We start from the raw sequence: 72089 nt of genomic DNA, 5'->3' as shown, positions 1-72089 counted from the left end.
TCAATTTATAAAAAGTTAGAATCAGTCATGAGTACTGTCAGAAAGAAAATGGTCTTCCTTGTGCCATTGCTCACACACACATCATCAAGTCTCTCTCAAATTGTCTCACTGAGCAAAAACATTAATAAAAGCTTCATGTGTTCCTGTTGTGTAAATATTGCTTTATCTGGGATAGCAAGTTCTTTCTTCCTGACAGTTTGAATAGTTAATTCATCGAGTAATCCATTTACTTCCCTTGAACACAAACTGGAAACAGAGACCTAACCTTTTATTTATGGAAAGAATTTCAAGGTCTTGGGCTTCTATACAAACCAGTATAATACATGAGCTGGGATGGGAGGTAGAAAAGCCAACAAGAGAAAATCTTGCCTGATTCAAAATTATGACTAAGATTGACTATTATTTTAATGTAAAACTTGCAATCACAATCTCTGTTGTCCTCTAATACTTCTTGAGTAGACAAAACATGTCCACATGTCCAACATGTTAGACTAGAGACAAACCACATTTCAGCCTCAGGAGTACATAGGATGGTTTGCTAAAATACAACTTAACAACACTATGGAAATTAACTTATTGGTACTCCTGGGTGGTGAAGTCTGTGTATTTTTCTATATTCAATTTCTTTTCTAACCTTAAGGTCATAGTAATTACTAAATACATTTCAAATCATTTTGACACCTCTTTCAAACTCCATTTATTAAATAAAAATGCATATATCTATTTGATGAGTTATTCCCATATTGGCTGTGATAGCCAGAATAAATACCATTGTATCAAAGACTTAATCATCTAATATGCTTTTAACTCACCAGAGTGTCCCTAAAGAATTTGAACCATTTCACTTCTGTGGAGTATTGGTAGTTTTTTCTTCTACAGATTTATGTATAATAATCTAACATAAATTCAGATGATCACTGAAGAATTCTTTCTGTATGTTTAGAAATTGCCTCCAGGCACTGGATTAAGTACAGTCTTTGGCATCGTGCATTTGATAAATAAGACATGTGATGAGTAGAAAAGATCTATAAAGATCTAGAGCTACAAATGTATTCTACATAGTTGTAAAAATATATTCTACATAGTTACAAAAACTATGTGTCACCTAAATTAACTTATAAGCATCACTGAAAAGGAGGCATGAAGAATTCCAAAAAATGGGAACCATTCAGAATTCTATAACCACAAAAGGTAGCATAACTCACTATAATGAGTGGCATATTCACTCTACACAATGCCAAAAAATGCTTAAGATAAGATCCCTTAAATGTCAATGCTTGCTTGAGTGAGGCTACTGCAGGTTTAATCCCAACCACTCAAAATGTATTTATTGAAATATCTTCATTCAACCTGACATCTTAAAGTTCAAATAAAATATCCATTGGAGTGGGTTTAGATCCTAAGTTCTGTATAAATAAAATGCTTTATAATATATAATTTGCTTAAAAATTTTGGTTAAAATTCATTTAAAAGCTACAGTGGGTTAATCATTTATTACTAGCTTCTACTTAGTAATTTACTCAAAATCTATTACTGTTTTCTTTTTTTTTAACTTATTGTAAAATGTAGACTTTTAAAAAAGGATTTTACTTATTTATTTGACACAGAGAGAAAGAGAGAGTACACAAGCAGGTGGAGTGTATGAGGGAGAAGCAGGTTGTCTGCTGAGCAAGAATCCCTATTCAGGACTCAATCCCAGGACACTGGGATCATGACCTGAGCCAAAGGCAGGTGCTTAACATACTGAGCCACCCAAGCACCCCAAATGTAGACATTTTGTGTTTGCAGTACTTGGAAAAGATTCAGACTTTTTTCTTTAAATGTACTACTAAAATACCTTTTGGTGTGTGAAGTGTTCTTGCAAACCATAATGAAAACAAAAAACTGAACTGTACTTTTTATATTATGCAGCCTACCAAAAAAAAAAAAAAAAAGCAGAGTGACATCAAATGAGAAATACTATATGTTTAAACAAAACCATTAGCCAAAAAAAGAAGATTAAAAGGTGGCATTGAATCTAGTGCATTGTATATAACTTGGATATTCTAATACACTTCAACAAAATTTAACAAATTATTTCTTCCAAAATTTTGGATATATCTTTATAGAGTGATACCTGCATACACATAAAAAGCTTCACACATCCAGTGCTCCATGCAATACATGGTGCATAAACAATGAATTCTGAAACACTGAAATAAAATAAAATAAAATTTATTTAAAAAAAAACTTTACAAATAATACAATCTCTAGATTTTAAAATAAACCAGTAGATTAATGTTGCCAGACCCAAAGAAAATTACATGTTTAACTTTTGTTTGACAAATTTTCCCAGAGGATTAAAAAAAAATTGTCTTTAGTTATCCAGGAGATACTAACCAACTTCTGATATTATGTCTTAAATAAAATGAACAAGAAAGTCCAATGTGCTATGTTGACCACCAGGAATTATATAATTCAAACATGTAAAATGAATCAATGCTTTAGTAAGTATCAGAATAAGTACACTCAAAACTCCCCCAAAAAGAAAAAAAAAAAATTGTTGTTAAGCAAATACAGGCTTCTGCTGTAAGCAATCAGGCACTGCCAGGAAATAGAAAGGAAAAAGCAAGTAATTTTCCTCTTGAGGAAATATTTGACTTCATCATAAAGAGCTTGTTCAACTTTTTGTGTGAATCTTCTTCTCCAGATGCATTTTATTTTTCCTCTTGGCCGGCATTACAGACATCATTATTAACTCTAGTGATTTCATACTAAACCTTTTTTTGTTTTGTTTTTATTTTATTTTATTTTATCTTTATTTTATTTTTTTTTCCGGTGTTCCAGAAGCATTGTTTATGTGCCACACAGTGCTCCATGCAATACGTGCCTCCATAATACCCACCACCAGGCTCATCCAACCCTTCTAAAACCCTCAGTTTATTTCCCAGACTCCACAGTCTCTCATGGATTGTCTCTCCCTCTAGTTTCCCCCAACTCACTTCTCCTCTCCATCTCCCATTGAACTGTTGAAAGTAGAGGAAATGGTATGAAAAACAATAATGTGTCTTCTTCTTAAATAATTTGTGAATTACAGATGTGCTCTAAAATGTTAATTAAGAGGGACATTATTTTGGATTCCTTGCTCTTACATAAATCAGTAATCCCCTCTCAAACATTTCCAAGAATTGGCCATAGGGTATTTCATGCCTCTAAATCATCTATAATATAAGCATCTCCATTCTTCAAGGGTGTCCATCAATTTTTTCAAAGTTATTCATTCCATTTTTAAACAATTATCATGCTTAAGAGATTTGTTTTTCTGAAATATCCCACCTTCTGTTCTAACATAACCTAATGAATATCGGAAAGTCTGATCAGAAATATCCAATGTGACAGTCTTTAAAAAGTGTCTGAGGGGCACCTGAGTAACTCAGGTGGTTAGGCATCTGCCTTCAGCTCATGTCATTAACACAATTTTATAATAATATGTATCCACTATTATAGAATTATATAGATCGGTATCACTGCTCCCCAAATTTTCTGTGCTCCACCTATTTATCTCTACCTGCCCCCTATTTCTGCCAACCACTGATCTTTCTATTGCCTCCACAGTTTTGCTTTTTCTAAAATGTCATATACTTGGAAACATATCGTATGTATCCTTTTCAGATTGCCTTCTTTCACTTAGTAATGTGTATTTGTTTCCTTCATCTTTTCATGACTTTGATAGCTCATTTCCTTTCAGTGTTGAGTAATATTTCATTGCCTGGTTGTACTGCCATTTAGATATCAATTCACTAATTGAAATGCATCCTGGTTGCTTCCCAATTTTGGCCATTAGGAAAAAAGCTTCTACAAACATCCATGTACAGAGTTTTGCATGCACATAAATTTTCACTGCTTTTGGGTAAATACCAAAAAGCAGAGTTGCCAGATTGTATGAGAAGGACATGTTTAGTTTTGTAAGAAATTGTCAAACTGTTTTTCAGAGTGACTATACCATTTTGCATTCCCATCATCAATAAATGAGAGTTCTTACTGCTCCACATCCTTATCAGGAGTTGTCAGTGTTCTTGATTTTGGCCATTCTTTTTTTTTTTCAGTTTCAGCATTTTTTTTTTTTTAATTTCTTTTCAGCATAACAGAATTCATTGTTTTTGCACCACACCCAGTGCTCCATGCAATGCGTGCCCTCCATAATACCCGTCACCTGGCTCCCCCAACCTCCCACCCCCCACAATTTTGGCCATTCTAATAGATGTATAATGATATCTCCTTCTTGTATTTTTCTAATGACAGAACCAGGAAGCATCTTTTCATATGCTAATTTTGGTTTATGATCTTTGGCACTTTTAAAAGGCCTAGTTGTTTTCTTATTGTTGGATTTTAAGTGTTGTCTTCTACTGTTTTTCATGTGTAAAGTTTTGCAGCTCCTTTGTAAATTTGTATACCCTCTCATACTTACTGCAGTTTGTTAGTGTGATGGTCAAAAATCATTCTTTTGTTAGTATGAGAATTAAAAAAATATTAAAATATTTTTTATTGACAGAGTTGACAAGGAGACAGTTTGAAGTATATTTTTATTTCTACTTGTGTAAAAAAAAAAAGGGATTTATGGGAAAACAATATTAAAAACCTGCCTTTAGGAAACCCCCTAAAGTATGACAATAAGTATGACAATAACTTTTTTTCTTGAGAAGGCATTATACTATTGGTGTTTTTCTCTTGCCATGTAGCCAAATGAAAATGTATTTTTTAGAAATGGATTTATAGGGCGCCTGGGTGGCTCAGTGGGTTAAGCCGCTGCCTTCGGCTCAGGTCATGATCTCAGGGTCCTGGGATCGAGGCCCGCATCGGGCTCTCTGCTCAGCAGGGAGCCTGCTTCCTCCTCTCTCTCTCTGCCTGCCTCTCTGCCTGCTTGTGATCTCTCTCTGTCAAATAAATAAATAAAATCAAAAAAAAAAAAAAAAAAAGAAATGGATTTATATTACTCTAGTTCTATTGTACTCTATTTGAACTTAAGGATAAAAATGTATAATATCCCTATTAATATCTCTGAATTTGCAGTGAAAGAGACCAGTATCACCCCCTAAAAGCCAAGCGGTTACAGAAAGGCAAGAGAGCGGTTAAACAATTAACTGGGGGAAGGGTCTAACAGGGGAAGGGCGAAGCCAAACGATTACAGAAAAGCCAAGAAGCAGTTAGTTAATCAATGGCTGGGGGGGGGTGTCTATATGCGGAGTCTTTCAGCAGTATATCTTGTAATTTTTTAATGTGAATCTGTAGTAGTAGTTATTTTTGATGATCTCACCTTTTTTTATCACCCTGTATATAATAAGTATGATTTTTTATCTATATTCCAGCTGTTGAGGAACATAGACAAATTATTATTTTAAATGTAGGCTTTCCTAAACAATAGCTGTTTATAATATTTCCACATATTGACTATTTTCATGGAAAGACACGTAAATAGAAACTGACAAAGAAGGTAGTAAGAAGAAATGAGATCTATACTAAGTGTATAAAATTTATGAAACACTTTGGCAGAAGTGTATAAAATTCATTAAATATTTAATAAAAGTTAAAAAAGAACAGTTTTACCCATGCCATTTTTTAAATACATACTAACCGCTTATATAAGACCTCCCCCCCCCCCCAGAATATGAAGATAATTACAGAAGGAAATCCAAATAAAAATCTGGGAATTTTGATAAAAAAGGATCATGTTGGTTACAGAATGGGATAACATATTTGCAAATGACATTTCAGGTAAAGGGTTGGTATCCAAAATATATAAAGAACTTATAAAACTCAACACCTAAAAAAATGAATATTCCAATACAGCCACTCTAGAAAACATCCTCAAGATGTTAAAAATAGAGCTAACCTATGAATCAGCAACTGCACTACTAGGTATTTACCCCAAAGATACAGATGTAGTGAATAGAAGTGGTGTTCATAGCAGCAATGTCCACAATATCCAAACTGTAGGAGCAGAGATGCCCTTCAACAGATGAGTGGATAAAAAAGAGGTGGTACACATATACAATGGAATATTACTCAGCCATCAGAAGGGATGAATAGCCACAATTTGTATTGACTGAATGGAACTGGAGGGGATTATCCTAAGTGAAATAAATCAAACAGAGGAAGACAATTATCATATGGTATCACTCATGTGAGAAACACAAGGAATAGCTTGGGAAGGGAGGGAAAACTGAATGGGAAGAAATCAGAGAGGAAGCCAAACCATGGGAGACTCTGGACCCTGGGGAAAAAAAACTGAGGGTTACAGAGAGGAGGTGGGTGGGGGGATGGGGTAACCTGGTGATGGGTATTATGGAGATCATGTGTTGTGATGAGCCTTGGGTGTTAAATGCAACTAATGAATTGTTAAACCCTACATCAAAAACTAATGAAGTGCTATATGCTGGCTGACTTGACTGAACATAATAAAAATAAATAAACAAAAATAGGTAGAAGACATAATAGACATTTTTTCCAAAGAAGACATACACATGGCCAATAGATGTTAAGAAAAGATGCTCACCATGGCACATCACCAAGGAAATACAAATCAAAACTACCATGAGATATCACCTCACACTTCTCAGTATAGCTAAAATCAACAAAACAAAAAACAGCAGGAGTTGATGAGAATGTAGAGAAAGGGGGAACCCTCTTGCATTGTTGGTGAGAATACAAACTGATGCAATAAGTCAGCCAGAGAAAGACAAATAACATGATTTCACTCATAAGTGGAATATAAGAAACAAAACAAGGAAGCAAAGGGAAAAAAGAAAGAGAGAGAGGCAAACAAGAAACAGGCTCTAAACTAGAGAGCAAGCTGATGGTTGCCAGAGGGAAGGTAGATGGAGGGATGGATTAAATAGGTGATGGGATTAAGAAAGGCACATGTTGTGATAAACACTGGGTACTGTGTGGAAGTGCTGAATCACCTGAAACTAATATTACGCTATATATTAAATGACTGGAATTTAAATAAAAACTTTAAAAAATGAAAATAAAGAGTATTAGAGTCTCCTCCCAAAAATATCATGTTGGTAGTACTCAGAATCATTTTTGTCTAGGGGTGTTCAGGTGGCTAGGTGCGTAAAGCATTGGACTTTTGATTTTGGCTTAGTTATGATCTTAGGGTTGTGAGATTGAGCCCTGCATCAGACACTGTGCCAAGCAGGAAGTCTGCTTGAGATTCATTCCTCTCCCTTTACCCTTCCCCCCACTATCTCTCTCTCTCTCATATAAATAAATAAATCTTTTAAAAAATCATTTTTGTCTAACATTGCAAAATCTTACTGGAAATATGCACAATCTAATATAGGAATAATTGGGCTTTTTTTTTTTTTTTGCATTTCTATTCAAGATATAGCAACCAAAAAGGAATTAAATAAACTTAAAGATATATTTTTATGTGGATTTTATTTTTAAAGATTTTATTTACTTATTTGACAGACAGATCACAAGTAGGCAGAAAGGCAGGCAGAGAGAGAGGGGGAAGCAGGCTCCCCGCTGAGCAGAGAGCCCGATGCGGGGCTCCATCCCAGGACTCTCAGAGATCATGATCTCCAGATCATGACTGGAGCCAAAGGCAGAGGCTTTAACCCACTGGGCCACCCAAGTGTCCCTATGTGGATTTTTATATAAACATTCTTAGACAAATAATAGGTATGTGTACAACTAACCAGTTGTAAAATTACAATAATGATAATTTCTATGTTGTAAAATAGTAATGTTTTTCATTTCCTTTGTACATATATACTTTTTTTTTTAAGATTTTATTTATTTATTTGACAGAGATCACAAGTAGGCAGAGAGTCAGGCAGAGAGAGAGGAGGAAGGAGGCTCCCTGCTGAGCAGAAAGCCCAATGTGGGGCTCGATCCCAGGACCCTGAGATCATGACCTGAGCCAAAGGCAGAGGCTTAACCCACTGAGCCACCCAGGTGCCCCTACTTTTATTTTTTTCTACAATGACATTGGATTGCTTATAAACAATGCCTTTATTTCCCAAAATATTTCAAATAAAAATTTTTAAAGACTGTATTTATTTATTTGTCAGAGAGAGAGCATAAACAGGGGGAGTGGCAGGCAGAGGAAGAAGCAGACTACTGGGGTGGGTGGCTCTGCCTTCTGCTCAGGTCATAATCTCAGGGTCCTGGGATAGAGCCCTGCATCTGACTCTCTGCTCAGCAGGGAGCCTGCCCCTCCTCTCTCTCTGCCTGCCTCTCTGCCTACTTGTGATCTCTCTGTCCGTCAAATAAACAAATAAAATTAAAAAAAAAAGAAAAAGAAAAAGAAGAAGAAGTAAGAAGGAGAAGAAGAAGATTCCCCAGAGAGCAGGGAATCTGATGAGGGGGTCAATCAATGACAGGACCCTGTGATCATGACCTGAGCCATCAGCAGACACTTAACCAACTGAGCCACCCAGGCATCCTCAAATAAGAATTTTGATCTAAATTTTCAAGTTGTCCTATTTTTCCTCTTTACTGATGTCATTGATGAAAAATTTTGGAAACTCATTAATGGTAACTTAGAAGTTTATTCACAATGGACTTACCCATAGACTAAAATAAAATGGAAAAGTTAGATAATTAGTATGTTGATCATTAAATACATTAAAATAATACATTCAGAACAATTATTCAAAAGTTATACTTTGATTTTTCATATTGCTAGCCTAGTCTTGGATCTTATTTTCTTTTCCAAGGAGGAAAATCTGTTTTATTTTTCCCAAAATGGATAGAAAGATAATCTTTAGACTAACTTACCTTCAATCTGGTATAAAAAGGATGACTCACAGGTATGCCTATTAATCATTTCAAAATATTTTATAAGATTATATTTCTCTATTTTGTACCTAATTATATTTTAATGATCCATAGCTACATGTGGGATGTAGGGAAACCAATCATTAGCCAACAGTACTTGCATAACAGACAGAAAAGAAATCAAACTGGTTACTTCCTTAGCTTGGCCGACGGTTAGAATTTATAAACACCTAAGTAGTATATTCCATTGAGTATGATAAGATTGATCATATAAGTAGAAAGTAATCACACCAAATTCTTTTAGAAATATTGCCATGGTCAGGCTATATTACTCTCCATAACATAACAGACAGGGAAAAGAACAGGTCATAGTAGTTACAATTTGCCATTTTTCTTAGTTAAATCCTTGAACATATAAATCAAGTTAAAATTGTAATTTCTATAAATAAAAATCAAACACTAAAATATATGCACAAATGAATTCTAATAAAATCTGTGCTATTAAAAATACATCTTTTAAGACAATGTTGTACTATTCCTGACATGAAAAAAATCTATATTTTGAATTATGAACCAACTTCATGTTATTAGAAATAAGTGTCCTCCAAACCAATGGAAACTGGCATTCTTGTCTGAACAGAAACAGCCTGGAAAAAAAAAATTCTCATTTTATAATCATTTCAGTATATGCATGATGACATTTAGGAACATCTGGTTTTAATGATGTCCAGAGGACATTCCAGAATGGTGGGGTCTAGATGTGCAGATATGTAAAAAGCACTTCTTATTAATTTTAATAATTGGAATGCATAAAATGGATAACTCAGGCTAAAGAAAGACAAGAATCATTATTTTTTGAGGTTCTTTGAAAAAAGAATCATAGAATTAATTTGAATACCTGGATTATATACTGTCTGATGAGCAATTTTTTGATTTGCTGATCTGAAATCAAAGTCACAGTTGATTTTTATCCAAGATTCTTGACAGGCAAAAATAAATGACATCAATTCAAAAATTGAAAAATCAGCATCCAGAGTAATAGCCTGTTAATACAGTATCACATGGGAGAAAAATTAAACTTGGCCTTGCCCCTAATGACCTTAGGATTTTTACTTGTCTTAATTTAGTGATCTCAACATCCCAACTTCTTAGTAATTTATATAAAATAAAATTAATAGTATAATAATTGCCATATAAAAATTAGTGAAATTAATTTATAATTATTTTACACTAGATTATAAACCATAGGGAATTATATGCAAATTTGGTTATGAATTTGTATGTGTGTAGGTAAACTAGGTTTTACAAAATTGCTTCAGAATGTAGAAATAGTGGAAAGATTTTACCCAAAAGCATATGAAACTCAATTGTAGCTTTTCACTTTCCAAAAGAGAAAAGGAAATCTAAAGTTTGATTTTATGGCTATTAGATAAAGTCAGTCTACTTAAAGTTGCTTCACTTTTTAAGATTTTTATCTGAGGGCTGCCACAGAATCTTACCTATGGAGGGTTATTTCATTATGTTACTTTGCTATGGGGTAATATTTTTTTTCTCTCTTATATAAAGTACTAATTTATTTGAGGTAAATGTACAAAAATTGAAGACTTCTTTCCTGGGTGGGGGGATTTAAATTTAAGTATGTCCACCTATTGCCTGTATTGGAATAGTATATATCAAAGTGTGGGAAAGAGTGGAAAAGTCTATTTTCAATCTGATGTTTTACATTTGTGGCGGGATAAGCTGGTAGGGAGGGAGCCTAAGATTTATATAAGGAATTTTATTGAATAAAAGTTATAACAAAAAAAAATATTTGGAGGGTAATTCCCAAAGATTAGCTATTGAATTGGCACATACATACCATTTATTATGGGTCAAGCACGATTCTCCTTGCATTGAAAATATTAACATCCTTGGGGTGTTTGGGTGGCTTAGTGGGTTAAAGACTCTGCTTTCAGCTCAGGTCATGATCCTGGGGTCCTGGGATCGAGTTCCGCATTGGGCTCTCTGCTTTTGCAGGGAGCCTGCTTCCGAAGTAAGAATAGTTAGGTAACTTGACTCAGTTTAGTGAGCTAAAAAGTTGCAAAGCTGCTCTATTCTTTATTCGTTGTTAGACTGAAGACTGAGATTAAAATCTCAAGACTGAGGTTACAATATACTCTATTTTTAGAGAGACACTGAGAAAGTCCAGGGAATTTCTGACATGAGTTACCACCAAATTCTTCAATGCAGTGACTAACTCTAGGATTTATTTTAGAAATTTATGAAAAGTGTGATTACACTAGGAGCAGAAAATAAAAATAGGTTTCTGCATTATCGTAGCACCTCAATATGGGAGATATAGTACAGAAAGGAGGGATGGTCTTCACAATCACTTCAAATAACTCACAACTAAAAAATGGAAATTTTAAGATATTTCTGAGCTTGAGATAATTCAAATACATTCTTCAATACCTGACTTTGTTATAGTTTTCTCAACCATGGAAACATAATAATCTCTTAAAATAGGTTCTTAGGCAGCTTCTCTGGATTTTTTTTTTTAAATCTGTCTCCTAAGTACTTTAGAAAATTCAATTCAATGGAGATTTCTACAACTCTACTCTGTAGCAAGTAGAATCCTTGGGTAAAAATTAAGTTTGAAATAGCCACCTCTTAACACACACACATACACACACATTCATATGCAAACACTCACATCATATATATGGTGCACATTTGTATACACACATGCAAATATGGTGAAAAAGTAGAAAATAGGATCTTGTCATTAACAGAATTTATAATTTTTTGGGGAGCCAAAAATAAACCTATTGAATAATTAATACACAAAAAAGTCAATTGTGTGATAACCATAAATTTGAAGGTATTTATTTATCTTTTGCCTCCAACTCTTTCTTCAAGTAAATTCTTACGTAGAAACTAAAGTTGTCAAACATATAAAACATAGCTCCCGGGGCTACTGGGGGGTACAGTTGGTTAAGCAAGCAACTCTTGGTTTCTGTTCAGGTTAAGATATCATGGTCATGAGATTGAGCCCTGCTTAGTCTACTTGAAATTCTCTCTCTCTCTCCCTCCCCTCCTGCTGTGTTCTCTCTCTCTCTCTCTCTCTCTCTCCCTGTCTCATTCTTGCTCTAAAATAAATAAATAAATCTTAAAAAATAAAACAAAACAAAACAACAACAAAAAACTCCTGTGGTTGAAGCATATGTGGAGAGGCAAGGTTCTCTCATGTAATGTCATCCCTCAGAAAACTCCTGAGAAGTTTAACAGGACTACAGATGGAGTAGAGAATGAAAGCCACTGAGAGAGATTCAGCTCAGTAACAGAAAATCATCTTGTATAAGATACACCAGGCAAACTCCACAGTGTGAGTTTCAATAAGAACAACAAAGTAAATGTAAAATTTAATTCAGTTATTCATATATTTTATCTTCAGACTAAATGGTTAAAATACTCAACATCAAGTCTTCAATCTGATAATATATTACAATTTTTAAGCCCAAGGCCAAAGTGTCAAATCTGTCATTTTAAAAAAATTAACATCTTATTAATTTATTCATCCTGTTGTGTTCAAGACAATTTAGTAAAAATACTTAAGGAATAATCAGTCCAAACAAAATAAAAATAGTTTTGATTTTTTTTCTCAAAAATAATTGTGTTCATTTCACATAAGGAAAGAGTTAAAAACAAAAAACAAAACAAAACAAAAAAAACCTATGAGGAGCAAAATTCTACTCATCTTTTCCATGTTTAAGGTAAAAGCACTCTACGTACAGATATTTAATAATATGACATGGTTTAAATTGAAAACTGGCGAAAATAATTCAAATTATTATCATGAACTAAAATAAGTTAATGTAATTAGAATGGGAAGACTTAATCTTTACAATTTGGCATATTCCATCTAGTAATAAAACGACTTTGTTTTTGACAAAGATGTTACTCATTTATTTCCAGAGTACATCTTAGAAAAACTACATCAGAAAATATGCTATAAAGAAATGAAATAAAAAAGTTACATCTTTATAAAAGTTATATTTTTAATTTTTAAAAGGAAAAATAGTAACTAGTATGTACTGAACTTAGATTACATTTGTTTTCATACTCATGCTTCTTAAAGTAGAAGCAGCTATTATTAACTGAGAATTTGCAAAGATCCATGCATTCTCGTTAAGTCTTTGTTAAACTTGGTTCATAGATTTCATTGGTTTAATTCAATATGTAAATCAACATTTTGAAAAACTGAGTCCTGAAGATATTAAGAAACTTTTTCTAATTTACAAAATCAAAATATGGCAAAAATAACTACAAAGTTGGGTCTCTCTGGCTTTAAATCTTGTGCTCTTAAACAATTCACAATTCTATATTCTGAACTCTTAAAAAGTAATCCAGAAAACATCTGGAAACTACTAATTTCCACTGAATATAATTAATAAATAAATAATAAATAACTTATTCATAGAATTCATCTATGATCTGCTAATCATAGAATGACCCTTAAAAGTGATTAAAAACAAAACTGTCATAGCTCTTTACATCAATCAAATTGTTTCTTCCAGATAGTCATTTACAAAGTGAAATGACATAGAAACAACTGGAAGACAATAATCCAATATTGAAATTCATGAATTGATTAGATTTATGGTGATTGTCACCTGTACATAAATAGGTATGTATCTGTAATAATTATTCTATGTTACATAGAATATACTTCATCCTGTCCCATTTATCATTGGATTCTCATTTTAACTCCATGAATAGCTCATTATTTTTCTCATTTTAAAGCTATTTCGGGAAGGTCAATTAATTTGATCAATAGTACACAAAGACCAAACAGTAAAGTCAGAAGCAAGCAGCCTTTCAATTCTATACCCTCTCATCACAGCTGACTCTCCTGTTGAACTTTTCTAGATCCAATATAATGTGCAGAGCTTAACAATACACTCACATGTACAGGGATGCCTGAGTGGCTCAGTTGGTAAAGCATCTGCCTTCAGTTCAGGTCATGATCCCAAAATTCCGGGATCAAGTCCCACATCAGGATCCTTGCTCAGTGGGGACCCTGCTTCTCCCTCTGCCTGCTCTACCTGTTCTGCCTGCAACCCTCCGTGCTTCTGCTCTCTCTCTGACAAATAAATAGTCTTACTAAATAAATAAATTCAGATGTACATTATTTTCACTGAAAAAATATGTTTACCCACAAAAATTAATTATACATTTAATTATAATACAGTTTTGAATAAAAAATTTGTATAAGTGAATGTCAAATTGCCTAATTTAGTAAGAAATTTCAGCATTTCAGTAGGTATAAAGATAATAATCAAATTTTACGATTTTATCTAGACAAATATTTGACTTACATATTTTTTCATACAACAGTAATTCAATTTAATTCTGTGTATACACTGAATAATATTAAGAAATTTCTATAGTAGCAATTATAGATAATGTTACTAATTCAATGCTTATATGGAAAACGTTCATTAACATTTGTACGTATGTAGGAAAAACATTCATATTGATCTTTACTTGAGATAACATTGTTATGACTCACAACCACAAAGATTGAGGTCTGTCCATAATGAAACTACCACTTACTGCATAGTCCACTTGTCACTAGCTTATGGTTTATACTGACCATAGTAGAAAATCTTGATTTTTGCCTCTTTTATTTGTTATATAGCAAGACTTCTCCATAATTCAGTAATTTAAAGAAAAATAGAAGTTGATTCTCTTTTATATTTAGTCTTTCCAGCATACAATGGTGCAGTAAGTCTACTCTAATGGATCATTTAGGGACATCAGCTCCTTCTGTTTTGCTCCAACATATGTTAGCATCATTTTTTTGAATTGTCAAATTCATATCACTCTCTGCCAGGTTCTGTATTCCAAAGGGCAGGGAAGGAAAAGAACATGACTGAGCATGTGTCTAATGTTTAAGCCTAGATCCAGAAAACAGTAGATAATACATCTGCTCACATTCTGTGGGTAAGACTTAGCCATATGGCTATACCTAGTGGCAAGGGAGGGTTTGTGGCTGCAGGATATACTCTATTGCCATGGAACAAGGGAAAATGGTTTGGAATGTGCAACTACTGGTATGGCATGACCTCCATCTTTGGTCACTTAAGCATCCATGTTCATTGTCCTTCCACATGTAGACACAAACCCTCCTTCTACAGGAGAGACAACTCAATAATATATACAGATACCACCTCTGACTGAAATCTGGGTTATGGGTGTAAAGGACTATATTCCCCATCAGTTACAAATGAAGTCCCTTAGTGACTGGCAAAATAAAGTCCATGTTATCTAATTCTTCCCTCCCCCAATGCATATATGCCCACCTAATAAAGGCAGGTTATGGAGCAATACAATATCCATTCAGAAATGGAAATAATTTAAAAAAGACCACATAGTTACTGGTTTATAAGAATGTTAGAATTCTGCAAGGCTAGAATTCCAAAGATACATCTGCCATGACTTTGGAGAATTTCCTTAATTCTAGGAAAAACTATCTTCATTGTTTGAAGAAGGAAGAAAATTTACCAGTGTGTCTCCAGCCTTGAAATTGACAAAAAAGAAAAGATTAGATAAACAGAAGATGCAGAAAGTCCAACTATAAAGAAGTAAGTAAGGTGACCATGTAATTCGTCATCAAATAGGGGCACATTTAATACTGAAAGCTGATTCTAAAAATGATTAACTGTGCTTAATTAATCTACTAGAAGCACAGCCAGGATTTTTCTAGGCAAATTTTAAATAATGGTCATTCTGCTTGAAATTAGAAAAAGACATGTCATGTGGAAGAAGGCCTATAGTTATGGAAGAAACTCTGGGATCATGGTTAGATACCTCCTTCCTTGAAAGGAAGACTATGAATGTAGGAAATAAATACTCTAATACCTAGGTTTCTCTCTCAGTGAGTCCTCCTTCTCTTTGTACTGTCTTCCATTCCAGCTCTAGTGTTGAAGTCTGCATATATCAGTTTTCAAGAATATGGGTAGAGAAGGGTGGAGAATAAATTGTGGAGCTTTCAAGAACATGGCTGGAGAAGGATGGAGAACAAATAAATTATAAATAAATAAATCAGAAGATGGTATAAAGGGAGAGATCATGGAGAATTATCCAACACACATCTACTGAAAACCGAAAAACTGACAATACTTTGACAACATTCTAGCACTCATCCCCCATGTATCCATTCAAGAAATATAGCATCTATATGACGGCATCCACATTTGCGGGGACAGAAAATAAATTCTCTAGTTCACAGCAGTTTCCCTGTTTCCACATGGGTCTCCTCATTTACTGAGTTACTTCCCTCTAGGTGACTGTATCAGCATCCATAGACATCTAATTATTGTGCCACTGATATTAAAGCAAAGAACAAGTCAGCAAAGGAGAGAGTCCCACCATAAAATGGTTGTTATAACAAAATCTCACAACATTTATTCAATTCATCCTAGAAAAGAGAGTCATGCTACTAGCAAATTCAAATACTTCACAAGTATATCCCTAATAGAGAGATATGTGCATGAGGTAAACTTAGCCAAAAGCCAGTAAATATCTCAATATATTACTATCTTTGCCCTGTATGAAATAATCAAGCACCTTAGTTTCTAAATGGAAGGTCTGCATTTGTCAAATTCATAAAATTGTCAGGTCTAGCACTGTCCAATAGAAATATATTGTGTACTTTTTTTTCCAATTTATTTATTTTCAGAAAAACAGTATTCATTATTTTTTCACCACACCCAGTGCTCCATGCAAGCCGTGCCCTCTATAATACGCACCACCTGGTACCCCAACCTCCCACCCCACCCCCACCACTTCAAACCCCTCAGATTGTTTTTCAGAGTCCATAGTCTCTCGTGGTTCACCTCCCCTTCCAATTTACCCGAACTCCCTTCTCCTCTCTAACACCCCTTGTCCTCCATGATATTTGTTATGCTCCACAAATAAGTAAAACCATATGATAATTGGCTCTCTCTGCTTGACTTATTTCAATCAGCATAATCTCTTCCAGTCCTGTCCATGTTGCTACAAAAGTTGGGTATTCATCCTTTCTGATGGAGGCATAATACTCCAGAGTGTATATGGACCACATCTTCTTTATCCATTCGTCCGTTGAAGGGCATCTTGGTTCTTTCCATAGTTTGGCGACCATGGCCATTGCCGCTATAAACATTGGGGTACAGATGACCCTTCTTTTCATGACATCTGTATCTTTGGGGTAAATACCCAGGAGTGCAATTGCAGGGTCGTAGGGAAGCTCTATTTTTAATTTCTTGAGGAATCTCCACACTGTTCTCCAAAGAGGCTGCACCAACTTCCATTCCCACCAACAGTGTAAGAGGGTTCCCCTTTCTCCACATCTTCTCCAACACATGTTGTTTCCTGTTTTGTTAATTTTGACCATTCTAACTGGTGTAAGGTGATATCTCAATGTGGTTTTAATTTGAATCTCCCTGAGGGCTAATGATGATGAACATTTTTTCATGTGTCTGATAGCCATTTGTATGTCTTGATTGGAGAAGTGTCTGTTCATATCTTCTGCCCATTTTTTGATATGTTTGACTGTTTCGTGTGTGTTGAGTTTGAGGAGTTCATTATAGATCCTGGATATCAACCTTTTGTCTGTACTGTCATTTGCAAATATCTTCTCCCATTCCATGGGTTGCCTCTTTGTTTTCTTGACTGTTTCCTTTGCTGTGCAGAAGCTTTTGATGTTGATGAAGTCCCAAAAGTTCATCTTCGCTTTTGTTTCCTTTGCCTTTGGAGACGTATCTTGAAAGAAGTTGCTGTGGCTGATATCGAAGAGATTATTGCCTGTGCTCTCCTCTAGGATTCTGATGGATTCCTGTCTCACATTGAGGTCTTTTATCCATTTTGAGTTTATCTTTGTGTACAGTGTAAGAGAATGGTCGAGTTTCATTCTTCTACATATAGCTGTCCAGTTTTCCCAGCACCATTTATTGAAGAGACTGTCTTTTTTCCACTGTATATTTTTTCCTGTTTTGTCGAAGATTAATTGACCATAGACTTGAGGGTCCATATCTGGGCTCTCTATTCTGTTCCACTGGTCTATGTGTCTGTTTTTATGCCAGTACCATGCTGTCTTGGTGATCACAGCTTTGTAATAAAGCTTGAAATCAGGTAACGTGATGCCGCCAGCTTTATTTTTGTTTTTCAACATATCCTTAGCGATTCGGGGTCTCTTTTGATTCCATACAAATTTTAGGATTATGTGCTCCAGCTCTTTGAAGAATGCTGGTGGAATTTTGATCGGAATGGCATTAAAAGTATAGATTGCTCTAGGCAGTATAGACATTTTAACGATGTTCATTCTTCCAATCCAAGAGCATGACACATTGGACCAGATGGACATCATATAGAACATTTCACCCTAAAACAACAGAATACTCATTCTTCTCAGGTGCACACGGAACCTTCTCCAGAATAGACTACATACTGTGTCACAAATCAGGACTCAACCGATACCAAAAGACTGAGATGATTCCCTGCATATTCTCAGATTACAATGCTTTGAAACTGGAGCTCAATCACAAGGAAAAGTTCAGAAGGAACTCAAACACCTGGAAGCTAAAGACCACCTTGCTTAAGAATGCTTGGATCAACCAGGAGATCAAAGAAGAACTGAAACAATTCATGGAAACCAATGAGAATGAAGACACTTCGGTCCAAAACCAATGGGATACGGCAAAGGCGGTCCTAAGGGGAAAATACATAGCTATCCAAGCCTCCCTCAAAAAAATTGAAAAATCTAGAACACACCAGCTGTCTCTACACCATAAAACTGGAGAATCAACAACAAATCAAACGAACTCCACACATAAGAAGGGAAATCATCAAGATTAGAGCTGAGATCAATGAGGGAGAAACCAGAGATACAGTAGAACGTATCAATGAAACTAGAAGCTGGTTTTTTGAAAGAATCAATAAGATCGATAAACCATTGGCCACACTAATCCAAAAGAAAAGAGAGAAAGCCCAAATTCATAAAATTATGAATGAAAAGGGAGATATCACAACTAACACCAAGGAAGTAGAAAAAATCATCAGAAGTTATTATCAACAATTATATGACAATAAGCTTAGCAACCTAGATGAAATGGATGCATTCCTGGAAAAATATAAACTACCAACATTGAACCAGGAAGAAATCGACAACCTGAATAGGCCGTTATCTAATAACGAGATTGAAGCAGTGATCAAAAACCTCCCAAAAAACAAGAGCCCAGGACCTGACGGATTCCCTGGGGAATTCTACCAAACCTTCAAAGAAGAAATAACACCTATTCTCCTGAAGCTGTTTCAAAAAATTGAAGCAGAAGGAAAACTTCCAGACTCTTTCTATGAAGCCAGCACTACCCTGATCCCCAAACCAGGCAAAGACCCTACCAAAAAGGAGAATTTTAGACCAATATCACTGATGAATATGGATGTTAAGATTCTCAACAAGATCCTAGCCAACAGGATCCAACAGCACATTAAAAAGATTATCCAACATGATCAGGTGGGATTCATCCCTGGGCTACAAGGATGGTTCAACATTCACAAATCAATCAATGTGATACAACAAATTAATATGAGAAGAGAGAAGAACCACATGGTCCTCTCAATCGATGCAGAAAAAGCATTTGACAAAATCCAGCATCCGTTCCTGATTAAAACGCTTCAAAGTATAGGGATAGAGGGAACATTCCTGAACCTCATCAAATCTATCTATGAAAGACCCACAGCAAATATCATCCTCAATGGGAAAAAGCTTGCAGCCTTCCCGTTGAGATCAGGAACAAGACAAGGATGCCCACTTTCACCCCTCTTGTTCAACATAGTATTAGAAGTCCTAGCAACAGCAATCAGAAAACAAAGAGAAATAAAATGTATCCAAATTTGTAATGAAGAAGTCAAACTCTCTCTCTTCGCAGATGACATGATTCTGTATGTGGAAAACTCAAAAGACTCTACCCCCAAACTACTAGAACTCATACAGCAATTCAGCAACATGGCAGGATACAAAGTCAGTGTGCAGAAATGTGGCTTTCTTATACACTAACAATGAAAATACAGAAAGGGAAATTAGAGAATCGATTCCATTTACTATAGCACCAAGAACCATAAGATACCTGGGAATAAACCTAACCAAAGAGGTAAAAGATCTGTACTCGAGGAACTACAGAACACTCATGAAAGAAATTGAAGAAGACACAAATAGATGGAAGACCATTCCACTGAGTATTTTTCACTTACAGAACACCTCAATTTGGACTAGACACATTTCAAGTGTTCAGTAAGGATTGTGTGGCTAGTGGCTTCTATATTGAATGGGGCAGGTCTAGTCTTTTTTTTTTTTTTTTTTAAGATTTTATTTATTTATTTGTCAGAGAGAGTGAGCACAGGCAGACAGAGAGGCAGGCAGAAGCAGAGGGAGAAGCAGGCTCCCTGCTGAGCAAGGAGCCCTACATGGGACCTGACTGGGATCATGACCTGAGCTGAAGGCAGCTGCTTAACCAACTGAGCCACCCAGGCACCCCAGGTCTAGTATTTTTAAAACCTGTGTTTCTCATTATAAATTTTAAACTATGTACCAGTCAGAGCCTTTCACATTGAGTTGCTGCTAGTCTCTTTGAGTTTAATGCACCATGGGTCAGAGTTAATATGAGATCTATAAAGATAACAACCAGATCTTCTTACCTACTAACTCTCCCTATGGATCCACCTGAACTTCCAAATGATGTCCAATAAGATATTACATGCTCTTCAACAATTATTGTACCTTATAACCTAGAATACAGGGATTATCATTGTAAATATTCTATAAGTTTTTTTGAAATTATATTTTATCATTATTTCCTTATTTGAATTATTAATCTTTTGGAAACTATTTTCTCTAATCTTATGGAAAATATTCTGGAATATTCTTTTAACAGTCTTTCCTTGCCATGATCTATCCTTAAAATGGCTATGGAATTGTTCCATACAAAGAGTTGTCACTTTGACCATTACAGTTTGTTCTAAAAGTTTGAGACAAATGTTTAAGTCTCTCCTGCCACTGGTCCAAAGCATACCCATGACGTGGTTTCACTGCTCCCCTGATTTAACATTACCATGAAAGGGAAAGGGTGCCCCTTCACTAGCCTTCTGCTCCCTGTCTCCAAGTATTTTGCTTTATGTCACTGATCCTCAACACAATTCAGTCTGTTTAAATTAAAACACATGCCATTATCTACATTCTTCTGGGGAAGAGCCTACATTTTACATGCTGAAATGTCATTCATCTTGCCTTATTTACTGCTTGTATAAATGAACTCATTTCCAAGATGCTGTTAAAACAAAAACAATAACAGCAGAAAAGTTCTATTAGGAAAAGGAGCCCCCTAGCAATTCTTGCTTCACAGTCCATTGCTTCCCACAATCAGTAAACTATGGAGTTCACTAAAAGTAATTTAGACTAATGGTTTGGAAAAGCAATCCAAATAAGGTGTCATTACAGAATAATGCAAACTGCGTTTATTTCCCAGTCACTGGAAGAAATCTTTCAGAGATCTTGGAAGGAAACCTGTGGATACTTTTCACAGGCCTTCCTCAAACAGGCAGCCTGGGTGAGGATCTAGGTTTTTAGAAAATGCCTTTCCTACATAGAGAGGACTTCCATTTAATAGGATCACCAGATCTGAGGGCCCAAAGGGTTTCATAGATTACACTTTGGGGACTGTATGGGAAACAAAGGCAAAAAAATAAAAAAAAAAATCTCCTTACTACTTATAGCCCATTGACAAGTCCTTGAAACGGGCAGAGTGACATTCCTCTGGGAATTCAGTTGCCTCATGTTAATACTTTGCTAAAGGCAATCTTAGCCCAACCCTCAGGATCCTGTAAGTCCACTTTAACATATAAATATTTCTTTGGAAACTTCCTTTATCTTGACCCCAAGATACATGTTGGCAATCATCCTCAGAGAATATGACCCATTGGTATACATTTGAACAGTCTCAGGGCTGAATTTTCCTAAGCAGTAATAAATGACTTTTTTTTCTGACGGGATCTAGCCCCTTCCAGGATCCTGGAAACTTTGTTTCCGAAATATCTGGGAGTCTCACACTATCCTTAATTCCCTTCCAACTTGAATGTATATAATGGGCCACTCCTCAAGATCCCAGTGCAGTTCTTTCTGCCTACCAGTCACGTCGCTGTGCTTTACTAAAACCACCTGTTTGCACAAGACATCTCAAGAATTCTTTCTTGGTCATCAACTTTGAACCCTACCTAACATCTTGCCTACATCAGGGACATGGTAAATTATTAATGAAAATGCAAGTCAGTGGATATGTAAGTATGTAAAAACCTAGGCCAAATACAGTGCAATATAATATTATTATAAACATGAGCCCAGACCACCTGAAATTAAAAAAAATAATGGAGAGATAAACACAAATATCAAGACCTGAATGCAAAAGTAAAACTAAATTGTTCTAGAAGCTGTGTAATTTCAGAAAAGACAAAGACAAAAGAGCAGAACATATAAGTAAGATTATTTACTAAATTCTAAGGATATATTTATATAGAGAAAATCCTTTTTTTTTTTTTTTTGGTCTATTTGATCTTCACTGATGTGAAATGGATAACTTTTATCTTCATGATTTAATGAGATCAGGGGTGCCTGGGTGGCTCAATTACTTGAACATCTAACTCTTGATATTGGCTCAGGTCATGATCTCAGGGTCCTGAGATTCAGCCTGTGTCAGGCTCTGTGCTAGGCATAGAGCCTGGTTAAGACACTCTCTCTCTCTCACCCACTTCGTCCTCCCCCATCAGCATGCACATGCTTTCTCTCTCTCTCTCTCTCTCCCCCCCTCCCCCCATAAATAAATAAATAAATGTGATCAGCTATTTATGCAAACAAGGATAAGTACTTGATATCATCTATGGCATCTAATGATAAAAGTTAAGTTCCTGAAAGTGGTCCTATTCATGTAACACAAAACAAAATTGAATCAAATCAAGTATCAGGAATAACATCCTTTTATCAGAGGAAATTCAATCATTTGTTTGATGTAAATGTAGATAATATTACACTATCAAGCTGACACGATTTTTCTCTACCATAAGAAAAAACCCTGAATATCAAGTCCATTCTCTTAGAACTGATAATTAATAGTTTCTACCTATTGACTACACTCCTTCTTTCTGTCTTTTTAGGAGCTCTGATCGAATGGCAGTATGTCTCTTACTTAATTAGAGATACTGTTTGCAGATCTGGTTGGTGGTTGTGTGCTCCGTAGTCTCCTCTCTTTCTTTTGTTCTTTTTCTCTTTCTTTTCTTTCCTTTTACTTTTCAAAGTGAAAAAATGTTTACTCAAGCCATGTGCTGGGGAAGGGAGCAATGATTAAAGTTTATCTCCCACATCTGAGAGGTATTTGTGTACTCTCAAATATAGCTGTATAGAACTATAGCCCTAGTCATTTTATTGCTCTTAACCCCAGAGAGAGAGAGCTCTCTCTCCTTTTCTACTGTCCAGCTTTTCCAAAGGAGAATCCACATAAAAGGACCCAGAGTCTCTGGAGATCAAGTTTCATCAGCTTATCATGTACCTGTCTTTGCTAGGTTTGCATAAGAACCCTCATTGATGGAAAACAAGTACAGTGTGAACCAGGGTCAAGGTAGGAGATATTTCCATCTTATACTTAATTTGAAATCATTTCTTTTTAAACTCCTGGGCTTTGGCCTCAAGGTCTGCTTCACAGTCTAAACTTTTTTTTTTCTTTTACATTTTTACAGTGTTTTATATGATTCCTTTTTGTTTTTTTTCCAATGTGAAATCCAAATTGTGGACAAAGTTGTAATTCTTGCTCATGATGGTTTATTTGTGGCTGGACATGTTTTAAATATTCTGCTAGGTTTAGATGTGACATTTACTTTCTGGGTCCATACAGAATTACTCAAAAAGGACAGAAGACCTGACTCAGTTAACACATTTTATAACTTAAATTTGTGGAAACAGAATGTAGACACAAACGTCCATTTTGATGGCATATCTTAGTAAAGTATTTATCAAAACATGTCTGTATATCTTTATCATAATTTAAAATGTTCAGCTATTTTATGTGTGAGAAAGTACCATCCTGGCTTAATAAAGAGATATTATAGTTAATACACTTCTCATGCCTATTCTCAACAATGATTAAACTTACCTGCTGGTTAGATCTATAGGGGTGAGTGTAGATAAGTCACAGTAAGGCAATGTGCTTTCTTCACCAGCATGTACACACAGTGAGGCAGTAAGTCAGTTGGTAGAGAACAGTAGGACCCTTACTGCAGCTGTTAGGTAAATGTCTGATTCATTTGAGGACTGGACTGAAAAATATGCAATCAAAGATTTTACATTAACCAGTATCTCAGGTTGAAGGACTGTGGGCTAAAAATTATTCATCTCGGGGATCCTGGGTCGCTCAGTGGGTTAAGCCTCTATCTTCAGCTCAGGTCATGATCTCAGGGTCTTGGGATCAAGCCCCACTTTGGCTCTCTGCTCAGCAGGGAGCCTGCTTCCCTCCCTCCACGACCTGCCTCTCTGCCTACTTGTGATCTGTCTGCCAAATAAATAAATAAAATCTTAAAAAAAATTATTCATCTCTGTAAACACACACTCATAACTGTAATATCTTACTATTTCTGCCTCAGATATGATTAGAATTGGTAATATGAGAACATACCCACTGACACAGTTCCTTTAGATATAATTATCTTTTGCCTTAACAAAGGTATTATACTAATCAGAAATCAATCTGGCTCCACTTATAACCAGCACAAAGTAGAACAATGTTTTTTCACTAGACTTACTTCTGAGCAGCTATTTTTGGCTCTGTATCTGGGCCAGCCACCTAATGTCCTGACATACTCACATTTGCCTTTCTTGTTCTTTGAAATCTGATTAATTTATCACATTCCCATTCCCAGAACAGTTTCTTATTACAGACAACTATTACTATGTGGTGCACAATTTTCTTGTAACCCTAACTTATCATCATGTTGAATGATTTTTAAATCTTCTGTGTACAAACTCTTCAATGCTACTGACAGATGCTACTGATCTTAATCAGTAGTATAACCAAATTATCTGGGAAACTTCATTAAAAACAGCAACAACAACAAACATAGGTCTGGACCGAAATCAAGGACATATAGTAAAAACTGAAATTTCATCTCTTTTATATGTCCAAAGTCCAGGCTTAATGTCATTTTTTATATCCTTCCTGGATTACTTTATTAATATTCTAGGATATATTTGCTTTATGTCCCCCAAAACTGGGGTCACATTTTGTTCATTAGGATTATTCTGTTCAGTGCTTTATTTTTCCCTTTATAATATCTTCTGTGGATGTTACCACATGAGATCTGATTCATTATTTTCCTAACTGCACATTATTTAGGTTCAAGATATTTAACCCATCGTCTTTTGGTAGAAAACTAAATTGTTCTAATTGGCTATTATAAACACTGCTACAACAAAAACCTGTGCCTATCATTACAAATTGTGTTAATATTTTCCCAGTGTAAACTCCTAGAAGTGGAATTTCTGGGTCTAAGAGCTTACACAAGTTTATGTTGAGCAGATCCTGCCAAATTTCCCGCCAAAGTCGATACAACACTTAACACTCTGTCAACAATGTATGTCACTGCCTGTTGCTCTTTGCCTTGGCCCAAACAGGCATCATCATACTTTTTAAACTTTTCTAAGCTGATATGGAGGTTAATGTCACTAACTGGACTTCTTTTTGTAATTCTTCATGTTTGAGTGAGATTGTGAATTTCTGTTTTTGGGAATTTTTATGTACTTTGTTGTGAAATGTCTGATCTTCTGATGATTGATTCTCAAGTGGTGGTCTTTCTCCTTATTGATTTGTAAAATAATATTGCACAACCACATTAGTGATTTGTCATGTTTTCTCAATTTTACTTTTTTCAAAAATTGGATCTATCATTTATTTTTCCATGAATATTTTGTTTTAATTAAAGTAGCAATTCTTCAAATCTCTTGTATGGCTTCTGTGTTCTGTACCACACATGAAAAAATATTATCTTTTTTTTTTTGGTAATTTATCATGGTTTCTTCTAGTCTTCTAATTTTTTCCCCAAACGTTTACATATTTCACGTAACTAGTTTTAATTTTTGTTGTTGTTTAATAGATGAAGTACATTTTCTAAACATTTTACTATGAAAATTATCAAACATACAAAAAAGTCTTAAGAATTTTGTGGTGAACATTCACATACCCATCACCAAGCTTCACAATTGCATTTTTACTATTTTAGATTTATCACACATCATTTTTAATACATACATTTAATTTTACCTTATAAAAATATAATTTAGATATTATTGTTTATAGTTTTGTCATCTCATTTTAAGTCACATTTGATATTTTATTACCATTTCTTGTTTTCTACATTTTTCTGGAAGTCCTCTTTCCTTTGTTAATATCTGGTTTTAGATGATACACATATTATAATCTCTATTCTTCACAACTATCAATTGTACACTTAAAACATATATTCCAATTTATCCATTTTAGCTAATAAACAATAACTCTTCACTAGGAACAGAGAAAATTTGAACACCTGTATTTTAATCTAGCTTTACTTATCATCTTTATTCTGAATTTACCTTTTTCAAAAGATTTTTAACATTTTCAAATTATTTTAGTAATTTAGTAACAACCTCCATTGTTGAATCTTTAATTAGTGGTATTATGTGCTCATCACCTTAAAAAAAATTACATTTCCATTCCTGAGTTATTTATTTTTATTCACTTTTCATTAGTTAAATAATTTTCAATTGTTTTAGTAGTTTTTCCAAAAACTAACTTGTTTAGTTATAATCTATAAGTCCTTACATGTCTGAAGACATAAAACACTTATATTTCTTTTCCACCAAAAGTTAAAGACGTAGTTGCACATTCTTCTATCAGTGAAGAAAGTTCTGTGAAGTCTGAAGTTAGTCTTATTTCCCTCTCCCTTAGATATTTTTACATCTTGAACGAAGATTTTCTTGTTGATTTTGCCTTAAATTCATATTTACCGAGATACAAATGTGTGAGGATTATTTGTTAGTGATGTTTCACAGTGCAAAGTATACATTCTGATTTATACATTTCATTCCTTATTAAAGAAAGCAATTATTTCTATAGCTTAGATTTTTTTTCAAATCTCTGTTCTCTTACTTAGAATTCAGTTTATACAGATTAAAATTCCTTTAATTTTATATCTATCATAATTGAGCTCTTATTTCTTGAGTTCTTTTCTATTGCACTTAATGTGACTTTTCTTATCTATGCCCAACTCATTTTCAAGAGTATCTTTTTTTTCTCTCGAAAATGGCATTATTTTTTGAAATGATTTGATTTTACCATAAATTTTCCTCAAGTTCTTTTCATTCATTTTTTAATCCCTTTTGAAGGAGTAATTATCTCTTCTTTCATTAATCATGTCTCAATTTTTGAGCTCTTTAAAATAATTAATACACTGCTTACTTTGAGATCATAGGTATTTTTTTCCTGAAATTTTCCAAGGGCAATTCTAACTAAAATACTTCATTTGTCTTGGGTTGTTGTTTTGTTATGCTTCTCTCTCTCTCTTTCTCTCTCTTTTTTTTCTCTTCTTCATTTTAATGCTTCAAGAACACTATTTGTTTTTTTTAACTACTCTTTTCTAAATTAAGATAATTTTAACAAAGCCAATGATACAGTGGGAATAAATTGGGAAGGCGGTAGATTTTTGGCAGCAGTTTGCATTTTTTTCATCCTTATGTCTACCTGCCACACTCTGTCATTCTTCAAAGTTCAGCTCACATTTAGATAGGAAATTATTCAAAGGCAAAGGTCACTCACATTTATCTTTTTGTATTCTCTAGTTTTAAAACAGTCTCATTAATTATATTTTAAATAAATTGGTCATGTTGATAGCCTAGCTCCCAAACCTAATCACTGATTTTCAAACCCACTAAGCCTTTGATCTCCAGCCAGCAATTTCACCTTTTGGCACATTCCTGGCTTTCCTTCAAAACTGGCTCTCCATAAATCTATTTGGGTTCGTTCTTATCCTTATCTCTTTGTGACAATGTCAAATGGAAACAGGATAATTATAAGTGTTAATAAGTGAACATGGATACAACAGATTAAGGGGCAGTATAATCAATATATTGCATTAAAAAGAATAAAATACCTTGGCTTAAACTTAACCAAGGAGGTAAAAGACCTGTGCACTGAACACTATAAGATACTGATGAACAAAATTGAGGACAACACAAATAAATGGGAAGATATTCCATGCTCTTTGATTGGAAGAATTAATATTGTGAAAATGACCATAGTAGCCAAGCAATCTACAGATTCAATAAAATACCTGTCAAAATTCCAATGGTATACTTCACCGAACTAGAACAAGTAATTTTAATATTTGTATGGAACAAAAAAAGATCCAAAATAGCCAAAACAATCTTCAGAAAGAATAATAAAGCTAGAGGTATCATGATCCCTGATTTCAAAATATATCACAAACTATAGCAATCAAAATGGAATGATGTTGGTTACAAAAAACAAACAAAAAACACCCAGTCCCATAGATCAAAAGAACAAAACTAAAAATCCAGAAATAAATCCACACATATATAGATAATTAATCCATGACAACGAGCCGAAAGCATACAATAAAGAAAGATAGTCTTTTCAATAAATGGTGTTATAGAAAATGGACAGCCACATGCCAAAGAATAAAACTAGATCACTATCTTACACCATACACAAAAATAAACTCGAAATAAAGACTTGAATGTAAGATCTAAAACCATAAAATCCTGGAAGAAAGCATAAGCAGTAAGCTCCTTGACATTGGTCTTAGTGATATATGTGTGAATTTGATGCCAAAGGCAAGGGGAACAAAAGTAAAAATAAGCAAAAGAAGATCTACATCAACTAAAAATTTCTGCACAGCTAAGGAAACTGTCATCAAAATGAAAAGACAACCTACTAAATGCAGGAAGATATTTTGAGACCGCATACATGATGAGGGCTTAATATCCAAAAAACTCATGCAACTCAACAGCAGAAAGGCAAACAACTCAATTGAAAAATGGACAGAGAATATGAAAAGATATTTCTCCGAAAAACACTACTGATGGCCAATAGTTAAATGAAAAGATGCTCAATATCATTATTAGGAAAATGCAAATCAAAGGCACAATGAGATATCACCTAACACCTGTTAGAAAGGTTATCATCAGAAAGACAAGAAATAACAAGTGTTTCAGATAATGTGGAGAAAAGGAAACTTTCATACACTGTTGGTAGGTTTGTAAATTGGCACAGCCCTGTGGAACATAATATGACGATTCTATAAAATATTAGAACTAGAACTACCATATAACCCAGCTATTTCACTTCTGGTTATCTGTCAAAAAAATGCAAAACGTTATTAAAAAAGACATATGCACCCCCAAGTTTATTGCAGCCTTATTTACAATAGCTAAGATAGGGAAACAACCTAAATATCTATCAATAGATAATTGGATGAAAAAATGTGGTATATTTATACAGTGGAATATTACTCCATCATAAAAAAATAAAATCTTGCTATATGCAACATCAATGGACTTTGAGGTTATTATCTAAAGGACAGTACATCAGGCAGATAAAAACAAATACCATTGAGTTCAGTCATATATAGAAACCTAAAACAAAATAAAACAAAAAGTCATGGATACAGAGAACAGAGTAATGGTTAGCAGAGGGAAAGCGGTTTGAGGGGTGGGCACAATGGATGGAGGAAGCCAACTGTAAGGTGATTGATGGTAACTAAAACAGTGGTAATCATCACTTACGTAATGTATACAGATGGTGAATTATAAAGCTGTGCACCTGAAACTTATATAATAATAATAATAACAAAAGGGCTTTGGGGGTTGCCTACTTAATATCTAATTGGAATTTTTCACCAAACTTTGGCAGAGAGTAAAAGCTCATAAATTTATATCCTTTGATGTTATATAATATTTGCACATGGAAATGATCTTCTGAAGACTACACCACCCAAGTAGCAGCATAAAAAATAATGCTTTCAATAAAGTTTGAAATTAAAATCAAAATGTGATGTAAAATTAAAAAAATACTTTGTCCAGTAGCAAATTAAAATATATATTTCAGATTTGAGAAAGTTGCATGTAATGAACTTAAACTGTTTACTACAGTGTTTCTAGTGTTTCCTGATATGGAAACACATCAAGTGCAAAAGGGTTGTACGTGAAGTTGGGGTTTACTTGAGCAACTAATTCTAGCTCATACTCAAAGTTCTTATAGCTTTTAATACCCCAAACCCCGTGTTTTCTTTGATTATTCTCAACAAATCAATGTTCAACAGTGATTTTAATAAAAGGGTCTATGGCATTTTATCTATTATTTTGGGTTTTATCTATTATTGTGGGTTTTCTGTCTGGCAACATTTTCCTTCAAATTTTTTTTGTTATATTAAAAGTGATCTTTTCTAAGGGCCATCTCTCTTCCACATCTCTCTATCATATGCCAGAGTCTACAAGTATAATATAAACCAAAAATAATTTTGACACTATTGTGATGTAAGAACAAAGATTATACTGTCTTGACCCTCACAGACAATATATTGATAAGATAGTAATATTACTTTCAAAGTCATTTTGAAACATGTTAACAAATATTCATGAGCTATTAGGCATGTGTCATGTCTTCTACATAATATTATTTCACTGTCCAAATTCAGTCCATTTCAAAATATAGAATAATTCTGCTCCTTCTTAGAACTTCTGTAAGCCATGAGATTAAAACAAATGGTCCATTTTTATGTGTGAACTACATGCTCTTCTTATTTCTTCATGGTAGATGGGACTCTATATTTTTAAAATTAACATTCCTAATACAATTTAAATTTAAGGATCAGGACAGATGCTGAATACATAGTGTGAATATGGTGGTATCACTGTGCTTTCTATGATAAATTACCAACCACTTACTGTTTTATATAGCCAACTTTTGTACAAAAATTCTTTTTTTTTCTTAAGATTTTATTTATTTGTTTAACAGAGAGAGATCACAAGTAGGCAGAGAGACAGTCAGAGAGAGAGAGGGGGAAGCAGGATTGATGCTGATGTGCGGCTCGATTCCAACCCTAAGATCATGACCTAAGCTGAAGGCAGAGGCTTTAACCCACTGAGCCACCCAGGCCCCCCAGGAAATACTTTTGAACAAAGGAAAACTCATAATAATTTCTTAAAAAATACTAATTTTGACCCAGCTACTGTTTTAGATTGTCAAATAGTCAAATATCTATATAAGGGCCTACACAATGTTTCAAAACATGTTAAAGAAAGTATTTATTTAATTAAGTAATCTTACACAAAGATGGAGACAACAAAGATTATTTTTTTTCCCAAATAAATTGTTGTATCATTTCTAATGCCCAGTCTAAAAAAGAAAGTTATTCATCAACCTGAATTGGTAACAAACAGTTTTCTCTTCATAGGTTTTTATGAATATTTGCTACGTAGGGTGATTATGCAGATGGTTATTTTGGAGAAGTTATCTGGCAACATACCTTACATTCCTTCATTTTCATCTGAATTATTGTTGCTGCAGTTCTTAGAATTTTGATAGCATACTTCATTTTTGAGAGAATCACCATGTAATGGAAATGATGTTTAGTATATGTCTGTTTCTACTAGGAAACAGCAGTCTTTTTAGATGTACACATGCTCCAGATATAGAAAAGAGAAATAGAAAGAGAGAGAGAGAGCAAGAAAAATGTATAAATATATTTGTATTTTATAAAAATGCAAGTGTTATTTGCTGCCAAATCTTACATCACTAGTTGTGGTTATAAGGTACCCAGAATCATGTTATGATTCCTGCATTCTCAGACAGTTAGATATGCTTTAAATATATTTGAAATTTTCAGACTAGTAGAAGCAAGGACAACTATTGTTTCATATTTATGTTTTATATTCTAGAAGAAAATATTTTCAAATAAATTATTCTTTACAACTTTTTAATACTTTATAAAGTCAGCAGGGTTTATTTACAACCATGAAATGATTCACAAGTTGTAGTTTTTCCTCACCTTTTTCTACCTAATCAAAAAGCTTTAGATCAATCATCTTTTATAAAATGCTGCAATCTTTAGAGGATAACGTATGTATAACAACAAAGCTAATTTCTCTGAAAAGATACTAACCTCATCTAAAGGGATCTCCAGTAAGTTAAGGTATGAAGATAAATGAGTACTCTGTTTCATTGAATCTGGATTTTATCAGAATTTAGTAAGAGTTGTCTGTTGAATATGAAATACATGGCTATTGGTTACTGAATAGACACAAAATTATTCTTATTTTGTATATAGCTGGAAATTTAAAATTTAAGAATTCTTCTAAAAATTCATAGGAGTAGAAATTTCCTAATATTTCCTCAAGATGTTTTGTTTTAATTTCAGTTGATTTTTCTCTAGGAATAAATTAACTACATATATTCTTGAGTGATGTACCAATGTATCAATAAACTGATCTCTCTACCATGGAGCAGAGAAAAATAAATTACAAAATATATTTCCATTGATTTTTGCAATCAGGTTGTTCTTTTGGAAATTTTCTCATAAATACATAGTACATTAAAGTGATTTAAGAAATTTTAATTTTAGTGGCTAAATTGCTATTTGTGATTTAGCAGGAATATTACTGAATTTGGTGTCATAACTACCCAAATTTGTTCCAGTCCTATTACATGATCGCTGGTTATATTCCTTGGTCTTAGGTAGTCCCTCAGTCTGAAATAATAATTTTTAGTAAGCTACTAGCATATTCATGACACTGTTTTGTATTAAGCCAGCTCTTAGTAAAATGCAAATGAATTAACGGTGTTACATTTAGATAGTTGGGGAATTGTGTATCTGAACACTTGTATAGATAAACTCCTCAAAGTATTTCTTGGAAGACTTTTTGACCACTTTTGGTGAAACTTTGTTCCTATGTTTCACTTTCCTCAGATTGGTGGATGTTCATAAAGAGAGCTTTTAAAGAAATTATGTATTAATTATCATCTATTAAGTTATCATGTATGTACTGGGGCGCCTGGGTGGCTCAGTGGGCTAAAGCCTCTGCCTTTGGCTCAGGTCATGATCCTAGGGTCCTGGGATCAAACCCCACATGGGGGGGGTCTCTGCTCAGCAGGGAGCCTGCTTCCTCCTCTCTCTCTCTGCCTGCTTCTCTGCCTACTTGTGATCTCTGTCTGTCAAATAAATAAATAAGTTGGGGACTGCCTCCAGCCGGGAAAGTCCCCGCCATTACAAGATGGCGCTTGGCTCACTGCCAGCAAAATACGCTGCAAGTAAACAACGAACGTTCTGGTGAAGCCCGCCTAAAGGAGGACATAGTCATTGGCTGTTTCAAATTTAATCAGCATAGTAACAGGACTATCATTGGCTCTCCCCATTGCTTGGCCCCTTATTGGTCACCCTGCCGCATATAAGCTAAGGAAGTTGACGAAATAAATGGGATGAAGCATTAACACCATACCAGGCTGATTGTCGTTCTTGCGGGCCGAGGGCGACAAAATAAAATCTTTAAAAAAAATAAAATAAATTATCATGTATGATACATATATTACCTTTTAACAATATTCTTCTATTTGGCTCTTAGTGATTTCTTTCCTATAAAAATATTTTAACATTTATTTTTATGCCTTTGCATGGGCCATTTTTGGCAAGAATTAATGAGCTACTATTGTGAATGTCAGAGTTATTATTAAATATCTTATGACAGAACAGGATAAAAAGAATAAAATGAATATGTCAACCACATTTTTTTTTATTTACCAAGGAAGAGTCCCCCCCCTTAATCCTCTCTCTTCAGCCTCTTAAGTTTTCTTCAGTTATCATTCACTTATCAGTGATTTTTTTTAAAAGATTTATTTATTTATTTTAGAGAGAAAGAGAGAGAGCAGGGGGAGAGGCAGAGGGAGAGAATCTCAAGTGGACTCCCCACTGAAGGTGGAGCTTGAAGCAGGTCTCAATCTCATGATCCTGAGAACATGACCTGAGCAGAAATTAAGAGTCCACACTCAACTGACTAAGCCATCCAGGCACCCTTATGATTTTTAATAAATAGAAATGTGATGCACTATTTTGAGATCTGAACATATAATTTATTTATATCAACATATAAATGATTTTCTTTCTTTTTATTGATGTGCATAAGAGAAAATAAAGAGTACTATTTTATTCTTTGAATTCTACACCATTCCTGAGCTTTAATTGTTGTATTTAATCAAGTAAATTAATCAATAACAGATTTAGTACAACATAGCAGATAAAGTAAAAATACATATGAGATCTTCACAAGTTTTTCCTTGTTTTGCAGATACAATAGAGAAGGCACAATGCATTTAATTGAGTTTTTAAGACCTAAGGTTATATTTTCACCCTGGTTTTCCAGAATTTTGTTTTATTCCATTGCAAGATGACTATTTATAACCTTATCATCCAGGCCAGCACTAATTGGTACATATTACTTGATATCCTGCATATCCTATGTAAAATTACTGCTTTGAGAATTAAATTTGACTTTGAAATAAGTTACTATTGTAACTACAGTATAAAGTTAACTTTTTTCAGTATTAATTACTTTCTCTCTTTCAAGTCCATTTACATTCATTCATGAAGACTTAGAAAGGATACAGAAAAGCATGGTAGAAAGAAATAAACAGGAACTTTAAGTTATTCTGCTTATTTCCCCCTGACAGGGATTATTTCAGTATTTGAGTGCAATTGACTTCTTCCAGCTTTCATACTCCTGGTCTGCCTGAGGTACTGCTTATGGTTGTCACATCTCCTACTGTGGCTTTAAAAGTGATTTTAAAAGCCTGTTGTTTAAAATTCTCAGGCAGATGTTACTTTTACCACCACAGTCAAGCATGACTCCTGTGTGTTTGACTTTCAAAATCCCTGCTAAGTTCCTTGCTGAGATCAGAAATGGTTTGTTTATTAAATCTATATCTTTACATAGTGTGGGGTCTAGAAAGCAATGCCAGCTCTGTGACAGAATCCCAAGGGAACATATACCTACTTAATCTTTTATCCAACACTATTTTTCAGTTACAAAGATGTATATCTAGAGTTATGAAATGAACAAATAGTGTTTGGCTTTCATCAGTATCAAGTAGATTTATACACTATGAGGAACTTTCCGAGTAGACTACAGTTGTTTAGCCTCTGGGGCTACAATATCACAAAAGCCTACTTTTGTTGAATATGTTTGTTGCAGTGTAACTATTGGCTATTAAGTTTCATCACAAATAATTTTCATGTTTAGGATGAGAATAACTGAAAGATGGGAAACAGTCTATAATGAATTTATGATTTTGTTCATTTAATTTAAACCACAATATCAGTATAAATTGATAATATTGAAAATTAGTATTATTGGTATTATTATTATTGAAAATTAATATTATTATTATTAACACATTTTAAACTTCATTATTGTCATTCAATTACCTGGCCCTGAGTATAGAGAAAATAAAAACCAAATTTCATGATATGATTTCTGCTGCAATGTGCGTTGTAATCAATGGAATCAATACCAAGAAAAAGTTAGCTAGGGGACCTGGGTGGCTAAGTTGGTTAAGCATTTGTTCTGCTCAGGTCATGATCCTGGAGTCCTGGGATCAAGTCCTACATCAGAATCCCTCCTCAGTGGGAATACTGTTCCTCCTTTCCCTCTGCCTGCCTCTTCCCCCTACTTCTGCTCTCTCTGTCTCTGTAAAATAAATAAATAAATAAATAAGATTTTTTTTAAAAAAAAAAGAAAGAAAGACAAAGTCAGCTATATGAAGAAATCTACATTCATTGGTAATTGGTAATAGAAGTGCCTTAATTCATATTTCCTTTAAGAAAGTAGATAAGATAAAGTAGATAAGAAATTTTCACCATAAGAAATACTGGAAAAGAGAGATATGTTAAAATTTGAAAAGAAATTATAGATTTTAATTTGATTATTGAAGACTATTTTTAAAAATGAGAACTCACTGGCAGGAATGATAATAAATAAGAAAGAAACACAAATTACCACTATAAGTAAAAACAAAACAAAACATAATGAGATATTACCTCACACCTATCAGGATGGCTAGCATTTAAAAAACCCCACAAAATAACAAAAATAACAAATGTTCATGAAAATGCAGAGAAAAGAGCCCTTGTGTGCTATTGGTGGGAATAGTGGATTTTATCAAGCATATATATAATAAATAGCTCAAACTTATGCAAAACCTTTTGGAAGGTAGAAAAGAGGGAATCTCTTTGTAGCATGGTCATATAAGTGAGCAAAACTTTAACATCAAAATCCGATAAAGACATTAAAGAAAAAAAATATAGAGCTGTAACCCTAATGAATGCATACATTCTTTGACAAAGCACACAAACCAATAACCATTAAAGAAAAATGTATAATTAGACATCATTTAGGAGCACCTGAGTGCTCAGTGGGTTAAACTGACTGTCAAGGGCCATATATGGTCTGTAAGTGTATGCATAAGTTTTGCTTTGTTTTGTTTTGTTTTTTAAGATTTTTATTTTTAAGTAATCTCTACACCACCTGGAGCTCCTGGGTGGTTTAGTGAGTGGGTTTAGCCTCTGCTTTGGCTTAGGTCATGATCTCAGGGGGTCCTGGGATTGAGCCCTGCATTGGGCTCTCTGCTCAGCAGGGAACCTGCTTCCCCCTCTCTCTCTTTGCCTGCTTCTCTGCCTGCCTCTCTGCCTAACTGTGATCTCTCTCTCTCTGTCCAATAAATAAATAAAGTCTTTTAAAAAAATAAACATCATCTAAAGGCAATGTTAAAAAAAAAAAAAAAAAAAAGAACCAAACCATAGACTTGGAGAAAATAACTGAGGAGAAAAAAGTATGTGCTGATTAAATATACATACATACATACACACACACACACACACACACACACACACACACACGATAATTACAAGAGAAACATCCCCATAAGGATATGGGAGAGACTGAAACAGTTATTTAACTAGGAATATTTCTAAATGACCAATAGCATCTGAAAATGGCTATCATTAGTCATCTTGGAAATGCATATTTTTTTAGTTGTAAGAATTTACTACTACTACTAAATTGTCTACTAAATTTACTACTACTAAATTGTCTACTAAAATGGAAAAAATTAAAATGAGTCACAAGATCAAATGGTGGTGAGAATGCTGTAGTAACTTGCTGACAATAGTGTAACCTGAGACAGGCACTTTGGAGTGAAGAAAAAATGAAAAGAAATAAATAGCAATTGGAGAAATTTGTCACCAGCAGATTTCCTGGGCAAGAAATATTAAAAAATATCCATCTGAAAGAAAGAAAATGTTGAAAGAAGGGGCATCTGGGTGGTTCAGTGGGTTAAGCCTCTGCTTTAGACTCAGGTCATGATCTCAGGACCCTGGGATCTAGCCTCACATTGGGCTCTCTGCTCAGCAGGGAGCCTGCTCCCGCCCCTCCCCGCCTGACTCTGCCTATTCTTGATCTCTCTCTTTCTCTCTCTGTCAAACAAACAAATAAAATCTTTTTTTTTTTTTAAAGGAACAGATCTACATAAATTAAAGGAAGAACTAAAGAAAAAACAAGAAGATAATTTTTTTTTTATTTTTCCTATTCTTAATCGATACAACAGATAAAACTGTTCAAAATGATAATAGCAACAATGTATTTGGTGATTATAGCTTATAGAAAAGTAAAATGAATGACAACAAATTCATAAAAGATGAATGGGAGGAACTGGGAGTACTGTTATAAGGAACTTACACTGCTCATGATGTGGTACAGTGGTATTTGAATTAGATATAAAGATAACCTGTAAACTCAATGGAATCACTGAAAATGTTAAAAAAATAAAAAGTGAAATACATAAAAAATGGAACAATTTTAATGACTTCTTTATAATATTTATATCTGAATAAAATGATAAGTCTATACTAATAAAAATGAAGAAAGAAATGAACAAATGAATGACAGGAAATGGAAAGCTATTTCCAGCTGGTATGCTCAATAGATAGTGAGGATATGATGGAGTTATAAAATCATCAGTGGATTTTAAATATGGTTGATGAATATTTGATTAGAAATAGAAAATTTCCATGATCTTAAGGTATCTCTCTGATTTAGTTAAATTATTATATTTTGTTAAATAGTAATTTTAGTTAAATTATTAACTAAAATAAAAAATAATTTTATAGCTGTGAGACATCATGATAGCAGAATAATAAAAGTTAAAATCTGCTTTATTGGGATAAACTGACATCATATGCTTCCTGCTAATGATGGACCAAGAATAATATATAATCAATTCTTTAATATTTCTGTCAAAATGTATAACCTGAATACATTTATGAGATAGCTTCAGACCAACTCAAATTGAGGATAGTTAATGACAAAAAGTAAAATAAAGACTGAAGAACCATCCATTAGACAACTAAATGCAATGTGTGACTATGAAATGGATCATGAAATTTCGGGAAAAAGGAGATATAAAAGTTGCTTGAAAATAGCTATTATTTGCACAGCTAATAAATTTGAATTGTGAACTAGGTAATATTATGAAATGTTACATTTTCAGATTTCGAGAATATAGAGTTAAAATGTATAACAGGGTTTCTTGGGTCTAAGAAAATGCACACAGAAGATTTTAAGAGTAAATAGGCAAAATGTCTTCAACTTGCTCTCAAAATATTCAGAAAACAATAAATAATGATAGATGGGCAGACATAGGCATTGCAAATAGATAAAATACATAAGATACAAATAGATGAAATACATAAGTAGGAATAAAGAATGATAAATGGGAGAAAGGTAAACATTTGGTGAATCCAGATGAGGTATATATAGGAGTTCTTTGTATTTGTACTATGATTTTTCTATAAATTTGCAGGTATGGCAAAACAAAAATCTGTGAACAAAAATTATACCACTTAGTTGTTTTAAATTTCCATAAACCTGGATGTGCCAAAAATATGCTATAATTTTTTGTGTTTATAACTTAACAGTGTAGAAGAAAATGTAAAGTATATCACACATATGAAGAACTTTAAAGGTTTTTGTAGAAACGAGATAAACTTCCTTTTTACAAACTTACCATTTGTTTAACAGATTTCTCTGAAAGATTGCAATAGGAAATAAAAGGGGGTTTAAGGGGAAAGAAAAAGAAAGAAGGCTAGATGGGGCACATGGGTGGCTCAGTGGGTTAAAGCCTCTGCCTTCGGCTCGGGTCGTGATCTCAGGGTCCTGGGATGGAGCCCCACATCGGGCTCTCTGCTCAGCAGGGAGCCTGCTTCCCTTCCTCTCTCTGCCTACTTGTGATCTCTGTCTGTCAAATAGATAAAATCTTAAAATAAAAAAAGAAGGCTAGAGATTGTATCTGTATTATTACATTTAATCCTCATAAGAATCCTTAGATTATATTTTGTTACACTTTTGGATTAAAAAAACTGAATTGGATTGGATTAAAAAGATTGAATTGGATTAAAAATTGGATTAAAAAGACTGAATATATTATCCAAAGCCACAATTTATAAATTGGTTTGTAGCAAGCAAATGAATCCAGTGCTTCTGACTCCAAAATTCATGTTCTATCCAGAGTACTTCAACAAAGAATTTTTAAACTGATAGATGTATATATTTTAATATATTTTACAAGCATTTATTATTTGAATATATAATTCACACTCATATTTTTTCTTTTTTTAAATATAAGTCAAAAAGTATAAAAGTATCTAAAATAAAGAGTCTATCTATCCACACTCTGATCCATATCTCTTTTTTTTGTTTTGTTTTGTTTCTTTCTTTTCTTTTTTTTTCCTGGTCCATACCTCTTATTAATTTATATTCCCAAAGATATTCAGCCATATATAAACACATAAGACATATCACTTACTTATTTACATAGAAGGTAAATCATGGTTCTTGATCTCCCCTTTTTTTCTTACTTGACAATATATTTTAAAATATATTTCAGTGGTACATTCCATAACTATTAATCAATATATATTACATTCCATATTTTAAAATACTAGGTCTCCAGTTAATATCCATTCAATTGTTTCCACACTTTTGAAATCAAACAACTACATGAGAATCCTTATACATACATATCTCTATATATATAGATATGTATGTATATATGTTTTAAAGATATTATTTATTTATCTGAGAGAGAGAGTCAGAGATCCTGAGCAGGGGGAAGGGGGTAGAGGGAGAAGCAGACTCCCCGCTCACCAGGAAGCCCCATGAGAAACTTGATCCCAGGAACCGGAGATCATGACCTGGGCTGAAGGCAGGTGCTTAACCAACAGAGTCACCCAGGTGCCTTCATATATATTTTTTACATGTGTACACATATGAGTGCTTCCATAAAATATATCCTACAATTAGAATTTCTTGCTCAAAAAAAAAAATGCCTTTGTAATTTAATAGTCAAAATGTCTGCTAAAGGCAATGTACTGCTTATTATGTTCAAAAAATATGTTTAAGAATGTTTGATTTCCCACTCATGAAAACACAACATTATCAAGCTTATTTTTATAAATTTATATGGAAAATATTTTTTCATTGTATTTTTAAAAGTTGTTATTTATTTATTAATGTAGAGTGAGTGCGGTAAGGGGCAGATGGAGAGCAAGAGAGAGAATCTCTAGCAGACCGGACCCAGGGTTCAATCTTACAACTTCAAGATCACAAGCTGAGCCAAAACCAAGAGTCAATCATGCAACCAAATGAGCCATCCAGGCATCCCTCATTATATTTTTAATTTGCTATTCTTTTTAAATTCAAAAGGCTGACTTTCTGCTCATGAATTTAAAAACTAGTATTTCTATTTCTTTTGGAGAGACTCTTTATTTATGTTCTTTGCCCATTTTATATGCTTTGTTAATACATATTTTATTTTCAAATTCTTTATATTTAAGTATATCTTACTGATATTAGTCTTCCTCAATCTCATATCATAAATATTTTTAACTTGGCCTTTAGTTTTTTAAATGTATACATAGTATCTTACATGGAGAATTTTAAAATATTTTTACAATTACATTTATCAATCTTTCGGTTATGAATTTTTTTCACTAACAAAATCATCTTTTCTGTCATTACATGAAATGTGAGTTTTCAGTATCTCATTCTATTTTTCTTTACTTATGCTAAACTTTTTATTTTTCTAGAATTTCTTTTGTGTAAGGAATGGCTCGGCTAGCCAAGTGTATTTATTTCTTAGGATTATGACTTCTATTCTTCTATGCTATTTTGAAATACCTCTTTTATTTTATGTTTACCTGTATATTTGGGTTTATTTCCAGTCTTTTTTCTGTCACTCTATTTCTGTGCCAGGCACAAGCAATTTTAATTACTTTTGCTTTATAATATTTATATTGGATAGGGTATATTACTCCTCGTTACCTTTTATTCTCCTCCTCTATCTTTTTTTAAGAAATTTTCTGCTTATTTTTATACATTTCTCAAAATAATGTTAGAAGCATCTATTCTTCCAAAATAAATTATAAAAATAATTCTAATATTTCATTAATTTTTTGAGGGAGGAGGGACAGAGGGAGAGAGGGTCTTAAGCAGGCTCTATGCCCAATGCAGAACCCAGCCTGGGCTCAATCTCATATCTGTGATATCATGACCTGAACCAAAATAAAAAATCAGATGCTTAACCAACTGAGCCATCCAGGCACCCCTATTTCATTAACTCTTAAAGTAATTTAGGAAAAAAGTGTCATCTGTAAAATTCTAAGTCCTCATTCCAAGAACAGCATTTATCTTTCAATTTATTCGTGTCTCTTATATTCATCAGTAGCATCTTATAATAATCTATAAAGTTTATACCTAAGCATTTTGCCTTTCTTTCTGCTCTGTTAATGAGCAGCAGGCTTAGCAATTGCCCTTTTGTTATCTTCTTAAAACTTCGATTTATACTGCTGTCCCTTTGGTGTAGCATTGGGTAAATCCCTCTATAGCTATATAAGAATAAGAATAAGAAAGTGCAGATTCAACACTAAATTCTACTCCTGAAACTAATATTACACTATATGTTAACTAACTGGGATTTAAATAAAAACTTGAAATAAACAAAAAAAAAAAGTTTAAGTTCAAATTAAGAGGTGAGCGTGATAAGCACTATAGTATGGAAATGCTTAGAAAACGTAGGTTTGAACTAAAGACTCAATAGCATGACATAAAAAAAATTCACTCTGGGAGATTGTTTTGTTTTGTTTTTAATGCAACTGACTCTACATTTAAGGATGAATTAGGAATATGTAAGAGACTGAGATAAATGGCATGCGCTTGAGATCAGAAATTTTGTTCTAGAATCTCATATTAGGTAGCGATGGGCATGAGTTAAAGATGGTAGTATTAAGAAGAAGACTTATCAGGGACGCCTGGGTGGCTCAGTTGGTTGGACGACTGCCTTCGGCTCAGGACGTGATCCTGGAGTCCCGGGATAGAGTCCCACATCAGGCTCCCAGCTCCATGGGGAGTCTGCTTCGCTCTCTGACCTTCTCCTCGCTCATGCTCTCTCTCACTGTCTCTCTCTCTCAAATAAATAAATAAAATCTTTAAAAAAAAAAAAAAGAAGAAGAAGACTTATCAGACAGGCTGATTTTATAAATTACCATGAAAAGAGCTATAATAAGGAGTCCCATATCTTGACATTACACAGAAACTGAGCTCACCACTATATACTAGACATTGGCTATGGGTCTGGTTAGATGGTCCAGCAGGGGCCAGAAACCTGAAAAATTTTATAGTTGTGGCTGTTATACACCCACCCACCCCCCAGAACACACACAAAAAAATCACCGATCTAAAAACAAACCAACAAAATTATTATTTTAAATCCCCCCACCCTTAAAATATTATCCTAAATGCCCCCCCATGAGAGAAATTGGAGCTAAAAGTAAGTGAAGATTATTACCGTAATTCTTTTAAGGAATACGTTATGTTGGCTTGGAAACTGGAAGAGGCTAACCTATTGGTCATGGAAACGCATGCTGGGGAACTAGAGAAAGCAGAGGTAAAGAAAATATGCACATAGAACTATAGCATAGTTTCTGTGTCTTATTCATTGGGGCTTCCTCAGTGGCCATTCTCTTCTAGGGAAAATACTGCTTTGAAACATATTCAACTCTGCTCCAGGAGTCTCCACCATGATGACTTTCATTACAGAACAAAGACAAACCTGAATGTGTTTTGCTTTCATTACAACAGACTCCCATTTAATAGGTCAGAATTCTGACATCCAGACTAAAAGAGCAATTTGAGAAATAAACATTTCTAAGTATTTAAATTCCAAAATCCAAGCCTATTTGAAAATGTGCTTTTTAAAAAACTTAAAAATACAGGGAAGCATGGATGGCTCAGTTGGTTGGACGACTGCCTTTGGCTCAGGTCATGATCCCGGAGTCCCTGAATCGAGTTCTGCATCAGGCTCCCAGCTCAACGGGGAGTCTGTTTCTCCCTCTAACCTTCTCCTAGCTCATGCTCTCTCTCACTGTCTCTCTCTCAATAAATAAATAAAAATCCTTAAAACAAACAAACAAACAAAAACTTACAAATACAATAAGTTTCTTCACTTGGAAGTATGATAATGTATGATACCTTTATTTTCTGTTTTCCATGAATTTTAGGCATTTTCCATAAATAAGCTTCATGGATGTAGCCATCTGTATAATGTCGGGAGTCATAAAGCAAAACAGTGTCAACCACATTCTAGACAAAGAGCATGGGTCATTCATTTAATAAATATTTATAATTGGTACTCTTCTGGACTCTAGAAATCTAACATTATAGAATCAAATCTTTATAGCATGGAGGTTACATTTAAGTTGAAATAGATACCTACTAATAATTTTTAAGAGATTAAATATATTATATGTATGTTACTATGGAGTTAAGAGTGACCAAAGAAGGACTCAGTGGGAAGTTGACATTTTACCAAAATTTTAAGGAGAGGAGAGTGTCAGCTTGCATCTAATGTGCCTCTCCAGTAGTGAATCTCCAACGTTTGACCCAACAGTTTCAGCATGCCTCTGCTCTGATTGACTGAAGGCCATGAATTAACAGCTGTTAAATATTTGGGATATCATTTCTGAGTAGATATCTATAGTTTTCCTGGGAAAATTCTCACCATTTCTTTTTTCTCTAAGACCAGCTGCTTTCTGAAACCTAATTCATGTTTCTGAGTCCAAAAATGATGGACCAAGATAAAGGTTCAGCCAAAGCCTGGCCAATCACAGGCCTTCTCAGAGATTTTAACCACAGATCTAAGGAAAGGCGCTCAGTGTACTGTCATCAAAATAGTGATACACAGAGCACAACTACAGCCAAGTTTATATGTATATACTTTATATTGTCCTCTTTTTGTGTGCCCTGGTTGAAGCTGAATTTATGGAACTTGTAAAAAATAATTTTAAATAATGCAATCAATTATGTACCAGACACTGTGGTAGAATATATGAAGTAAACACTGTTAAGATGTCTCAAAATTATTTCAGAGAAACTTGATTTCATCACAAATCTAAAGCAGAGAGCATTCACTATCACATAAACAATCTCGTTTAATTCTTGCAGAACTCAAATGTAACTTACTTTGACTCAGGCACTTCTGAAATCCATACAGACAATTAAGTTGTGGAATCATGATTCAACCTGAGACTCCAAAATTAAACTATCAAAGTTATAATATTACTTATTTTTAGGTTGCCAAAATTTGGAAGAAAAAATATTTTTATTCATTTTTTAAAATTCTATAAACGTTTTTAGAGAAATCAAAGATGAGAAACAGTAATAATAAAGACAGAATGCTATAATAGTTTAGAAAAAAGAGGAAGTTGGCAGTAGGGCTATTCTACAAATATTGTATGGAGAAAAGAAATGGGAATTATATTCTACTTGTTATTGTGCTCTTACTGTACTCTGCATGACTTTTTACCTTTCTTTCCATTAAGACTTCTTTTTTTTAAAATCTTAATGCAAATGTAACAGGGAATTTGTTACCAAAGCTAACTTCTCTCCCCATATAAAATTCAATTGGCATTAACAGTTATACAAAACTTTGGAATGTGACAGGTATTAAAAAGATTGTCACCTTTATCATGTAATGGTATTCTTCGGGCTCAGTAATATGTACAGAAGTTTTCTTCAATTTATAGAAAACAAAGACATTAGTGTCCATATGTTTAAAAACTGATTACTCAAAACAATTTAGTACAAGTGACAAGTGATAGAACCAGAACCATAGTCCAAATATTCTAATCCTGGGTGTTATATTCCCTCTATCTAATTACATGCAAATGTATCAAATTTAGGAGTCTCGTGAATTTTTTTTTTGTTTCAATTTTTGAGAAATTCTACTGTCTATTAACTGTTTAGTTCTTTAGGAATTAGTTTTGAGCAATGAGAGTAGAAACATTTAGTTGTTTGTTGTTTCAAAGAACAGAAACTAAGACCAGCCCAAATGTAGAATTTACTGAAAAGGCAATGGGAAGTTCACAGGGAAGATCACAGGAAAGAAGTCTGTGACTTTGGTGATGTAGACCTAGGATTTAATGTGTTACCAAGATGTCAGGTGGTGACTCTGTGTCAGCTCCTTTTTACTTGCTGTCAGTAGAAATAGTCTTTCCTACTTAAGACTCTAATCTGTGCATTTGATCTTTCTATTGTTATAGACAGTGTTTGACCTTAATTTAGGTTTATTATGGTGCTGCTTCAGACCTCAACTTTAAATGAAACTTAAGCTCCAGAGCCTACAGTATGTGTCTCTGAGTTCAATTAAAATAATTATAATAGTAATAACAATAATGATGATCAGTCTGTTCCATAACCAATTTTTTGACACTGTTTAGCTAAATATGTATTCTGATCTAACATAATATGGCCAGAAGGATGGATTCAGTAATACATATATGGCTGTCCCAGCATATTTATTATAAAGAATTTGCTCAGAGACAGTTATATGAAGGATTGTGAAATTGTGCTAGAGTTGAGAAAAATCTACTTTAGATTTTTATTTTCCCTAAGAGGATACATTATCCACATACCTACTTGATCTCTTCTCTTCACTTTTACCTCAGTAGACACAAGCAGTATTTCAAGGCTTCCAGATGAAGGAGTTTAGTAAATGTGTTCTTCTGGATAAGGTCAAACTATTTTGCACCTAAGGAATTTCTAGTAAAATCAATAGCTAGAATAAAATTTTATAGAACCAAAACATGTGAACCATGACTGACAAAACCATGTGAGGTGTGACTGACAAAAACATTATTCAGGATTTCTTGGAAAAAAGTCAGCAAAGTCTGGGCACAACTACTATGGTTACGGTAGATTTAAAAGTATGGATCATTCAGAAATGACTAGCAACTTCTGAATATCATAGATTTTGAGACTGGTTTTCTTAGTATTTTCCTATTATTTCATTTAGAAATAAAAACAGACTTATAGAACATTGCAAAATAGAATTCCTGTATACACTTCACACCCAGATTCCCTAAATGCGAAGAGCTTACCATGTAAGCTTACCATGTAAAATATATATATAGTCCTTGAAACTTTCTGAACCATCTGAAAATAAAAGACATGACTCCTTCTGCCCCTAAATAATTTCTTAAAAAGAAGGACTCTCCTACATAATCATATAGCCACAGCATGATTATAATAATCAAGATGTCACCACTGACATAATAAAATTACCTGAACCCTAGATCTTATTCAAATTGTGATAATTTCTCCACTAATGTCATTTACCTGTCAGGATCCAATCCAATCATATCTTGCCTTTTGCTGTGATGCTCTTTAATCTCCTTTAATTTGGAATAGGTCTTTATTCTTTCTTTCATGACCTTGACACTTGGCTTACAGAAGGTGTCTCTGTTTAGATCCTTATGGTTCTATTCAGATGGTGTATTTTGTTGGAATATCACAAAAGTGATTGTGTATTCCTCTGAGTATATCATATCAGGAACCACATGATGGTGATCTGTCCCATTAGTAATAACATGAAATTGATCAGTTGGTGATGGTGGCACCTGGCAAGAATTGACTACTGTAAAGTTACTGTATTTCTTTTGTAATCAATATTTGAGACAATATCTGGTTTCTTCTCAAGCATTCATCTCCTAATATCAAGCATCCATTAATGTGAATCAATTGTTGCTCTGATGGTCACCAAGAGTTATGATGCTGATTTTATTGATTAGCAGTTATTAGTTCAGCCAGAACATGCTTTAAATGTTCTGAATTAGTCCTAAAATCAAGCAGAGTGAATATTCCCAATTTAAAGTAACAAGTTCAGAATTTTGTTTCTAAGCAATTTGCCATTCTACTTTCTCAGGAATATATACAGCTCTAGTAATTACAAGCACGTTTTCATGGGGGGGAATAAAATGAACAGAGATAATGAAATTTGTATTTGTGATCTCTCCCAAGTCTACTCAGTAATCTGAAAGATTAATGCATTTGTGTTTTTTTGTTTTTGTTTTTGTTTTTTTTTTTAAAGATTTTATTTATTTATTTGACAGAGAGAAATCACAAGTAGGCAGAGAGGCAGGCAGAGAGAGAGAGAGGGAAGCAGGCTCCCTGCTGAGCAGAGAGCCCGATGCGGGACTCGATCCCAGGACCCTGAGATCATGACCTGAGCCGAAGGCAGCGGCTTAACCCACTGAGCCACCCAGGGGCCCCAATGCATTTGTGTTTTATTTAAACTTCATGATTTGCTTTTTTTTTTGGTTTTGGTTTTTGTTTAATAGTGGGATTTTTTTCTTTGTTCATCTATTTTCCTCCTACAGTTCATTTTGTCCAAGAGGCAAGTCAGGCATTAGATATCATCCATTTATTCAACAATGCCACACTAAGAAATGCTATAATCAACAATTCTGAAAATAGCAGAGTTTGTTTGTTTGTTTGTTTGTTTGTTTTTCATTTGCCTAATCACTTTTTCTGGAAAAAAAAAAGCATTAAGATTTTTACCTCCTTGAGCTCCATCATTTTCTTTGGTCTGAGATTGCCTTCATGTGGGCTTCTTTCTCTCATCTATATTTATACATAAGCAAATGCTTCAAACAAACTCCCTGAGTTATTCTTTGATATTAACCTGAAGTTCTCATTCTCTACAGCATAAATACATCTGCGTTAAATCAGATTTTCCCTAATTCAGTAGTAGCAAGTTCCTATTAACCTTATTATGTCTTTCAGTCTTAATATTTCTCTTATCAATAATATGTCAGAATTTGTAAAAAAATGTAAATAATCTTTTAATATGGAAACATTTATTTAAAAATATTGACTAATCTGAAAATAAAGGTGATGATTTTAAGGAGATGTGCACTACTTTATACAATTTTTTTTTTCCATCCCCTATAAAGCCTATCTCTATACTGCCTGTTTAGAGGGGTCATCTACAAGTTTCTAAAAACATTTGGTAACTTGCTCTGATCAGCATATTCCTGATAGGTCTAGGATTGGTGTAGGGTAGTAGGGGTGAAGGTGAGGAATCTCTCAGTCTTGCTGAGCTCTGAAGGAAGGTTGTTGTTGTTATTTGTATTAGCTCATAGAAAACAGATATAAAATAAAATATATCAAGTTAAATATAAGGTAGGCTTATTAATGTTCTTATTTGGCACAACATCTTATTATCATTTATTTATGTACTCCACTTATTCTCAACATCTAACTGGTTCATTAAAATCTGAAATGATTAGGATGAGTAACAGAGGTACTCTAGTAAAGGAGATTCCTGAAATTTAACTACCTGTGAACCAAATGTGGAGATTTCACTGACTTAGGCTTTCAGGGTATAATGAGAAAAAATGCGTCTTGGAAAAAAAAAATGAAAATATGCCAGTACCTATCTTATCATGACAAAACTAAAGAGATTTCTACTTTTCAGGTTTTACTGTTTCCTTGAAAATAAATAGACCCTTACTATTATAGAAAATCAAATAATAATAATAATTGAAAACTAAACAGTTCTTCACTTTGATATCAAAACATAGAAAATCTCATCTATGGTGGTCAAATCCTAGAGACCTAGGTGCTCAGAACTCAAAGGGACTTTGAAGGCCAATTTATTCTACCCCTCTGGCAGAGATTTGGTTCAGTGCTACATAACTATATACACTATTTTCTCAGTGCATTTGTGCCCTTTCCTTACCTCATTCTTCCCACATCTAAACCAGAACAATGTTCTCAAGTTTCAAACAGGTTTTGTGATATAATGATTTTGCTCATTACTAATATAAAGGAACATTTTGTATTTATTTTAAGTTCATCAGAAGGTCATTAGGGTCTCCTTTGTCCTGGTGGGACAAACCAAACATCTTCTAGTCTTTGTCAAATAAGCTAGTATTATCACATTCTAGCACTGCTTTTTTTCTGCTCTTTATAAGTTTGCACATATAAATCCTTAAAAACCAAAGAGAAGAATCAATCAGTACTTCAGTTATCAGGGATGGATACATTTGTCTTTAAAAGAGCTCTGCATTTGGGGGGTGCTGGGTGGCTCAGTGTTAAAGCCTCTGCCTTCGGCTCAGGTCATGATCCCAGGGTCCTGGGATCAAGCTCCTCAAGGGGCTCTCTGCTCAGTAGAGAGCCTGCTTCCTCCTCTCTCTCTATCTGCCTCCTTCTCTGCCTACTTGTGATCTCTGCCTGTCAAATAAATAAATAAAATCTTTAAAAAAAATAAAAGAGCTCCACATTTGGGATACATAATTTGAATTAGCATTGTATGGAAATATGGTTCAAATAGTCAAAGAAGAATAAAACCAAAATCCAGACTATAAAATTTTATCCTGACATTGTATATTCTAATAACTATAGACTCTGAAATGAGCTTAGATATGAAACCCCACACAATGAAGCTGATATTGAATTGGTGTAATACATGTTAGAAGATGTGACAACTAATTATAACTTTCTGGTTGTATTGTCTAAAGAAAATCTATTTAGCAACCACCCTCGACTTCCAGACTTTTTAAACATTTCTCAAACTGCTAAATTTGACAAGGCATTACTCTGCTGACCGTGTACAGTAAATAACCAAAAGCATGGAATGTATCATTGGAGAACCTACTGTTGATGAAATCATCATGATTTTTATAGCTTAGCTCACTTTTACAAGCAGAAGTGCTGTAAGGGTCAAAGCCCTGTTTCATGTCATATGGCAATTGAACAAAGCTGAACACCCACCATGAGACACTGAGGTGGCCAGCTGGCATGGTGGCGGCTCTGCAATATTGTTTTGCCCACCCACACAGTGTGTTTAAACCAGTAAATAAAGAACACAACAGTAGCTTTTAAAATTACCAACTATAAACAATTAACTCATTAGATAAAAGATTGATAATTAAAAAAGAGAGAAATTGCACATGAATCTTAAATATACTGGAGGAATAAGCCCTTTCCAAAGGCAATGAACAGGGCAGAAAAAATAATCTCTTAAAATGCTCTATGAGACAATACAGTTTGCTACTTTCAAGTTTCAGCCAAGAAACTATAGATCAGAACTAGATTTAACTTCTAGTTTTAGCCATAATATTAACGTGTAATACACTGTAGGATACATTCAGTACCTTTCTTGGCATTCTAAAAAGCAAGCACTCCATGAAGTAGAATAGGCTATATATTATGTGGTCTGACATAGAACACCTATGTCATACTCCAATTTCAGAATCTCACACAAGGATCTGACCATCTGATAAGTGAAAGCTAATGGGGTAGAATGATTTAAATAGTTAGGACCACTCTTGTTGACAGTTTTACTTGTTTAAAACACAATCTTAATTCCAGTTGCAAGAGAGATTTACTATGTTTTCTAAATTGATTAGCAGATGCATTAGGTATTATCTTTATTCTTTGAATAATAATATAACTAAATTAAAAATATTTTAACTAAAATAGTAAATGTGGGCTGAAAGAAAACTTGCTTTGGATTACAACAGGGATGGGTCAAATATCCCCATTTGGGCTATATACTTGTTATGAATAAAGTTTCTAAATAACTTCACAGGTAAGATATAATAAAAAAAATAAACTGTTTGTCTCTTTGTCTAAAGAACTCTGGTGTTCTACAACTTTAAGTTTCATTTACTCTATCATTCTTTTTTAGCAGCCTCTGTTTATTTTTTATTTGTGGGGTATCTTATGCACATCTCTGCATGATATTTCTGTTGGCTTACTTTGTAAACTGTCTGCAAGTGTTTTGAAATAAGCTAGAAACTGCGATTCCTATTAATGCGTGTGATTACTAAGATAAAAGATAAGAGAAAATATTATTTTTAAGTGGGCCAGATTCTGCTATAAGAGTAAATTATTATTGATTCTTTCATCCCTCTGCTTTGAGATTTTATAGATAACCATAGGGCCCAGTGAAATTAAAAAGTTTCAAAGATTCACTTGATAGTGATTTTTTTTTTTTCCTACAGTCTTTGTCAGTCTGACCCCACTTCTTCAGGGCCTCAAATAATCATTTTAGATTTTTTAAAAATCAATAACAATAACCAAGCAAAAATGCAAATTCTCATGATTAAAAAAAAAGGAGGATGAAGCCAATTTTTCTTCCATTAATGCATTCTGATTACAGTGAATGTGTTAACGTGATTTCTGGTGATCAAATTCCCTTCTAACCACAAAAAATGCTCTGGCTTCTTTCCAAGTGTGGCCTAGATTCTGGATTTCCACAGTTAGGAGCTTTGGGATTTGCCTTTGCCTATTATAGGTAGAGAAACGGGAAAAAGGGAAATGGAATTCTAGGTGACATGATTTTAGGAACCAAATAATGGATTGAAATGGCCATTTTGTAAAAAAAAGGCACTGGCTGATGAGACATTTAAGTAACAGGACAAAAAGGTGGTATCTAGAAATTTTTCCTGAAGAAAGGTTCACAGGGAGCTAGAGATTCTGTGTTTTGCTACTGAAGAATTTATAGAGAATATTCCTGAATATATAAAATTTGGACAGGTAATCAAAAGCAAAACAGAAGAACTGAGATATTAAGTACAAAAGAGGGAAAATCACAAGACTACAACAAGCTGAGATGAAAGGCAGACTTGATATAGAAGAAAAAGACCTGGTGATCAGCCCAAGGATGCACTGAACCACACACAACTGAGAGCAAACCTAAAGGCCAGGCCTCTAAGGAAGACCCAGTATTTTTACAGTGTGACTGAATCCTTTGTTGTCATTTCAACAGATTTCTCTGCCTAAGCACCAAGAGTAGACTCCATCTCAAAAAACCCTTTCTTTGCTTATCAGTCAGAAGTGAACTCAACTATTCAAGTTTCATCATGAGATTTCAGCAAGTCAGTCACATTTTCACGTTTCATTTCTAATTCTAGTTCTCTTGGTGTTTCTACCATGTCTGCTCTTACTTCCTTCACTTAGGTCTTGAACCCCTCAAATTCATCCATGAGGTTGGAATCAACTTCTTTTAAACTCCTATGAGTATTGATATTTTGGCCTCTTCCCAACTCCAAATATTCTTAATGGTATCTGGAATGACAACTCCTTTCCAGAAGATTTTCAATTTATTTTTCCCAGATCCATCAGAGAATCATTCCATGGCAGCTATAGTCTTAACAAAATGTTTCTCTTCAATATTAAGAATGAAAGTCTAGTTTACCCTTTGGTCCATGGGCTACGGAATGGAGGTTGTTTTCACAGGCATGAAAACATTAATCTCATTGTACATCTTCTCTAAAGCTCTTGGGTGACTATGTGCATTGTCAATGAACAGTCAATCATATTTTCATAAGTTTTTTTGTTTGTTTTGTTTTGTTTTCTGAGAAGTAGGCCTCAACAGTGAGTTTAACCAATTTTGTAAACCATGTTTTAAACAGATGTGCTATCCTCCAGGTTTTGTTTTTCCATTTATAGAGCACAGGCAGAGTAGATTTAGCACAATTCTTAAGGGCCCCAGGATTTGCAGCATGGTAGGTGAGCCCTAGCTTCAACTTCTTTTCACCAGCTGCATTTGTCCCTAAGAGGAGAGTCAGCCCTCCTTTGAATCTTTGAAGCCAGGCATTGGCTTCTCCTCTCAAGCTAGGACGGCCGTAGGTGGTATCTTCTTCCAATGGAAGGTTACATGACATTGAAAATCTATTGTTTAGTGTAGCCATCTTCATTAATGATCTTAACTAGATGCCCTAGATAACTTGCTGCAGCTTTTACCTGGGGGATCTAGTTAAGATCATTAACTCTGGAATCCCAGAACTGATGCACTTTTAAGAAAACTGCTATGTGGATAATTTAAGCATTTTTATATGATTTGGAAAACAACTGACACATCTTTACTAATCAAGTCCCACTTTCAATGCTATCTCTGCCCCACCCTCATTGTTCAGCTGTACAATAGTCACTTACCTACCTTGTTTCATATATCTGTCTCATAATCATCTGCCAAAGTTTTTGTTGCAAAAAAATCTTTATGATTAAATACACAATTGAAAGATGATTAGACATTTATAGAATTTGAAATGTTTAAAATTAACACATAATGTAGTGTGATAAGAAGGGTACTTTTATGCTATACAGACAGCTTCTTTGCTTTTTTCATTTCCTTTCATCTATTAGCTTCATACTTTACTTCTATAGCTTCCTGACTTCTCTTGGCCTTCATAGAAATGAAGAGAGTTTTCTGGATTAGGTTTTGGCTTAAGGAAATGTTGTGGCTGGTTTGATCTTCTATCCAAACCACTAAAACTTTCTCCATATCAGCATAAAGTTGTTTTGCATTTTTATTATTCTTGTGTTCACTGGAGTAGCACTTTTAATTTCCTTCAGGAACTTTCTCTTTGCATTCACAACTTGACTATTTGGTGCAGGAGGCCTAGCTTTCAAACTATCTTGGCTTTCAACATGTTTTCCTCAGTAAGGTTAATCATTTCTAGCTTTTGATTTAAAGGGAGTGGGGTAAAAAATCTTTCTTTTGCTTTAATACTTTAGAAGCCATTGTCAGATTATTAGCTGGCCTAATTTCAAAATTGTTATGTCTCAGGGAATAGGGAGGCCCAAAGAGAAGGAGAAAAATGGGGGAATAACCAGTTGGTGGAACAGTCAGGACACATAAAACATAAGGTCCACAGTCTGATATGGGTATCATTCATGGTACTCCCAAAATATTACAATAATAACAACTCAAATCACTGATCACAGATCATAACAAATATAATAATGAGAAAGTTAGAAATAGTATGAAAATTACCATGCTGTGGTAAAGGGAGCAAATGTTGGAAAAAATGGTGTCAAAAGACCTATTTAATGCAGGGTTGCCACAAAACTTTAATTTATAAAAACGCGATATCTACAAAGTGCAATAAAGAGAAGGTCAATAAAACAAGGCATGCCTATACTTCACTGGGATGAGGTATCATCATCTGGAAGTATTACATATAAAGATAAATACTAAGGCATTTTAAATTCTTAAATTCCATGTCAATAAAATCTGTAGAGTGAAGGAGAGGATCCCTATATGAATATCACCAAAGAATTGCTTAGGTAGATTGCATGTTTTCTATATATTTTTCATTTAAACGACTCAGTGAAAGGTGCCATAAATTGATTGGATTTAATGGTATTGTTTTAAAACTCCCCTTTCCTACTACTCCAGTGGAAGCAAAGAGCACATTTTTTAACTGTATAACATTTGAAACTGGGCATTTTTTTCTTCATTTTGTGATACATATCCTTAAGTGGTTTAAAACAATCATTAGTTCTGAGTTATGTCTTGTATATATAAAGAGTAAACTATTCTTTCACTGTAGTAGTTTCCAAGATATCATTTTATAAATGACAAACTATCTAGTTAACAAAAGAAACTAGAGTCATTAATAAAGAAAACTGCTTTTCTGGAAACCCAAATATCTGAACAACTAAGCTTTGAATAGAAATAAGCAATTTAAAATTTTATGATAAGACAAATATGTTACTGGGGCACCACTGGAGGTACATATTTTGCGCTTAATTTTTCCCCTGGGAGGGGGAATCTCCTTGAAGAGGGAATCCATCAGTCTGGGACACAAACTGGGGAAGAGGGAAGACAGAAAAAATGTTCTTCCTCATTTAGGAGTGGGGGTTGCAAGAAGATCTCATAGCTATTACAGAAAGAGGTTGCCCCTAAATAAAAATTCTGATATTCTCCAATCTATGTTTTCTAAATTCCTGGATTGATTGATTGATTGATTGATCTATCTAAATTCTTGGGTATACTTGCAGGATGTTTTTGCCAGGGAAGTACATGGGATACTTTTTGCCTTGAAGCATACAGGATAGTTTCGCATAGATGCTTTTAAGTAATTGTGAATGAGCTAATCAAAATCTTAGAAGTACAAAACAAAATCTATAAAAGTAAGGGAATTTATCTCCCCCTTCATTTACTTCTTCTCATCAGCTTCCAACAATCTGTATTGAACTCAAGAGGTAAAAATGTTATTAAATAGACTTAAACATTAATTACAGAAAAAAATGAAGCTGGTATATATAATCCATAAAGCCATTCATCGCAGAGCATATAATTATAAGAACACTGATTATAAAAATATGTTCATTATCTGAAAACTTATAATTGCAATTATATATTGCTCATCTGGTCAACTGACTGAAACGATATGATAAATACAACATTTACTTGATAATGAACTTCTGGTGAATAGTTTATATTTTCCCACAGTTATAAAAGAAAATTATTACCTAAATAAGGAGTTATTTAAGACATATTTTTTAAAAGCTCACAAGTGGTTATAATTCTGTTTTTATCTGTTCCTTTTAGCTGTTTAAACTTAGATTTAGGAAATGCTTATACCTCAAGCCATATATATATATATATATATATATATTTTTTTTTTTTTTTTTCATATTCTGTTTTAGGTGTAGTTAGGTTTCCCCTCTGGCATGACATGGTGGCTTCTGGGAATAAAAGTTTTAGATTTTCAAAGAAGATAAAAATAGTTAATTATTTAATTTGACAGTTTATTCCTATAAGTCTAACCCTATTAAGCTTTTAGTTATAATATTTTTTAAGGAACTGAGATTTAATAAATAAATGTGATGATCCAAATGTTTTATAATTTTAGGAACAACCCCAAAGTAATAATGCAAGTGAAGTTAGTTAGAATAATTCTTTTTCAAACTAATAATATTATTAAACTATCCTACCATATCTTTTTATTGTTTTGTACCAATGCATCTTTCAAAATTGCACAAAAATAAAGCTTCTAGAGATGGTAGTGGCAATATTTCTACTACTGATGATAACTAACATGATTTTCCAAGTAATGGAAGTTAAAACATCACTGAAATAATAGCAGCATCTTGTTATAGTCTTACTGAGGGACATAATTCTCAGGAGTCTATAATATACATACAGTCATAAATATCATTAAAATTTGGATAATTCAAAGAACATAACAGTGAGCACTTTACATTTTATTATTCATTATTCAGTATAGAGTCTCATTAAAATGCTCTGGGTTCTATATAGCAGAGCATCCTGCATTTAAATGATAAGGCCTAACCATTAGGTTTTATACTTCCCATTCACTCAGCCATCTGATGAAGTCAGCTTCCCTGGGAAGGAGTGTCCTTAAGAGTTCGCTCACTGCAGCTGAGACAGATCCTGAGGTTGCTGATGAGTAGAGGGTGTTGGCTGACGATCCTCTTTGCTATTATTCTCTTTGCCATTCCCTAAAAAGTCCTCCCTAGAATTGAGATTCAGGCAGTAAATTGACACTTCCATCACAAGGGTGCTAGGTAACAATATGGAGTATAAGAAGTGGTCAGATTTTGGATATAGTATTGAGGTGGGGCTGGAAATTTTTCCTAATGGATTAAACATGTGTAATGAGAAAAGTAGTTGTCAGGAAGAGTCCTAGATTAGATTTTTTTTTAAATAGAGATCTCATGTTGTATTTCAGCAACACTGCACTATTCAAAAATCAACTGTATTCCTTTTTAATCAAGGGAGAGGTTCCCCCCCTCCCCAGAGTTAATTCATGAAAAGTCAACTGTTTTTCCAAAATAAGAGAGGAGTTGATTTGGAAGGTAGAAAAATGAAAGTTTAGTTTGGAGTGAGTTTAGTTTGAGCTATGCATTAAACGTCTCATGTATATGTCAAGTATAGACTTAGATGTATGTGGTTAGTGAGGAGATTGGAGAAAGAAATGTAAATTTGGAATCTTCGCTATCATAGGATCAACAGGGGTGAGGGTTAAGACAAAACAAGAAAGCCAAGGATGAAACAACACTTAAGAGTTAATCTGACATTTAGATGCTGGAATGAGGAGGAGAATCCAGAGAGGAGACTAAAAAACTTTCCAGGGAAATGACAGAGAACAAAATAAGGAGCCAAATGAAGATGTTTCAGGTTTGGAAGATAGAGACAAAGATGTTTCTAAATCATTCAATCTGATTTTTTTCCTGTTATGATGAAAAAATCCCTCTTCCTTGATTAAAAAGGAATATAGTTGATTTTTGAATAGTGCAGTGTTGCTGAAATACAACATGAGATCTCTATAAAAACAAATGACTAAGCAATAGTCATCAGCTTTCACAAAGTTATATTTAAATATAAAGATCCTTCTGCAAGTGAACTATAAATTAACTTTGACATAAAGGAGAAAGAGTTTAATATGCTTAACTGTAATGATTGCCCAGAAAAATATTCCAAATCCAGTCAAAATGTATTCTCCTAAATACACAAAAGCTGTGTTCACTGCATAAGTTACTGCTTGGTCAGTAGCTAATTTTATAGGCTGTCTTGCTTATGAAGGAATTGTTTTGTAATAGCATAACAAAAAACTAATGATAGCTTAGGTTTTTCTTTTGTGATTTCCTGTTGTGTTAACTGTCTATGTAAAACCGAATATCAAAAAAAAACTTGTAGATATATTTAGACGAATTTTAAAATAATGAATTATTTTAAAGATTTCTTACATAAAAGTGATAATTAACATAAAACCCACTTGAGACACATTAAAATAAATTAAGCTTTGTGGTAAACATATTAAATAATTGCCCATTCAGCCCTTGGGCAAATTTTGTAATTCAGTTTTATCATAGTATAAAATTAGTATTGTCAATTAGTATTGTCTTAGTTATACTGACAATTGAATAGTAGTCTACATTTGGGTCAATAACTTTAAATGTGACCCTAACTTATGATAAATAAATAATGAAAAACTACTTTGGCCATTTAAGAAAAAAAAAAAAAACTTTATCTGTATAGTGTTTACTGTTCATTGGTTTGTTTTCCTTTAATGAATATCTTCAAGTATATAACTGAAGTTAACATATTTTATTCTTTCCGTGTTGCTATGTGGATTTTACACTCTCAAAATTTACTTTTTAAAAATCCCCATATAAAATTAAATTTTCTAATTCTTCTCTTTCAGTAACATAATATTTATTGAAAAGAAGTCTTTGTTATGAGGAACAGTGTTATATGTTAATTACTATATGACCACATGTGCCGTGGAAAAAATTTTCAAATTAAAATATTTATTTAGGTAAGCCAAAATTATATTTGGGTACATTCAATCAGACTAACGTTTGTTTCTGGGGGAAATACTTGTTTAAGTTTCAATTTGTTAAAGGTTGTTTCAATCACAGTATTGTTTACTTTTAAGACATTGAGGACAGTATGAAATTTTTGTAATTTACAAAGATATATTACAAGTTAAAATACAGTTTACCCATGAAATAATCTCGGCATGATTGGAATTTATTTTAAGTCGTATAAACGGTGAAACTCTGCCATAACTCAGTAAGCAAAGTCCCAAAATTCGACTGTACAAAATGTGGGGTCACGGTATTGCAAGGTAACAAAAACAATTATTTTTTAGTTGCTCTTCTACTTACTATGTGGTTAAAAAAAAATAGAGGAAATCTTGTCATTTATTTGTTTTATTTATTAGGCCAAGCAGGAAAAAGACTGATGTTTCAATGTATACATCCTACACTGAACTAAGGAAGACTGAAATGATCACCAGACAACTATCTAACACTTCCTTCTACTGTCCCCATCACCACCAAGAAGAAATCAGCTTTTACTCACCTTGCCCCTTTTTGAGAATTTGGGCTGGCCAGAGAGTTGGATTTATTCACCAATACCACATAATTTGCATTTTGACACTGTGGGCTTTTTACGGTAATTTGAAATATTATCTAGTCAGCAGTCTTTATTTGTTGCTACATTCATCATCTTGCTTATTGCCAAGGTCTATTCAGTTGATCAGACTGACTAGTTGATTATATTATTCCCTTCTAGTTGCTTTCTAGAGTGTTTAATTAATGAGAATGGTCTTTCCAGCAAAAGAACTGCCTTTTCAACAAGAATGAAAATGGAGTAGTTGTACTTCTGTAAGGAAAATTCTAAGCACATTGTGTATGTTTATTTTTTAATCATTCATAGAAACTATAAAACTTCATTTATTAAAACTGTGTTCTGTTAAAAAGCAAATATTAGAGCTCCATCACATTCCACAATTTATTTCTACATTTACTTTTTCTCCAACATATACTGAGATTATGGTAGCTCATGAAGATACACTTATGAATAATCACAGCCTTTTTGCCCAACTGCTTAGTCTTGTGGAGTGAAAACAAAGAAAAACTCAAAGAAGTGTGATAAAAGCTGTAAAGGAATACTCACAGTCCTCATTTAGTACCACTAAAAAGCGAGTAGATCTGAATGTAGAACAAGCTTAAATATGTTTGGAAAAAAATTTTAAATTAAAACCTGAGATATAATAAAATAGATTTAATAATTTTTTGTAGATATATATATATATATATATATATTGCCTATTTTCTTTTATTTTTTTTATTTTTTATTTTTTATAAGCATATATTTTTATCCCCGGGGGTACAGGTCCATGAATCGCCAGGTCCACACTAGATTTAATAATCTGATGTTCTTTTTAAAGTGACCACTCATGCTAAAACAGCCATTCTTTTAAAGACTGGTGAAAGAGAATTCATACTACCATTACTGAAATCATATTAAGGAAGAGAGAGCAAGATATCAGGAGAAAATTATTGTAATTAATTTTCTTCGATATATAAGGCTCCATAATACTTACACTAGGGATTTGTAAGACATACAACCTGCAATGTCATAATGAAAGGATGATTACATTTTATATATTCTTCCTATAGGGAAAAAAAATATTGTTTAAAATGAAGTTAACCCTCAAGCACAATTGTTTAATTTCATCATGGGTTTGGATGCCAGGCAAGGCTTTATTACCATATTAGCAAGCATTATCTTTGGTATGTTTTTCTACCAAGTCCTTTTTAACATTTCTGTGGGAGATAAAAATAAAGATTATCAGAGTTCTTTTAGTGCCTTTATCCATTGATATCTCTATATCCAATCCCAAGAAGATTGATTGATATCAATTGATTGATATCATCCATCTTTATAACCAATCCCAAGAAGAAAATGCCAGAAATTTTACAATAAACAACATTGCAGTGCTCTGAGATATTACACAGTACAAACTAGAAAGCATCACCCTCAAAGTCTCTCCATCTTTTGTTAAAATTCTACCAGCTTCTAGCCATTAAAACAACAAACAGAGGTGAATAAGAGTCTCCAAAACAACAAACAGAGGTGAAGAAGAGTCTCCAAAGTACTGAAACTAGAGATAATTCCACTCTTTTCAAGATTTCCCATGCCTCAAAGTTCAAATTTGGGATATATTTATTTGAGGAAAAAATCTTGAGAAAAGCATTCAACATGCACTCAATTTAAATCATTTTGAACACAATGCTTCTGGATTATCTACATGTGTTCCTCTTTAAGAGCTACATTCTTTTTCTTGAAATATTTATTTTATTCTATCTTAATTTGTTCCACTTAAATTATTAAATTATACCATGTGCCACACAACATTTCCTAATATAATTTTAGTAAAGTCTACTGATAAAGCGTTTAAATCATTAAATGAACAATTCTCCGTTTTCTTGGAAACTTGCCTCCTTATAATACATAACACTTTGTAATTCCTTCTTACAACTTTCTTACGAATTTATGTACAATTCTTCTACCTTCTTGACTGCCCTTTCCCATTCATTGTCTGTTGATTTCCTTCCTCTTCTAATTTTATAAATATTTGTATTTCCTGAAGTTTTGTGCTTTGCCCTCTACTTGTCTCTATGCTTTCTCTCTGAGTCATTTTGTCTGCTCCTTATATTTTCAGTATATTTCAAATATGTCAAGCTGTTAAATCTATAATCTTAACTAAGCCTTCTCCCTTAAAATCTTCAAATGCTGTATAACTTGACTGGAGGTTCAAATATTATATGTTATAACATGGTTTGAAAGAGAATTCTCAATTTCTAATTTCATTTGCAACTTATTTTGTTTATGTCTTATTTCCACTCTATATTAATTGAAAGATGTTCTCAGGGTGCCTGGGTAGCTCAGTGGGTTAAAGCCTCTGCCTTCCGCTCAGGTCGTGCTCCCAGGGTCCTGGGATCAAGCCCCTCATCAGGCTCTCTGCTCAGCAGGGAGCCTGTTTCCTTTCCTCTCTCTCTGCCTGCCTCTCTGCCTACTTGTGATCTCTGTCTGTCAAATAAATAAATAAATAAAATCTTAAAAAAAAAAAAGGAAAGATGTTCTCAAGAGATAAAAGTAGAGCATGGAAAAAGAAAGATCTTGCTCTAAAGAGAATGTACTTTGTGCACACTTGAGTCAAACCCATTGAGACCTCATTTCTTTTAATCATTAGTCAATAACTGAATTGCCAAAATAACTTTTTGTAGTTGTTGTCTTTAAAGAATAATTTTTCATTGTGTTCTTTATTGTATATTTGAGATATATGACTGATATAAACTCTATATATGTTTATTTTCAGGCAATTATATTAAAAGAGGAAAGTCTTTAAAATGATACAGTAGTTTCATTTTTCTAAATGGTTTCTTAATGAACTGTCATAAGAATAAATGAGGTTAGTTCACATATTCCATTTACAACTTGATGTTGGTATAAGTTTTCCTAAACATGAGTATTTTTCAAACAAGTGGTAAAGAACAAGTCATATATAAAGACACTTTTAGAACTACTTGATTTTATAGTGTATTTAGTGTATTGGAGGTATTCTTTATAGGCAGATGAACTATCATTGCTCATTGGAGGATATCCTCTGAATATAGATGCTTACTTACTAAAAATTACTGATACATTAACCCAGAGCTATGTAATTGAAACATAAATGCTTTTGAAACAGCTGAAGACTCTATAATAGAGAAAGTTGGGAACGTTTTGAATTTCATTGTTTTGTGCCATATATTTTTTTTATTATTATTTTGACTGGCCCAGAATAAGTTTTCAGAATCTTTTAAATATGTTAATTGTTTGATTACTGACTCTCGTGTGAAAAAAAAACAAAAAACAAAAAACAACGTTGTCGTGTTTCTGACTTCAATTAAGTCCATCAGATCAACACTGGAGAATTTATTCTCATGTAGTTCAACCTAGGAAAAAGCATAAGCTAATTTCAAAGTTTATTTCTTTATGAAAACCAGTTTGTTCCAAAGGAAATTCATCTGGAGATACTAATATGCCATTTTCCTTCTATTAACCTACATCTTTTTTCCTTGAGAGTAGACATTCAGAAATGACCTAGTGGTTATATTTCAGTATGTAGTGGTGGAATGGTATTGGCATATGATATGTTTATACTATGAGAGTAAAATAATAAATACCACTTAAATCCATTATCTATTAAAAGAAGATATACCATTTCATTATAATTATTATCAATTTAGAACAGATGCAATAAGTTGAAAAAGAGATGTTTATAATAGCTCAAAATCTTAAAATAGTTAAAATCTATGTAGACTAAAATACAATAAAGGTTTCATAAAATCTCATTGAGCAAGAAACCAGAAAAGAATGCCCTTCTGTTCTTTAGTTTGTGTGTTCTTTTAAAAAATCATTGATATGTTTACTGTAATATCTTAAAGAGACATTCAGTAATATCCAAAAAGAGATGGAGAGGGAGACACTAAAGGACACTCATATCAGTGATAGGGGTCAAGAGACTTAAGTCAAAGTTCTTTTGTTTTTAATGAAGTGTGGCTGATCTAAAATATCCTATGAGTTTCTGTTGCACAGCATAGTGAGTCAACATGTTTATACATTACAAAGTGATCCCCACAATAACTCTACTTATCATCTGTCACCATACCAAATTATTACCATTCCAGTTATTTTAATAGAGAGAACTTTATATAAAGAATGGTTAAACACCCATTGAAAAATTAGGACAAATAGAAACTAAGGTATTATTTTTTTTTCTTCCAATTTATTTATTTTCAGAAAAACAGTATTCATTTTTTTTTCACCACACCCAGTGCTCCATGCAAGCCGTGCCCTCCATAATACCCACCACCTGGTACCCCAACCTCCCACCCCCCCGACACTTCAAACCCCTCAGATTGTTTTTCAGAGTCCATAGTCTCTCATGGTTCATCTCCCCTTCCAATTTACCCAAAAGCACATATCCTTCCCAATGTCCATAACCCTACCCCCCTTCTCCCAACCCCCGTCCCCCCAGCAACCCACAGTTTGTTTCGTGAGATTAAGAGTCACTTATGGTTTGTCTCCCTCCCTATCCCATCTTGTTTCATGGATTCTTCTCCTACCCACTTAAGCCCCCATGTTGCATCACCACTTCCTCATATCAGGGAGATCATATGATATTTGTCTTTCTCCGCTTGACTTATTTCGCTAAGCATGATACGCTCTAGTTCCATCCATGTTGTCGCAAATGGCAAGATTTCATTTCTTTTGATGGCTGCATAGTATTCCATTGTGTATATATACCACATCTTCTTTATCCATTCATCTGTTGATGGACATCTAGGTTCTTTCCATAGAAACTAAGGTATTATTTTAGAAACAATTAATAGGAAACAGATATCACCCCTTGAAGTAGGACAACAAGAGGAAGAGATTGGGATTACTAAAACCTTCCAAGTTTGAAAAAGGGTCCTCCTAAGCTGAACTTCAATGTTCCAGGGGTGCTATTTGTCTGGGGCTATATCTCAGAGCTTAGAAGAGGGGCTTTAAGGATGAGGAGGGACACTGGCCACTTCACGCCAGTGTAATTAAAAGGTCACAAATGCAAGTACTGGAAAAATTCCCAAAGGTTGCAACTGTAATGAACCTGCTATTGCTGACATGAAGAACCAAGGCTGTGTGTCATTAATGGGAGTGGGAAGTCTAAAGAAGCAAAGAGAAAGAAACTATTTCTTTATCTTCCAGGTTCCCAATCTTCCCTCTGCCAGCAGAGCCTAATAGGAAATAAGCTTACAAAGCAGAACTGTAGTTTGCAGAGTTCTAGCCCCCATATCACAAATCACTATGTAGAATGATGGGTTACAAGTGAAGAAAACTAGCTTAATAACTTGCAAAACTGAACACTAATGACAGCAATATTTTGGAAGTGAATTTTAAAATTGTGAAATCAAATTGAAACCACAAGTTTTGCTGACCTGCTCTAAAACTTAAAGAGGACATAATATGCTGAAATTTGGAGAATATCCAAAGAAGTTGCTGAGAATTATTCTCAACTAAGTTCTTTTGAAAGATATAATGAATTTGAACCTCACCAAAGGAAAAGAAAAATAAAATTAGCAAAACGGTAAAAAAATAATATTCATATTTGTCTGTCCTCCAATTCACATATACAAAGTAGAAAGGTCATGTCTATGATAAAAGATGGCTAAATGAGTTAAAGAAAAGGACAACTTTGTAATCTCACTATCAGAACACAAGAGTCAGATTTCTCAGCAGCTGTGTACAATGTATGTTTATGGTCCCTGGGAGAGTATCTTGTGCTTCGTTATGTTTATAAAGAGCAAACTTCTGTTTGATACAACATAACCAACTATTTATTCCCCCCACAATTCCTTGAAATCATATCTAGATTTATACAAAATATATTTGATGTTTGTATTAAAATTAGAACCTAGAAAGGCAGTCATATTTAGTTATAACCTATGAGCATGTCTTCTACACTTCTCTTTTCTTTTTTTAGGAGGTGAACTATCACAGACTTTTTTTTTTTAACTGAAAATTATGGTCATTAGTTTCAGGTGAAAGAAAACTGGAAGAGAGAAAGGATGATAATTTCTGCAGAGAATTTTTTTTTTTTCAGAGCTCATCTTTATGCTGAAAGGTTCACAGCTTATTCTAAATTACTCTTTTTCTAGAAAGACAGAATGTTTATAGAGCGGGGCTGATTGGAGGAAGGGGCAGTGAAAGAGAGAGAATCTCAAGCAGTCTCCACTTCCAGCACAGAGCCTGACGTGGGGCTGGACATGGGGATCAATCTCACTATGCTGAGATCATGACCTGAGTAAAAAACCAAGAGTCAGACACTTAACTAAGCCATTCAGGTACCCCAAAAGGTTCATAGTTTAAACTACATTTATCTCTAATGGGAAGTTACCAGTATAAAAATAAGTAACCATTGCTAGTTTGATCTATTATAACTATGCCTGCGTGCATATACACACACACATGCACACACTTAGGAAATATAAAGGGTATATATCCAATTCAATTTACCTCTTATTAGTGTGCAAAATAATATGTAAATGTATGAAACTATAATATATATAGATATATATAAATTTTGTTGCACAGTAATATAAAACTAGAAGAGACATTTAAATAATTATTTGATTTTAAGTCTTTAAAACATGGCTAACATTTATTGAGTGCCTTCTAAGTAACCAGAGCTACTCTAGGTGTTATAGAAACACAGGTGAAGAAACAGAGACTAATTCATGCCCTCATGTAGAAATAGTTGACAAACATATAGTCTGTCACATGGTAATAAATTATATGATGAGATATAAAGTAGGAAAGAATTTAGAAACTGTTAATAAAGGGGATAGTTATTATAATGTAAGGTAATAAAGGAAGAACTCACTGAGAAATTACCTTAGAATATAAACAGAAGGGAGAAAGAGATAGTGAATAACATTATCTAGGAACAGCCATTCCGAAAGGGGAGAGGGTAAGTGCGAAAATTCTAAAACAGGTGCAAACCTGGAGTGTTCAAGTAACTCCAAGACTCATGTAACAAGATGTAAGGGTTGAGAGAAACAAAACAAGAGGTCATATAAATAAGGAGAGTCAGATGATATGGAGACTTGTAGATACTGGCCTGGCAACGGTAATCCATGTGAGTCATAGCAAAAGCAGCATTAACACTGGCTATACAACATCAGCTTAAAGCCACATTTCTTCACATTTCACATTTCTTCCACATAACTAACTCCCTTAATTGATTTTTAAAATAAGCATTGGGGTCTTCATATAGCAATTATGGGAGGGAGGACAAATCAAAATTATTTCCGAGTTTAGCTTAAAATGAAGAGAAATAATAGCTCAGGTTAAATGGCTTTTTAGGTTAAATGGAGTGGAAATCCCTGTGACATATGTAAGTTGAGCCAATTGTATCAAGTAATAAATCATAGAAATACCAGTTAACAATTATCTTTGAGTTAAATTAACCTCCATACTTTCTTCTCCTGGTCATTTCCCATCCCCTCACTTTCCTTTTTAGAAAAGTTCTAGAAGTAATTTTATAAAAGTAATAAGCAAGTTTTATCCAACTCAATTTCAGTAAAAGAGAAAAAAATCATCAATAATATCTTAAAGCTTGAATGTGTAACTTACTTAAAAAAAACAATATTTGCCCACTTATATTTTTTGGGAAAAAATGTATATAAATTAATTACTGAATAAATAAATAGGGGAGAAAGGACAAATCTCCATTACAGATAAATTTTTAGAGATAAATTTAAACCTTTCTTAAAGAACATAGAAGATTTTAATAAATAGAAATACAAAGCATACTGAGGAATGGGACAATATTATCAATTATTTCAATGTTAATATAAAGGCAACAGAATTTTCACCTGGACATTTTGAAAAACTCAGCATCTTAAAATTTAAAAGAAAGGCTAGCAGTAGATGGATTTCTAAAACTTAGATAAATATCAGAGAAGCTGTAATTGATCTATTATTTATGAAGATGTAAATGCTCTTATAATAAGTCATAAAACACTATAATAGAAACATAGATATACCAATGGAATAGGTCCAGATTTATATGGAAACTTGACAACATTAACATCGAATGGCAAATTAATAATGAAAGGGAGGATGGGCTAATTGGGTGATGAATATTAAGAAGTGTACTTGTTGTATTTAGCACGAGGTGTTATATATAAGTGATGAATCACTAAACTTTACTTCTGAAATCAATATCACACTAGATGTTAACTAACTAGAATTTAAAGAAAATATTGAAAAAAAGAATAATAAATAGAGTTGTGTAAACTAGCTCACACTATAAAAGATGAAATATTTCCTAATACAACATATAAACTCAGAATCATGGTGGGTAAAAGCTTAAGTTTGAAAAGTAAAGTTTTGCAGTGTATCTTTTTGAATTAGAGATTGGAAATACTTCTTTTTTTTAAAAAAAATATCTCAAATAGTACATACTAAGCAAAAAAACAAAGAAAAGATAGAATTGATTAATTTGTTTTAATATACACAAACATTTTATTTTTTCAAGATTTTATTTACTTACTTGAGATAGAAAGAGAGCATAGGTGGGGGGGGGTGTGCAGAGGGAGAAGCAGGCTCACACTGAGCAGGGACCCTGGCACAGTCAGATCCCAGGGCCCTGAGATCATGACCTGAGCTGAAGGCAGACACTTAGCTGACTAAGCCAACCATGCACCCTATAGACACAAATATTTTAAAGAATTAAAACCAATTTTATAAAATCTCTGAGAAAAAGAGAGAGAATACTTTCTAACTGGTTTTTTGACAATAGTACTTGATACAAAACCATATAAACAGTACAAAAAAAAAAAAAAAACCAAGACTAGATTGACATCTTGAAAAAAGAGAATAGAGTGACATCTCTAATAAACATAGATACAAAAGTCCTCAACAATGTATTAGCAAATCAAATTCATCATTACATAAATAATTATATATCCTGACCAAATGAGATTTATTTCAAGTTTAAAAAGCTGGTTCAATATTTAAAAATTAATCAATATAATTAACAGGCTAATTAAAAAATAATCATATTAGTGGGTTCAGAATAAATATTTGACATAAGCCAATAATCATTAAGGTTAAAAACTCCTACTGAGTTAAGAATGAGAGGAACTATGTCAGCTTGATAAAGAGCACCTACAGAAAACTTATACCTAACTTTATAATAGTGAAAGACTGAATGTGTTCCTTTTAAGATCTGGAATAAGTCAAGTATATTTGTTCTCACCACTCTTATTCAGCCTAGCATCAGAAATTCTAACCAATATGATAAGAAAAAAATAGAAGGGATACAGAGTTGAAAGAAAGATATGAAACAGTCCATAATTTTAGATGATTGCTTAAATAGAAAATCCAAAGAAATCTACCAAAAAAAACCTCCTGGACCTAATAAGTTAGTTCAGCAATTTTGCAGGATGCAAAGACACAGATGGATCAATCACATTCCTGCATAGAAATAATTAACATGTGGAAACCAAAATTCAAAACATAATACTATTTATAATCATGCTGAAAAACATAAAATACTTATATACCTAACAAAACTTGTATAGAATCTGTACAATGAGTCTTTTTAAATGGTGATGAAAGAAATAAAAGAAGACCAAAATAAATGGAGAGAAATATTAGAAGACTCAACCTAGTACAGATGTTACTTCTCCCTAAAATGATTTAAAGCCTTATGTAATCCATATAAACATCCAGTAAGGCTTTTTTTGTTGACATAGACAAACTTATTCTAAAACTAAAATAGAAAGACATAGACTCTAGAATAGATTTAAAATATTGAAGAATAAATGGTGGGGAGGGTTACTCTACCTCGTATGAGGCCTGTTACATCGGCACTGAAACAAGGTAAGTGTGGTAGAAGGATATTGTGGTAGAGGGAAAGATACTTGGATTGTTTCAAAAAAAAACCAGGGAATCCTGAAATAGAGGCACATAAATATACTCAACTGATTTTTGATAAAGAAGAAAAGGCAATCTGATCGAAAAACGTTACCCTTTTCAACAAACAGTGCTAGAACAACATAACATCTGTAGCTCTCCTCAGCCCCTGGGGGGAAAAAAAAAGAATCTTGATTCAGATCATGACCTTTATATAAAACACAATTCTAATTACAATAAGTTTTGGCAAGGATGGAAGAAAGGGAAACCCTCTCACACTATTGGTGGGAATGCAAACTGATGCAACCACTCTGAAAAACAGTATGGAGTTTCCTCAAAAAGTTAAACAGAACTACTCTATGATCCAGCAATTGCACTACTAGGTACCAACCCAAAGGATACAAAAATACTGACTCAAAGGGATACATGCACCCTGATGTTTATAGCAGCATTATCAATAATAGCCAACTAATGGAAGGAGCCCAAATATCCAATGACTAATGAAAGGATAAGGAAGAGGTGGCATGTGTGTGTGTGTATATATACACACACACACACACATATACATACATACACACACACCATGGAAGAGATGATAAATATAGAGAGAGGTGAGATTATATATATAGAAAGAGAGAGATTTGTACACACACACACACACACACACACACACACACACAGGAATATTACACAGCCATAGAAAGGAATGAAATCTTGCCATTCACAATAATGTGGATGAAGCTAAAGTATATTATAGTAAGGAAAATAAGTCAATCAGAGAAAGATGAATACCATATAATTTCACTCATATGCAGCATTTCAGAAACAACACAGATAAACATGTTGGAGGAGAGAGAGGCAAACCATAAAAGAGCCTCTTAACTAGAGACAACAAACTGAAGGTTGCTGGAGGGGAGGTGGGGGGAGGGAAAGAGTTAACTGGATGATACCTATTAAGGAAAGTACTTGTGAGGAGTATCGGGTGTTATTTTTACATGGTGAATCACTAAATTCTACTCCTGAAACTAATACCATGCTATATATTCATTGGAATTTGAATAAAAACTTGAAACAAGCAAACAAAAAGACAAATACCATATGATTTTACTCATATGTAGAATTTAAGAAACCAAAAAAAATGAGCATGGTGGGGAGAAAAGAGAGGCAAACCAAGAAACAGGCTCTTAACTATAGAGAACAAACTGATGGTTATCAGAGAGGTGGGGATGGAGGGAAAGATTAAATAGGTGATGGGGGTTAAGGAGGGCACATTTCATGATGAACACAGGTGTTGGATGTAAGTACTGAATCACTAAATTCTATACCTGAAACATATTACACTATATGTTAGCTAACTAAAATTTAAATAAAAACTTGGGGGAAAACAAAACAAACAAACAAACAAAAAAAATGAATCTAGATTTATTTAGTATTTATTTATTTATTTATTTGAGAGAGACTGAGCATGAGTTGGGGTGGCTTGGGGAGAATAGGAGCAGAAGAAGTGGAAAAAGCAGACTACCTGCTGGGCAGGAGACACAGTGCAGGGATTAGTTCCAGAACCCTGAGATCATGACTTGAGGTGAAGTCAGATACTTAACCAACTGAAATGCCCAGAGACCCTGAATCCAGATTTTTTTATTATATTTTATTTTTTTCAGTGTTCTAAGATTAATTTTTTATGCACCACACCCAGTGCTCCATGCAATATGTGCCCTCCTTCATATCCATCACCAGGCTCTCCCATCCCCCCACCCCTCTCCCTTCCCAAACCCTCAGTTTATTACTCAGAGTCCATAGACTCTTATGCTTCATCTCCCCCACCGATTTCCCTCAGTTTTTTCCTTTCCTTATCCTAATGTCTTCTATTTTATTCCTTATGTTCCACAAGTAAGTGAAACCATATGATAATTAACTTTCCCTGCTTGACTTATTTCACTTAGCATAATATCCTCCAGTCCTGTCCATGTTGATACAAAAGTTGGGTATTCATCCTTTCTGATGGAGGCATAATACTCCATTGTATATATGGATCATATCTTCTTTATCCATTCATCCACTGAAGGGCATCTTGGCTCTTCCCACAGTTTGGCAATCGTGGCCATTGCTGCTACAAACATTGTAGTATAGACGGCCCTTCTTTTCACTGTCTCTGTATCTTTGGATTTGCAATTGCAGTGTCATAGGTTATCTCTATTTTTAACTTCTTAGGGAATCTCCACACTGATTTCCAAAGTGGCTGCACCAACTTACATTCCCACCAACAGTGTAAGAGGGTACCTCTTTTTCCACATTCTCTCCAACACTTGTTGGTTACTGTCTTATTGATTTTGGCCATCCTGTTTAAGAGCATCTCAATGTGATTTTGATTTGAATCTCCCTGATGGCTAATCATGATGAACATTATTTCAGGTGACTTTCAGCCACTTGTATGTATTCTTTAGAGAAGTGTCTGTTCATGTCTTCTTTTTTGAGGTGATAATCTGTTTTTTGAATGTTGAGTTTGAGAAGTTCTTTATAGATTTGGATATCATCCCTTTGTCTGTAGTATCCTTTGCAAATATCTTCTCCCATTCTCTGGGTTACCTCTTTGTTTTGTTGACTGTTTCCTTTGTTGTGCAGAAGCTTTTGATCTTGATAAGTCCCAAAAGTTCATTTTTGCTTTTGTTTCCTTTGCCTTTGGGGATATGTCTTTAAAGAAGTTGCTGTGGCCCATGTTGAAGAGATTACTGTCTATGTTCTCCTCTAGGATTTTGATAGATTTCTGCCTCACTTTGAAGTCTTTTATCCATTCCAAGTTTATGTGTGTATGGTGCAAGAGAATGGTCGAGTTTCATCTATACATAGCTGTCCTATTTTACCAGCACCATCTACTGAAGAGACTATCTTTTTTCCACAGTATATTTTTTCCTGCTTTGTCAAAGATTATTTGACCATAGAGTTGAGGCTCCATATCTGGACTCTGTTCCACTAGTCTAAGTGTCTGTTTTTGTGCCAGCACCATGCTGTCTTGGTGATCACACCTTTGTAATAAAGCTTGAAATCAGGCAGCATGATGCCCCTAGTTTTGCTTTTCTTTTTCAACACTTCCTTAGCATTTAGGGTTCTTTTCTGGTTTCAAACAAATTTTAGGATTGTTTGTTCCAGTAATTTGAAAAATGCTGGTGGAATTTTGATCGAGATGGCATTGAAAGTATATATTGC

The sequence above is a fragment of the Neovison vison genome, chromosome 11 (genome assembly GCF_020171115.1).
Source record: "Neovison vison isolate M4711 chromosome 11, ASM_NN_V1, whole genome shotgun sequence".
Classification (NCBI taxonomy): Eukaryota; Metazoa; Chordata; class Mammalia; order Carnivora; family Mustelidae; genus Neogale; species Neogale vison.
The sequence above is the reverse complement of the archived record's forward strand: the minus strand, read 5'-3'. Positions refer to the sequence as shown.